Below are 72,089 nucleotides of genomic sequence, written 5' to 3'. Positions count from 1 at the left end.
AGATTCAATAGCTTATGTGATATGCTAAAACACAATACAAGAATCTACTCTACTCTTCAGTGGAAACCAAAATTGATCGATGAAAACAATAAGTAGAAAAGGAAGAATATCAATCGCACATAACAAAATATTTCTCTAGGGAAGGAAACTTCAAAAAACCTCAACTATATATATTGCATTAACCAGAAGATCTGAGAAGAAAATACAATTCTTGATCAACCTGAACAATTCCTGCACTATTACAATCTAACTCTCTACATCCTAGGTAAGACTTGGATGAATCCAATATGCTCTCCTCAACCAGCACAAGTATTTCCTATCCTCTACCTCACTGAATGAATTTTGCCAATACTTAGACATTTTTTTTTCCTCTAAGCCCCTACTTCCTTATGCAATTCCTAACAAAATTAGCATGTATTTAATTGGGAAATCCTCACTCCATAAGTGCACAATCCATCCATAGGCACTCAATTGATTGCATGCACCATCTGTACAACTCGAAAAATTATACAACTGATAGTACATTGTCCTTGACCTCTAATCTCAATTGGGTCTTCCTCTGAACTAACATGCATGATTGATTTAAGAGTGAATCTTCAATTAATTGGTGTGGCACTGAGGATGCACTAGTGCTCATCCCCACTAATAGACATCCTACTAGTTCCTTCAATAGTTAGAACTAGTTTAACTAACTATAACTCAGTTAAACTGAGTTAATTAATTACAACTCAAAAGAACTCGATTTGGGCCCCTAAAATTTATGGATCATTCTACATGACTCTAGATAGACTTCCAGCTCAAATTTCCTAAGTCAACTAAGTCAATTTAACTTAGTTAACTATTACAAATTGTTATGAGAATAGAATTACAATTTACTTCAACGACAAATTAAATTAGAATTTCTAGATGTTATTTTTAACATTTCTTTTTTCTATTTTCAATAGTTGGAAATAGCATGGAATATGAAAGGTCACTTCTTTTTCATCTCCAAGATCTATTATATGCTTGTTGTAGATGATTTATTCCCAAGGTTTGGTAATGGGCTTAGAAAGTGCAAGCAAACGTTCATCATCATTTGAATCTACTCTTGTAGTGGCAACATTGATCTAATCATGTTTTGGGTCCTAATAGGAATCTTGCTCAAACTCAAATAGATAATTGTCCTAAACAAGGACTAGTTCATAATGTTGATGCTTTTGTTGTAGCTCATCTCATTAGAGTTGTGATTTGAGCTGGAGAAACTTGATTTTATCATGTCAATCTTGTAAATAGGTTAGAATATCACTAAGAGTGCCTTTGTCAATTTTCACTATATCATCAACCATATAGAGTACTACACTACAACACAAAGGAGGGTTTTAAGACAATATTTAAGACAATTTTTGGGTAAATTGTCTTAACTTGAGACAAAAGAAAACTTGTGTATTGTCTTAAATATTGTCTTTAAGTGGGTGTCTCAAATTAAATTGTCTTAAAATTAAATTGTCTTAAAATATTGTCTCTATAAAGACAATATATAACACAAGCATTTTTGTCTCTCTAGAGACAATTTCATTTTTGTCTCTCTAGAGACAATTTCATTTTTGTCTCTCTAGAGACAATAGTTGGGATTAAAGACATATTGTCTTTAAAGAGACAATGTCTTTGATCCTAACTATTGTCTCTCTAGAGACAATAAAAAATTACATTCAAAGATAATACAACATCACTTTTGTCTCTTTAGAGACAATATAAAATAATGAATCTACAAAAATATCTCATGATTGAAATAAACCAATATTAAAAGTATTTAATTAAAAATAAACTACAATATCATTGATTAATTCATATTAGGACACAGTGGAATCGAACCACCAACCTCCTTCTTATAAAGAAAGTGCTCTTCCATTAAGCTAGCATCCTTTAAATAATTATGTGAGAGTTATTAAATAGTTAAAATAAAAATACATCCAGATTAAAATCACAACAACTGAAATTATATCAAAATCACTCTCAAAATAAATTTAATAAAATCACTTTACAAAGCAGTCACAAATATCAGTAAATTGAAAATAATACTTTTGAATGGAATGGTTGAAAACACAATAGCTAGATTTACATTAAAGTTGGACCCAAAATAATAAAACAATAAAAACCCTTGCAACACAAATATGTCAATAACTTTGCAAATAATATAGGCATGATGATCCTTTATTTTTGGTGGCTCCTTTTGCACTAATGGTGAAGAAAAACATCATCAACATCTAAAACCTAACTCAAGGTGGAAAAGAATAATACCTACTCTTGATATTAGGTATTTGGCATCACCAAGCTCATGTTATACTACTTAGTCTTGCGAGGAGTTTCCCGAATCAATTCAGTACTGGGATTTAGTCGAGGTTCAGAATAAAAGCACCTTAATGCCAGTCCAACTAGTTCAGGTGCATCTTCATTTGCACATTGTCCATCTAAGGATGAGTCCATTAGCACCAGCACATTCTTCCCTCGTATCAAATCTAAGGCACGCAACAATAGTTCCCACATCATAATCCAGATAGAATTTCAAATAACCATGGAGATTGGCATCGATAAGTATCACCAAATAAACTTGAACCTGTACTGGACATATATGAAAATGAGGGTAAAAGATACCTATTTTTCTATCTGTCCCCAAGTATTGGAGATGGAAACCAACAAAGGGAAGGAAATGAGTTTCCATAAACAAGAACACTTAGGATAGATTTTTTAGGAAACTGCAGGAAACAAAGGTAATGCCAGGAAACAATTTTGAAAAAGGTGAAGAGAAGATCTTTTCATTGAAGTTATTTCCCTTCACCTCCCATAAAATATCTTATTTTTTTTACTTGAGCTTTCATGTTTTAGAGATATTTTTTTTGATTTAGTGAGCTAGGGAAGGATTAGAAAACCCTTTATTTCCTTCTTTCTAATTTTTCAACTACAACTTCTAAAAAATTAATGCAAAAACATCGAAAGCTGCCAAGAAATTGCCAGAAACCATTGAGGCATTTCCATCCTTTTGGAAACGATTTCTCACATCTTGATGTATTTCAGAAACCAAAATACTTTCAGTATTGGCTAGAAACAGTTCCCAGAATGCACTGTCACTTTTAAATCCAGTGAAAAAAAAGATATTAAGATCAAATAGATGTTGAAGAACTCCTGAACAATGAAACATAATAAAGCAAAGAAATCACAGATTGCAAGCTGAAATGATATAGGAATTATAGTCTATAGAAAATGTTTCATATCCATTATGATTATAAATGACTATGCTACCAGACTAGTAGCAATAAGGAGAGTTTAGAAAATTATCAGAGAAATGATTTATAATTGTAATCTCTGATTCTCTTGTAATGGTGATGATAGGAACAATAAATGTATAACATATGCTAGAAAGTACTGGTTGATTTGGAACAATGTGGTTACAAGATGGAAACTACAGCTAAACAAAACTAACACAAATATATGGATTCAAATTTCATATACAATTCTAACCACCATATTAACTTTAAAATTTAATAACAGATTATAAAATGTTACATATTTATTTTCCCTAATTTTCATTTTTCATCTTAGCTTCATAAAAGGATAGAGGTGAGTGGTCGAAGTAGGATGAAATCCAAATTCATTGAATATTTGCAAACCTACAGTATCCTATATGATGAGAATACAACGCACATAAAACAACAATTGATCAAGTTAAACAAGTAACAAGGAAAAATGATCAAATTTAAAAGAGCAATGACTCAAGGCTTCTGTTGTTTAATGAAGCTGGTACCTTTTCCTTCAATGGAAATGTGAAAAAGAGAGTCAGACATGTTTATGCTACTTGATTGTATCTTCTACTTTACTTTTTCCTACAGGAAGGGAAAAGTTGAGAGGATGTTTGTGTGAAAGAGATTTGAAAAATTGTAGCGTTGACCCACAATAAAACATGAAAGTAGATAAATAACAAGTGTGTTTGTGAATGTCACAAAGATAGAGAGAGAGAGAGTGTGTGTGTATACATGACTAAGTGGGATGTGTTTCCACTAAGAAGGTCCAATAAAAATGTCCCGTAGCTATATATTACACTTTCAGGAGTTACTCTGCCTACATCAATAAGAAGGAATATCCATTAAATACATTTAATGCTTGCATGTCACAAAATAATTTGCTAGAAAAATTTCCAGTTCAGAGGATGTTTGTGTGAAAGAGATTTGAAAATTTGTAGCATTGACCCACAATAAAACATGAAAGTATATTAAAAAACATGTGTGGTTGTGGTTGTCACAAGGAGAGTGAGACAGAGAGAGAGAATATACATGACTAGGTGGGATGTGTTTCCTACTAAGAAGGTCCAATAAAATTATCCCATAGCTATGTATTACAATTTCAGGAGTTACTCTGCCTGCATCAATGAGATTGAATATACATTTAATGCTTGCATGTCACAAAATAATTTCCTATAAAAACTGCCAGTGTTATGCACAAGAAAGAGAAACCTAAATGATAAGGAAGATCCATTAAATACATTTAATGCTTACATGTCACAAAATAATTTGCTAGCAAATCTACCAATCTTACACATGAGAAAGAGATCAACTAAATGTTAGATGCTGAACTAATAACTATTCTAAAGAGAAAAAAATGAAAACAATCTATCAGCAAAGTCAACAGTTCTTGTATAATGAGCGTTCAACATAAAAAAACACAAACATGACAGGGATGGACAAAGCTTGAAGACTAAGAAAGATCAATTACACATATATTGCTCATTTTATAAATAGAAACAACAAGACAACTGACATTAAATAATATATAATGAACAAACTTTATACTAATATTGAATTAATAAGATTCATTAATCTCCAAATCTATGATGCTGAGAACTATAAGTAGGAATTTTAAATTCCACAAATTTATCTTTCGAATTATCGAAATGTGAAATTATTTTTAACTAACATAATATGTGGTGGATGAAGGCAAAGAGAAATGGTAATAATGAAAAATATAAATCCAACAATGAAGAGTCGCAAATATAAGAGATGCCATCTAAAACCCAAAATATGGTTGGAGTGACATAAAGTTTTCATGTTAGCTCTCCAGCATGCATTATTGAAAATATCATGTATTAAAAGCCCCTCTATGCAAAAGCATATAAACTATACTAGTGAAATTCCTTTCACTTATTTTTGAAGTAGAAAAATTTATTCTAATCAGATATTTCCACCTGCACAAATGAAAGGCCCCTCTTCCACACTTTGGGGACACATATTTATGATTGAGGTGTGGAGTCTGTGAGTGACAAACATATTTAAGAAATGCTTTCTTATTGAAGCATATTATTATAGATGAAATTGTTCTACGCCATCATCTTAGCCAAGTTCAGTTCCCACCTTCTCTTCACATCAATGATTTTCCACAATGACCATACTGCACAGGATACAGTGCATCGCCAACTCTTACTTGAATCACAACAAACATCGATACCTAGCACTTCAATCATCAATTCCATTAGCTATGGTCAAGGCACTGGAACTAGTTGGTAGGTCAAGGTTACACTTCTCCTCCAACATCTAAACCTGGACATTGAGAACCCTCTCTCCCCACCTCTTTGGTTCTCTATTAATGCCCCCGGTCTCATTAGGACATATGCTAATAGAGGTATTTAGGAGAATATCTACAAATCTTATTTGAAATTCAAATGAATTGCACCATAATGACCCCTATTCCAAAACTTCAGGTTGGCCTTATCCACACCCTAGGGTAGTTCATATACAACTACACTATAGCATAAGAGTCCCGAAGGTGGGCATCCTGCACTAGAAAGTGTTTTCCAACCAATATAGGGGCCCCACCCAAGTTTGAAACTTGGTTTATCTGTCTAGCAAGGCTTGTGGGTAGTTGGCAGTCCCACTGAATCGATCCCAAGTCTTCTTGGTGACAGGCAATAGGTCTACCAATTCTCTTGATTAAAAAAAAAATTCAAGCTTGTTATCACCAATTGTATACTGAGACCGATCATCATCTTCAAAGGGGGCACAATATTTGTGCATATTTTTTATTTGGCAACCTGAATCTTAGGATCATTTTGTTTTTTATGTGCTATAAATTACAAAAACCATGGTTGATGCCATTGTTTGTTTAGTGATTCACATCATGCATGCCCTCTATGGGACTTCTCTACAGTAAGAAAACCAAAATTGTCTTGTTCCTTTGCAAGGTGCTACCCCTTAAGCATAATTCTCACAAACAAGACCTCCTATAACATGAATTCGATGTTAATTTCTGAATACCAGATCTGATTTATGTCCCAAGCAATTTTTTATAACCCAAAAATTTAATTTACCCAACAAATATTTTCTGAAATTGCTAAATAAAAATAATCTTGTATTTTAACAATAAAATTGATAGCAAAAGCACAAATATCAAATCAATCACATGCCAAAAACTATAAACCCTTTGATTTATCCTTCACTTTTATTTCTCAGAATAAATAAGAAGATGGCGCACAGAGAAATACAAAATTTTTACAGTGAATGGAACCTAGAAATTTAGCTCCCTAAAAAAACAAACAACACCTACACTCCCTCACTCCCTCCTAATCAGCATACATTTGGCCCATGTGTAGTACTATCCACACATGCAGACTATGAGCAATACTATCTACACATGCTACCTCCTTACACAAGTTAGCCTGTGCAACTCTCCTAGAGCTACATCTCAACCATATGTGAATTTGGTGCTCAGCAACTCATATTGTCTTAGCCTCCACTGAGTTTCCTTCTCTAGAATTTTCCAGCTGCAAAATTTTTTTTCTCTTCAGCCTTTGAGTCTCTCACTGCTCACTTGATGAAATGTCTCTCAAATATGCAAATTACTTGCAATTGTAATGTGTCTTTCCCCTTCCCTTAGGTTGTCTTTATAATTCTCCATTCCGCTAGATCCATAACCCTAATCTCCAAAGTGATAGATAGCTAGGATTACATAATTTTTACAACAAATGGAACCTGGAAATTCAGCTCCCTGAAAAAACTAAACTACACCCACACAGCCTCCCTCCCTCCTAGACATCATATGTGTTGCCCGTGCGTAAAACTATCCACACATGCGGACTGTGAGCAGTACTATCTACACAAGTCACCTCCCTACACAAGTCAACCCATGCAACTCTCCTAGTGCTAGATCTTGGCCATATGTGAATCTAGTGCTCAGCAGCTCATATGGTCTTAGCCTCCACTAATTTTCTTTCTCTGAATTTTCTACCTACAAACTTTTCTTTCTCTTCATCCTTTGAGTCTCTCACTACTCACTTGATGAAATGTCTCTCAAATCTCTAAATTAATTGCAATTGTAATTTGTATTTATCCTTCCCTTAGGTTGTCTTTATAATTCTTCATTCAGCTAGATCCATAACCCTATTCTCCAAAGTGATAAATAGCTAGGATTAAATCCTAACCCACTTGAGATCAACAGTTGAGATAGCGCCGAGAGGGATCAAATCTCTTTTCACTCTAAAAGAGGTTTGCACCTCAAGATATTTGATCCCTCTCGGTGCTTGGTAGATCTAGAGTTAAGATGGATCTAGGTTGGTTTAATTATTAATAATTGATAATTATAATTTTATTTTATTTTTAATTGTATTTTAATTTTATTTTATTGTTATGTAATTTTACCAAGTCAAAATATTTACATAACATAACCTTACAACATCTCTTCCATACTAGGCTGGAGAGCGCCTCTCAGCACAATAATTTACTTTTCCTTAGAAAACCTTAGCCCAATATCCAACATTAATCAATGTGTATTTCCTAAGTTAAGCCTAGGAAAAAATATCATAATAGACACACTCAACATGAGCAAGCTCCTAGGAAGGTCTTGTTCTAATCCTGCATGCTTGGCACTTAGCCTAAGTAGAAGTACCTCTCCACTGCTACAATCATCAATATTTGAGGCTCGTGAATTCTAAGTTTCAGTAACTACATGACCTATGTTGTAAGAAACCTTAAGATTAGGCTTCCACTGTCAGATCAGTCAGAAGGCATACACATCAAACACCCTAACCAGATACCAACACTAAATTTCATTACCAATTTTTCCCTACGTTGGATATTAGGAGAGTTATTGGGTGACAATGTGCTCAACTCATTTTCATCTGCTATTTCTTAGTGACTGCATCTATTTTAGTGTCCTTCAAATCCTCACCCCATTTTTATTCATTTGGGATTTCTTGTGCTTCACTATATTTCTTGTAAATCTTGCTTTGATTCATATATTATTCTCTTTATTGGAGATTCTTTAGGCACTCCCAAGTCCCAATGCAGATTCTGGTCATTGTATTTTTAGCACTCCCATTGGCCATATTTGGCCTCTAGTGGACATTGACAGTTTAATTAAAAAAAATAGATTATCCAAGGTCACAATATTTTACTTTCTCCTTAATTTGGTTGGAATGACCTAACCATTCACACCAATTTTGCAGCAAGCATCTAAAAATTCATGGGCTGCAATTTAAAATTGTTCAGAATTACAGGGAAGATAATGAGATAAACACAGAATATGTCCAGGATCATCATCAGACATCATACTTTCTGACCATCAATGGATTGATCGGATTAGCCAACCAAAGTTAACATCAGTCACTAGGTTTTGAACAAAGGAAAAAACTTCTGTAACAGTAGGATGATGGTAAAAAGTCATAGCAGAACCAATAGCTACTTACTAAAAATCAGTCTTGGCCAAATGAACTTTCTCAAATTGTTTCTTGTTAAGGACCAAAAATATCAGTTCCAGAATGACAGATGCTTAAGAATAAAAATACCTTTAACACATAATGGATCTTGAAGTACTATCTTTGCATCTCCTTGACCAATTTGTTATAGACATTTTTGTGCCTTACAGCATGAAGCATGAAATGTCAATAATCTGAGGGATCCAAAGTCCCTAAACATGTTGTTCCTACCCCTAGAGGAACAAGGTCAGCAAACCACAGCACTAAATATCAGTTCTCCACCTGAAAACACTCAAAAAAAAGCTAATTCTGGATCATGTCAACTGCTCCACTGAGCATCTGCGCTGAATGTCAACTACTCCACTCTGTACCTGCACTGAATGTCAACTCTAATGAAGGCTACCTGCGCTGGGCAAGATTGGCCAAGTGGCACAGTCATTCCTCAAGGTGTCAAATGCCCAGGAAGCTTCCAAAATGACACTTGGATCAGGGAATTCGCCTTGTGATGAGTAAGAGGATCTAGATCTCCAAGTGGAAGCAAGAAACTCCAAGTGGACTCAAGAACTGAAGAATAACTGAAGTGGGAGAGGACACTAGTCAGCTCCATGCCAAGCTCAAGCTGACTCATCCTTTCTCCAAATCTCCTATATATAGAGCTCTCTCATGGGGTCTAGTGAGGCTGGAATCTTGTGAATGTAAGGAAGTGTTGTTGGTTTGAGTATAGAACTATTGGGTGATTGCTTTGAAGGAGGTGAAGAGGAGATTTCTTTCTGCTGGGAGGTGTTGCTGGATTGGGCCTCTTATGGTTGTAACACTCTCAGAACTTTACTTCTTCCATTAATAAAGCATTTGAGGTTCTTCTATATGCATGTGTCTCAATGGTGTATTGTTATACTTGTGTATTTGATTTATTCTAATCCTTGAATCAATTATGAATGTATGCTTCTTGTAGTTTCCCTCTCTTGCCTTTTTGCAGGATCTTTGTGTAGCTGGGCCAGTGAAAGAGCAAGGAGCTGGGAGCAAGCAGCAAAGAGGGAAGATTGGATCAATCATTAGCGGAAGACAACTATTAGTGGATCTCTTTCTCCTCTCTCTTACATCTCATAAAGAAGTAATCTCGAATAGCTTTGCTTTGATTGTTGCTGAGGTACTATCACCCTTAGAGTGGGATAGGGTCATTCCGTATTGGATACTTTTCCCAACAACAAATTGGCGACTCCACTGGGGATTGTATCTTGTTGGTTGTTTGTGTTTTTTGCTATTCATTTCATAAACACAGGGAGTACCGAATCGAACTGCATTTGGATCTTTCAAATGCAAAGTAGAGGGCAGCTACTCTAGCTCAGTTTCTGGGCAAGTTTATGATTTGAAGAGCTGATCCACAAGGACTCTAATAAGCTCTTAGTGATAGATTTTCATCCTCCTTGTCATCCCTTAGTGTGTACTTGACTGATAGCTTCTGATTTGGCCAAAAACTGTGAATTTTTTAGCAATCTGTGACCCGGAAACCAAGAGAAACGAAAGTTTCATTCTTCAGTGCAGGCTGTGTGAAGGCTGTCTGCATTTCAGCGCAGTTCCCGAAGGGGCTACCTGCGCTGAAGGTCAAACTGCCAGTGTCCTACCTGCGCTGAACCAGGCTTGCCTTGTGCTACTGGGGTTTCTTGCTGTTTCTTGCCTTGTTTTCACTCTTGTTTTTGCAGCTTGTTACCAGTCAATGTACCTATCTGAAACCAACTTTCCTTGCCACTATTCCGCCTCGGTTGTATAAATAAATTGTTTTTGTTCTTTGTGTATTTCTTGTATCATTTACAGTTTCCCATAACGAAAGTGAACTAGTCTTGCTATGGCCTCTTAGATCTAGACCTGTGATAAAGTGTCGTTTTGATGTTAAGAGTTAGTTTGTTTGCTGTTCATAGCTGATTGAGCTTTTGCTTTCGTCAGATGGTTTGAATTTATATATTTCTAGTGTCGAAACAAGTAAATCTTAAGGTGTCTTTTGATTTTGGACAAGCTTGTTTGCTTTCACTTGAAATTGAATTCAAAGTTATACAACAGCTTTCTTTTTGTATTACGCCAACATTAAGAAAGAGAAAAGAAATACCTGCATTGTGCATGTGCATTATGACAGTTTGCATGTTGATTTAGGGAAAAGTGCATTAGTGTGTGCTCTATGATCCGTGTGAAAAGATGTTGTCTTTCTTTTCCCTCAGTAGTTAAGATTTTCAAAGTTGAAAGATTGAAAAGCTTGCTTATCATCTTAGGCTGCATTTAGGAATGTTATCATACATCTCGTGGTGATCCATAAAGGCAAACTGCTAAACAAGATCAACCTTAAAATAAATTGAATTTACATAACAACGCATTGAAACATAACGCAAACACATAGAGGTCTAAGCTAGAGACGTGTTCCGGTGTCGTTAAACGTGATATCTTAGCGTTGAGTGGTTGGGTGATTCCTCCACGGTGAAGCGATAAGTATCAATACGGACTTGTGCTCCCACGTACCGTCGCGTATATATTGGGAGACCCCTATAGGAACAAAGCCTTTATCCATAGGAAGTCGTGTCAGCTGCCCTACTGATCGCAATGCAGTGAACACAGCATTCACGAAGATCGACCACTCGTACCGTAAAACGTATTCTGTGGTTTTGCGAAAAGTTTGGCACACCCTCTGCCTAGAACTCCAGAGCAGTTTCTTTTGGCCTTTTTCAAACTCTATAACTGAAAAAGTCCAACTGAGCATTTGTCACTTCGGGCTCGTTAATACATCGAAGGAGACTAGAGTCATATTTAGCTTTTTCTCGACTCTTAAAAAGTGAAAAAGCAAGTTGTGTCTAAAGCGTCGTTATAAAATTTATTTTAAACAGAACATAATCACCTCCTATTCCCGCGTTGATCTTTAGGTTGAGAACATGGAACGTCCCAACAAAGGAATTCCACATGATGGAAATCCTATTCCATTCTCCTCTTGGGGAGAAGTTGGTGCGCCCCACATGGCCACATTGTCGCTTCCAGGACTGACAATTGGCCTGCCTATTTGGCTATTCTCAACCAATGTAGTTCAGACCACCATGGTTCCTGAACAGTCGAGTCAACAGTTAGATGAGTCTAGAGCTGCCCACCAGCCTTCAACTTCCTATAACTCTTCCTCCAATCCTTCATCTTCGCAAGGTAGAGCCGGCAAAAGCCAAGCTCCCATGGAGAAGAAGGAGAGGAAGAAGAAAGAAAAGAAGAAGAAGGAGCCTAAGGCGACTGGGGGCAAGCAGAAGACATCTGACAAAAATCCACACACAGCACAGACCGGGCCCAAATCGCCATGTGTCATATGTAGAGGAGACCACTTCCATAGAGATTGTCCCTGTATTCCCCGGATACTAAGGGACTGGTCCCCTCGGTTGCACAATTCAGGAGCATCAACCTCTGATAGCCATGTTGAATGCTTATTGTCAACCAGCGAAAGTGAAGGTTCAAGACAAAGAGGGGGAGCAAGATTCCCCTGCAGACTGTGTGAAGGCGATCACGCCATCCACCGTTGTCCCTTCTTAGACGAAGCGAAGAGAGTTTTGGAAGATCGTCCGGTTTCACCGTTGAGACTTCCTCCTGGATACAAAAAACTCGTGCCAAGTCCTTCGTTGGTTGAAAATACAGCTGGCCCGCTCAAGTGGTCAGCTGAAGCGTCGGTCATTGAAAATGAACCTACTGAATCCAGACCAGACGAAAGTCTAAAGGTCGATACGGCAGTTGACCTGGTTCTTCCTTCAGAGGTTTCATCCTCAAATGACACCGTCACTGAAGATTCATCTTCAAATGACACCCTCACTGAAGAGAATAAGGATGACACCATCCAGATTCTTTTCATCAACACCGACTCTGATGAGCATCAGGGCAATGTGCCCATTCCTTTATCGTAGGAAGGAACATCGTCAGGGTCATATCCGGTCGTGTATTCGGTCCCACCACCAAGCAACCTGGTTGTGTCCTTTGATTGGAACCAACTAGGCAGACCCCGGTTACCAACCAGTATACCATTCAGAATCATCGTCCAAATTTACAGAATGGTAATGGCTGGAACTATCATTGATGAAGGGGCATCTATGAGTATCCTTTCCTCTATTGCTTGGAAAGCACTGGGTTCCCCAGAGCTTTTGCCTGAGATAAGAAATCTCTCGGGTTTTGATAAAGGAACCAGTCGACCATTAGGGATCCTCCCCAATGTGCCTGTTACATTGAAAGGGAAGACCATTCAAATGAACGTGATGGTCATTCAAGGACCCTTGGATTATAACCTACTCCTTGGACGAGACTATATATATTGCATGGGAGCTATAGTCTCCTCACTCTTTAGAGTAATGTGTTTTCCACACGAAGGAAGAATGGTCAAGCTCATAGACCAACTTTCATTTCTGGGGTCACGCATCGCAAATAGTCACATACCAACCCTCAAATGGTCTATTCACCCAAGAAATGTCTCCACCCCCAGTCCTCCTTCCCGATGAGTGTGAGTGATTCGGAAAGATGGGACTGGAACCCAGGGGGCATGCATCCTAGTCTGCTTCGGGCAGAGGAAACCTTGGGTATAAGGTAGAATTTCCACGAAGGAATATGACTAGTCCATACCCCGTCCGTGGAAGGAAGAGGGGTTGTTCTAGAACAAGATTCTTTTGATAAGGTTACTTGTTTGACAAAGGTCATTCACCATTGTCTACTTCGGTAGACAGTGCCGAGGAAGTGTTTTCGTTTGATGGTGTTAACAAAACAATCTTTGGGTAACCAGAAAGAGGCAAGCCTCACCCTTTAAAACAAATGTTTTATCGGATAAGTAGGGGCAGCCTTGAAATTGTACTTTATACCTGGGGGCATGCAAACCTTTTGGAGTGCAAGCTAGGAGCGGTTATTTATCTGTTTTTGGGATTAGCCGTTTCCGAACTTGCATAAAGAAAGGATGAGAGGGAGCATAGCTTATGTGAGGTGCGAGCTCTATAAAAAATGGAATCTTGCAGGAGACATTCTTATCTTATGACTGGTATATCGAGCAGTTTTACCGCGGAATTTATGCTCGTTAAAAAATAGAAAAGCGAGATCCGAGCAGTTTTAGCACATAGTTCATGCTCGTTAAAAAATAAACATAAGATCGAGCAGTTTTACCGTGGAATTTATGCTCGTTAAAAAATAGAAAAGCGTGAGCAAGAGTTTCCTCCAAAGTTTAAGCTCATTAAAAAATGAACCTATACTGGTAAATAACCATTGTGATCGTAAATTTATTAGCCATAAAAAGCCTTGGTCGTGTTTGCACCCGCCACCTCCATTCCATTTGGCCAATCGTTCACCTCCATATGATTGTTTACCCATTTTGAGGAACAGCTGCGAAGAGTGATTTCACTTAGCCATCCTTGTGACACTGCCGTGATTGGAAAATTCCAACCTGTACCTGGAATCTGCTGCTATCCCTGTTTATCACTCGTTCCTCAAAAGACAAGTCTTCTTTGAGCTCTTTTCTCCTGACTCGTAAAAAATGAAAAGTTTGCCGAGTTTTGGCCTTCCAGCTCGTTAAAGTGACCGGAAGAGCTATCCCTCCTCTAGATTTTAATCTTTTTGGACCTGAGGGATTATTACACAAAAAGGTCGAGCGCTTGTTTTATTCGGCTCGTTAAAGTTATCGAAAACTCATCCCTTCTGTATTGTTTTATACTTTTTCGGACTTAAGGGATTAGATGACGAAAAAGGAATTTTGGAGTTAACTTTCTGTACCTTTTCAGACTCTCTAAAAATGAAAAGGACCGAGTTTTCCTTGTCGTTAGACTCGTTAAAATGATTAAATAGCGACAAACTTGTCTTTAGACGAGAACAAGTTTCCCTATCGCTAGGCTCGTTAAAACATAGCGATGGGCTTGCCCTAAGGGCAGGTTATAGAACAAGCATATGTTATCCTCCTCAAGCTTGACAAAAATAAAGAGGTACTGGTCAGAAATGACTGGGGAAAAATTGGGAGAACCTCAAAGCTTTAATGGTAGCAAGTCACTCTTGAACATGACACTTTGTCCTCCGTATTGCATCGGGTTGGGTTGTTTCATTCACCGGTTTCACAATGGTCTTCGCCAAACCATCCACATTTGGGGTAATGCTACCGATCCATCACATCAGTGTCGTTATGTGTTCAAGAGATGTTGTTCAGAAAGAGTCAACCGTGTCCCATCCACTGCCATACATTATCCTTCATTCACCCATGATCGCCACCCTGAATCATATTTCACAGATTGTTTTCACCTCCACTAAAATCATTAGCTCCATTCCGTGTCACTGATGTGGGATTCATTAAGGCCCTCCTTTGACGGATCGCTTCTTGTCGACTTCAGCTCATTATCCAAGAAGTTTGGTCTAGGAACAAACCCCCTCAGTACTTTGAAGCTTGCATGCCTCAATGGCAAGTTTCTCACTTCCGGCGACAGGTATACATCAATGACCTTCGACCAGAAGATTTTGCGTGGTGTTCGATGCCAAGTCCTTTATTCACACCACGTGAATTGTACTGCAGTACCTTGAGGGTCATTATCATTATCAGTGATTCCTCTCGCGCTTGTTAACGGTTTACATTATTGACCGGTAATCAAGCGATGTCTTTCCATGTTCGACTTCAGCGCAATTCTCACATGGATCGACCTGTACTTAGAGTGAAGATCGAACGAGTTTGAAGACCCCGGATCTAGTTTCATCCATCCGGGCTGCGATATATATTCAGGAAATATAAAGACATTTGATATGTACATCATTGCAGCAGATGATCATCCTACACAAAGGATGATAATTTCAGCAGAGAATTATCAGTCTACCATCAGACGATCGTCTGTTATATGTACCAAAATGAATTTATAAAGTTGAGCATGGGAATGCCCGCCTCAGCTAGATCATGAAAGCAGAATGAAAAATAATGTATTGTATTGTATTTTATTACAGGTCACCTCTCAGCGATTGAATGAACTTCGGATCCTCCTGATAAAGCATTTCGCCCGATAAACGACCTCATACTTTAGGGGGTAACTGTTATAGACATTTTTGTGCCTTACAACATGAAGCATGAAATGTCAATAATCTGAGGGATCCAAAGTCCCTAAACATGTTGTTCCTACCCCTAGAGGAACAAGGTCAGCAAACCACAGCACTAAATATCAGTTCTCCACCTGAAAACACTCAAAAACAAGCTAATTATGGATCATGTCAACTGCTCCACTGAGCATCTGCGCTGAATGTCAACTGCTCCACTTTGTACCTGCACTGAATGTCAACTCTAATGAAGGCTACCTGCGCTGGGCGAGATTGGCCAAGTGGCACAGTCATTCCTCAAGGTGTCAAATTCCCAGGAAGCTTCCAAAATGACACTTGGATCAGGGAATTCGCCTTTTGATGAGTAAGAGGATCTAGATCTCCAAGTGGAAGCAAGAAACTCCAAGTGGACTCAAGAACTGAAGAATAACTGAAGTGGGAGAGGACACTAGTCAGCTTCATGCCAAGCTCAAGCTGACTCATCCTTTCTCCAAATCTCCTATATATAGAGCTCTCTCATGAGGTCTAGTGAGGCTGGAATCTTGTGAATGTAAGGAAGTGCTGTTGGTTTGAGTATAGAACTATTGGGTGATTGCTTTGAAGGAGGTGAAGAGGAGATTTCTTTCTGCTGGGAGGTGTTGCTGGATTGGGCCTCTTATGGTTGTAACACTCTCAGAACTTTACTTCTTCCATTAATAAAGCATTTGAGGTTCTTCTATATGCATGTGTCTCAATGGTGTATTGTTATACTTGTGTATTTGATTTATTCTAATCCTTGAATCAATTATGAATGTATGCTTCTTGTAGTTTCCCTCTCTTGCCTTTTTGCAGGATCTTTGTGTAGCTGGGCCAGTGAAAGAGCAAGGAGCTGGGAGCAAGCAGCAAAGAGGGAAGATTGGATCAATCATTAGCGGAAGACAACAGTTAGTGGATCTCTTTCTCCTCTCTCTTACATCTCATAAAGAAGTAATCTCGAATAGCTTTGCTTTGATTGTTGCTGAGGTACTATCACCCTTAGAGTGTGATAGGGTCATTCCGTATTGGATACTTTTCCCAACAACACAATTCCACCCACATTAGCCAAAATTTCTCATTTCCCTCCTGTTGGGAAAAAAAAGGTGGAAAAAATATTCTAATCAAATATCATGGCCTCCACCAATAACAAGTGCAGATTAGAGTACCAACAGGATTCTAGTTTTAAAAGAAAATAATTCAACAGGTCTCCTTTCTTCAAGAAAATAGGTGGTTAGATAACATACGCAAGCTCATAGCTCAAAAACATGACTGTTGACATTCAAGTTGAGCTTAGAATACCAATGGGATCCTAGTTTCAATAGAAGCCAATGGGATTCATAGATCCTATTTTTAAATTTTATTTATTTGTAGTATTAGAAGTGGAAGTAGTTTTCTATTAGAATATGCATCCTACTGCATAATCTTTATTTATTCCTCGATTGAATCCTTTCAAGGCAGTCAAATTTCATAAGATTCCTCTAGGTGCAAAGTAAACATAGGTTATCATAATCCATTAAAAACTAATAAGAATACATGTCCTCAGAAACTGTGGTGGTGTGTATGCCAAGTTTGTGATATAGCTCTTTCCATCTCTGTTGTTTTTCATAAGGCCAAAGCTTGAAATTCTTGGATCCCCATCCTAAGAAACAAAATAGAAACAACTGATGAATCTCAAATTGAAATACAAAGTAAGTTAACAGTCAAGAAGTGCTCAAGTGCTTTAGGCTATTCAATATCATCATTGGCAATGGTCATCTTATGCAGAACTATTGGACGAACTATAGCACCAAAGTTAAAGAGACCAAACAAAATTAATGTTTTTTAAGGAATAGCCCCATCAATAAAGCAACAAATGAAACATTATCTAAAAACAATCATTTTTGGTTGGAGTTAGATTGCTAACAACATCCTTTTATGAGTAAATAAAAATTGCAAGCGATATGTTACACATTATCTTTAATATGGTACAATTCCAGAGTCCATGGAAATGAAAGGCCATATTTCTCCTACTTTTATATGCAATATTATATAAGTGCAGAATATCATGAACTAGGTAACTTATTGGTGAATATCATTTGGCATTGTCTAAAAATGCTACATTTTGGAGTTTTTGGCCAAAATCTAGCAAAAAAACAATTTGGTGAAGTCTTATTTTTGTCGTTTAAAATGGGTTTTCGACTGCATGTATGGATTCAACACCCTGAAAAGCCCATGGGGCACTTGGATTGTGGGAATTTTACAATTCAAACTTGTGATTTCGATTGAGCAAAGTTTACAATTCAAACCTGTGATTCTACGAAATCCCTGTTGGATTCTAGAAAAATAAGACCAAAGAATATGCCATAAAACCCTCCTAAACAAAGAATAGATAGACTAGCCTAAAAATTGTCAGGTTGGTGCCATATGATAAGATGCCCCATATTCACATACCACACATTCCTAAGAATTGTGTTGATATAAAGGCAAGATACCATCAAGAAACCCTACTCAAACTTGGTAACAAACTTATCCAACTAAATTTCTATAGATTCTACTATCTCCTTTTGTTGTTGCTTCCACTTACCTTTTTTTTAATCTAGATTCTAGACATTGTGATGCATAATGACCATGCTTATGAGGATTGAAGCACTTATTTTTTCCAAGTCCTTACCTAACTATGAGGTTGACTCCTCACTTTTTCTCTTACCCTTGCTAGTTCCTTTACCTTTGCCCTAATTTATCTAACCAAATATAACAAGATTCTTGTCAATGCCCTTCTTGCTACATTTCGACTCCATCCATGTCTCCTCTTGGATATAATAATCCTGCATATTTTCAATGTGAGGAAGGTTCTCATGAGCACAAACACCTTTGACGAATGGTTCCCATGAAGCTAGAAACTCATTTAGTGCCATGTTCACTTACTTTAAATCTACAAACTTCTCCCAAACTATTACAAGTTGACCATGAACTTGTGTGCCCTGCATAAGGTAACTATTGACTAAGTCTGATTAGGTCATCTCTATGGATCTAAGATTGTTTCACAATATCACCTTCCTATTTATGTTCTCACTCTGCTAGAGGCCCACTAGGGCATAAAACATATCCTTTATTGTTTTCTTCTCATATATAGAGGGATCAAATGATCCTTTACGACATCCATGATCATCCACTTGGACTTAACTTTTGTCCTCGTGTGCACTACCAACCACTGCAGATCTATAGGTGAAGGCACGATATCCTAGATATCAGTCTTTTAATAAGAGAATAACCCTTAGTTTCTATAACAAAAAAAATGAGGCACCATCAAGTCTATCCTCGAATTTGAAGCTAGCTAATAACATCTTTGAGATCCAATACACAATCTCCTAGATCTGAAAATTAGTGCTTCAAATAAATATGGAAAGCATCTAACTATTGGTCCATCCTTCTGACAATTTCTTTACCACTATAAATGTTGCAAAATTTCAATTAGAAAAGAGTTATGATACCATGTAAATTTTTCAAGCCTATGTGATTGTTATCCTAATGTTCTCATGCTCAATAACTGAAAACAAAGTTGATTTAACAGTAGAAAAATAAATTTATGAACATTTCATGAATCACACAATAGCTGAAAAAATGAACATTAGAAGGAATAAAAACACATATACAGAAATTTCTCTTTCAAGTCGACTTTTCGTTCCTTTGATCAAAGCTTACAACATGACCTTTGCACCCAACTTGAACCAACAATTATACACTCAATCAAATCAGCTCAAAAAATAGTGTATAATCAAATCAAAGGGTGTAAGACCAAATCTGAGAGTGTATAACTTGTGCAAGAGGAAAGGACTACCTATACAGCCTCTTGTACTTGATAGTCACTTAACAATATGTTCCTCTTCTTCTATTCAAATGCACTTTACCCTCTTCCAACTCTCTTGTTGTCTTTCATGTGTTTTATTTACTTGTTCTATATCATCCTATTTGTGCTTTGAGAGAAAATAACTAATCTCTTCAATCCTAACAACTAATATCCTCAATCCTAGCCTCTACCTCTATCAATCATGAGATTTATGGCTAAGATTAAATCATAATAAAAATCATGAGTTTCCTAAAACTAGTTCACTTCAAAAAAAAATAGACTCGCGTTTGTCTTACTATTTAAGGTGAAATTAGAAGATACAATTATTTTCCACCTTTCCTAAGTGGTCACTAATAAAATGTCTCAAACCACTTCTTGCAAATTGACAATAATAAAATGTCTCAAACCACTTCCTACACATTTACACTTAATCTATGCAAAAATTCCTGCAAAAGATACATTTCTCTACATTTTGTTCCCAAAATCAAGTGATTCTCCTTTCTAGTTGTTGCTTAAAGAAATGGTTGTTTGAAGATAAGGTTGTAATCAAAGCATCTTAAAAAAATGGTTGCCATTCATTGTTTCCCTGCCTATAAATCACTTTTAGTTTTGTATGTGTTTTGGTAAACTCTTCCACCTTGCCAACCTCTGCTTCTTCATCACCAATAAATCAAATTTTATGAGCCATTTTCAATCATTCACACAAGGCTGGAAGGATTATGCTCTGATACCACTGTAAATTTCTCATCTAAATTTTCTTTTGTTTTTTCTTGCCAAATAAATTTCAATTACCACAAGCGAAGGTAAATTTTTTGAGCCTTAAAGTTAGAAAATACATACTTATAAAATTCTTAACACCTGAAGGTTGTACATTTTCTTCATTTTGAATAAAAAGTATGATTTTTCCTAGAGAAAAAACCATACTTATAAAAAGTAGAAATAATAGAATAAATAAGGACTAAATCTACTAGTACATCAGCAGATCAAATCAAAAGTTATTATAGCAATGAGAGACACGAATTAAGCCACCTTGAAATTGACCCTTGTAATTTAATTCGGGTTTGAAGATGAAGTACAATGGGCACCAAATGAAATACTTTGACTGTTGGATTGTTATAATCCAACAAAACAGATTGTTAAACAAATTATTGGTTTCATGTTCAAGATGAAATAATCGTGAAGCCTCCAGTTGTTTTCAATGATCAGGAAATGTTGAGAGCAGAATATGTAGTTAACATGCTACCCAAATACCTACTAAAAATCTCCCAATAGACCCAAGTGATTGAGAAAATTACTGGAGCCAATAGACCAAAGTGATTGAGAGCAAATTACTCAATGGAATGAACCCAAGTAACTAAGTTGATTACTCAATCCAATAGGAATCTTAGTGGATTGTCATCCTCTGTTTGATGAAAGTGTAAATATTTGCACCCTCAACCCCTCCAGAAATCTGGTTTTTCATCCAAACTCTTCTCTGTTTACCTAGCAAACTTAGTTGCTTAATATATACTCTGTAAAACATGCTTAAGTGCAACTAGCAGGTAAAACCTACTTCATAAAACATAGTTGTTTACACCTTCTTAACTTCAAATCTTTAAACTTTCCTAAGAGGCACCAAATCACACCAAACAACAAATACCATTATGACCATCAATCCAAGCATGATCAGAAAGTGGCAGCTTTTCATCAAGCCAACCTCGAAATTTTGAAATATCCCCTAAAATGTAGTAAATGGCCATTTATTCAAGAAAATGAATTAACAAAGAATTAAAAATAACTACCTACTTCTCCTACCACATTTCCACTCACGCTCATCACATCACCAAATGGGCAACAGGGCACCACTACGCATTCCCACTCATCTTCACCATATGTCACAAAATCAATAAGTGGGCCCCACAATAATCTATTAATAAATAAGGGACATACTATCATCAGAATAACTTATGATATAACTTATGATAACATTGCCTAAACATTTCATTAAATATATCCTAGATTATTTTTTTTGCAAATTCTAGTTTTCTAAAATTATATTGTTTTAGTTTTAGATTTATAAGTGGATCCCATAATGTTTATAGCCCATAAACCTGCAAACTTTTTAACTCTTCAGAGAATACATTGAAATCAAGGTTATCGTTGACAGGAGATTTCCCTAAAATATTTGCAACACATTCCTATCTTGGGAAACACCCCAGAAACATTTATGGGGTATACCATATATCACACGAATTTCCTATCAGAAACATTTTCAGTATGGAAAGGGGTTTGGGGAAAGTTTCTAGTAACATAATTTCCAACATAAATAATTTTTCTACATTGAATTGCTATATATTAACTATTTCCCGGTATAGTATCCTTTTTAAGAAAATAGTTGTAGATTTGATTGCAACCCCATCCATATAATGAAGTGTCTTTAATAGTTTAGCTAACTACACATAGTAATATAGTAAAAACATGCTAGCTTAAAAAGTGCAGTGAAATTTTGCATCACAAAAGATAGGGGACAAGGGAAAACAAACAAATTTCCCCTTTCCTCAGGAGGGTTGTCTTCTAAGTTTCAATCCATTTGTATCTTTTCCTGAGGCCTTTGATGCAAACTGAGGCACGAAGAAATGCTTAGGAATTCATATCTCATATGAGTTTCTAAAAAAATAGTAGCAAAAGGTCATGCACGGGCATATCATTATCAATGAGGTAAAAGTGATGCAAGAATCTATTCTCTAAGGCCAAATTTTCCCAACGACATAGCTCTCATATGAAGGAACTCCTAGCAACAAGTGACATAAGTAACAAATCCAATCTGCACTTGATTGAAAGCAACAAATGGGCCATGCAGTAGAATATTGTTAATATAACACAAAAATCCTGCATGCCCCTTGATCATTTAGAACCAAAGAGAAATACATTAGAATCAAGCATGTTGGCCATAAAACAAAGCCACTTTTAGAAATGTTAAATGCATTGGGGAATTGCCTCTCATATGAAGTGGGCTACTTAAAAGAGAAACTATATAAAGAACAAGAAAGTAAGCAAAATTGGGCAAGCAATAAAAGTAGAAATGTTAACAAGTCCGAAATAGAGCATATCCAATCCTAACAAAATTTAGTTAAAATAAAAAAGGCAATAGAAAAAATGAGAGTGACTAATTGAAATGATGATTGCAGAAATACAAACATGTAAAAGGCACTTGGTTTGGGCAAGGAATAAAAAATTTTCATCTTCAACAACTATGACATGCTTGAATTATAATAATGGGAAAGAATTTTATTCCTTCAACTATCACAAAAAATCCAATGAGAGAACTAAATACACTTAAATCATATCATTATGCGTTGTATACCTGGATCCTCAAAATATATACCCCCACCCACCAAAAACAGAGGGAAGAGAGAGAAGAGAGAATTTGTAGTTTAATAGATTTCTTCATATTAGAACTAAGCTTGAAGGTACTATATAAGGGGTGTGAGAAATGAAGATAACATAAGTTTAAAAAAAAAACATAGACAAACATGCTCCTATTAATCCCTTTTATTAGAGGAGAAATTAAATGAATGCATTGTCTTTTTAACAACATTAGACATTCCATAGCCAAAAAAATTATTTTTTGATCTAATTTAGCTTAGTTTTCAGTTATATCTGAAAAAAGAAGCTTTAATAGCCCATGACAGTGACATCAATTAGTTTCAACTTTCAAGTCTGTTGTGACTGGGATGTTCACTGTTATATGGGAACCATGATAACAAAAGGCAAAGATATTAAAAATAAAGTGATCTTTATTTATCTCCCTTCTATTTAAATATTTTTTCTATGTTACACTCAACTCTTTGATGTAAACTCCAAGTAATATCAAGCATATTTAAAATTTTAGAAGTAAACTAAAGTTTAAAGTTATCTAAATTAAATTATGTCTGAATTGACCCCTTTCAATGGTTTCTCTATGCATTTTGATGGTTTATGGGTATATATACTAAATTTATAATTGTGTTTTTCCATACTATATTTCTCTTTGCATTTTCATGGCTTATGAGAGTATATACTATAAGTTTAATTGTGGTTCTCCATACCATATTTCATTTGTTTTCGTCGATATTTCCCACTTTCATTTGCTCTACCATGAACTGAATTTTACCCTTTTTGGAGTTAATAGTGCCATTCCCATGTTTTAAATGTGTTTACTTATAACTATGACTAAGAAAAAAACACATTTTCTCTGCTTTTCACCAATCTTGAATGGCAAAATGAGGAATAAAAATACATGAAAGGCCCACACATGACATTTGTCTATGCATGCATCCTTTGATTTGATATGCCTAGTCATTGCCAACCTAAAACTGTCAATCATCAGCTATCATTTTAACTCCACAAACTCATTTCACTTATACAAAAACCATTATATGGATGCACTTAAGAATGGGACATCTCTCATCATAGGGCCATGAAACTTACTGTGGATCCCTGAGACTGATAGGGCCATGCCCAAACCAAACATTATCCCACTACTTGTATGACCATTTTGAAACATAGAAACTTCTTTTAAAACATTTTCATCAAAAATGCTTGGAGTTTCACAAATTAAAGTTGAAATTTATCTTGATCGCAACTCGGTACCCTGACTAAGTTAGAAATTTATCTCAGTTGCATCTCAGATACCCTAATTAAGTTGAAATTTATCTCAGTTGCATCTCAAATGCCCTAACTAATTTGAAATTTATCAGACATCCTAAGTTGGAATTTATCCTAGTCGCATTACATATTCCATGCCTTAATATCTGACAGTAAAATCCACCATTTAATTTCAAACTTAACATAAGTTAGTAGTTTATTTTCACCAAGCCACACACAAGTCTTAAATTTTATGAATACACTTCTGTTAGTTTTAGGTATGTTATATGCTTATAGAAACTTATTTCAATTTTCACAGTTATCTCAATACATTTTCTAGATTAGCAATCACATCAGCATTAAAGTAAACTGCAGGTAAAACATAAACATAAATCGCAGAAGACAAGCCAAGACAAGAGGACACAATATGTGACGCTAGCTAGGGACAAACCCCAATGTCAGGAAACCCTTCATCAATTCTTCTTATATGTTCTTCAATAGTTCAGCACAAAGAGAGAGAGATAGTACATTTACAACAGAATTCAACAATTTGACTTATCTAAATGAGAGCATAGATCATCTCTAAGAAGATGATACATGAGATCAGTTGAAGACATGTTACTCCAACTGATTCTCCAAGGTGTCTCCTTCACCTATCATTGTGCTCTATCTCATCATCATGTTGCACCTGACCGTGTTGCACCATGTTACACCCATCATCATAATGTTGGACCTCATGACTGCTGCACCTTATGTTGCACTATTGTCCCATGTGCCATTGTTGAACCATGTTGTCATACAACATGTCTCATGTGCTTGCAACACCATGCTTGCCACTGCTATCCATGTTGTCCATGCTTGCCATGCTTACCATGCTTGTCATGCTAGTCATGCTTGTTGATGTCCATGCTTGCTGCTGTCATGTAATAGTTGTTGTCCCACTTGTGCCACTGTTGCACAATTATCATTGTTTTCCTATGTCATTGGGTTGTCCCATCATAGTTTTTGTCCCAACATGCTGTTTTCCCATCATAGTTGTTGTTCCTATGAGTGCTTGTTGTTCTGTTGTTTGATGCACCAAGCACCATGGCTAGTTGTCCCATTTATCTTAGCATATCTTGTTGTCCCATTTATTATGCAGTTGTCCCTTGCCACTACTGCCTAGATATATGGTTGTAGTTGTTGTCCCTAACAATCATACTATACCTTGTTGTTGTCCCATCATAGTTGTTGTCCCAACATGTTGTTGTCCCATCATAGTTGTTATTCCTATGAGTGCTTGATGTCCCTCTATTTGCTACACCAAGTAGCCCAGTTGTCCCATTTACCTTAGCATATCTTGTTGTCCCATTTATTATACTATTGTCCTGGGCATGTTTGGGCCCTCAAATTCTCCTCAAACAACCCTCCCTTTCAGTTGCATTAGGCCTACGTCTAGGGCACCTTATGCCTACGGCTTGTTAGCCTCCTGTTGCAACAGGTGTTCATCTTTCATGATTGACAATTGAAAGTGCCAAATGTGTCATACTTTGCATGCTGCAATGCTCCATATTTCCAAAAGAGGCCAAAGAAGAGGCCATGAAAGTGTGCCAGTCTAAATGCCACTACTGTATTCCAATTTTGATGAGTTAACCATTTTTGAATAATTTTCTGTTAAGGGAAGTCCAAACATCTTAATCTTGGCTTCCCTAGGTTTCAATTTCTTATTTTAGAATATAGAGAATCATTATCTGTCCAAACAGATTAATCTTGGTAGATTTGTAGATAGGTAGAGAAACAAAGGAGCCCAACTGCTTAATCTGGGCCCTTGGAAGAAATAAGTGTAGATTTAGATAGGAAGATAGCAAAAAAGAAAAAGGAATAATTAGGGTCTGCAATTCCAAGTGCACCCATGCAAAAAGAAGAAAAAATGCTAAGTAAGTAGGCTAGGTAAGTAGTTTTGTGGTTGCAGAATCAAGATATGTGATCCATTTCATGTTTTCAAATGTTATATCTATTCATATCACAAGTGCAAGGCAATTCCCCTTTGGAGGAGCTCAAGCGAGGCATGCCTAACTCCCCCTTCTTCTCATTCCCCAAATCACTCACTAACATCCCCTTGAGGACCTTGGGATCTGCCCAACTAGTCCTATTATCACTTCATTTTTGTAAAGCACCAAGTCAAGCTTTGACTTTCTTCACTGAAAAGAAGCCACATTTCTTGTGTAAAAATCATATCTCCACAGTTCATTCACTCCCTATGTCTAAATTTCAGCTCAAAAACTTAGCCTCCCCCCTACACTTCACCTCACAACTTCATATTAACTCCTAACTCTATTATCCAGCTCCCTAGATCATTTCCCCATCCCCTATTATACAAAAAAGCTATAAAAACTCCCCAAAAATATTAAATAGCCCCTACCTTTGGCACTATAGCCATATTTCCTAAGTCCGATAAATGTTGAGTTCATTTGGGGCTTGGCATTAGCCCTTCCGCGCCCTAACCCAAGGTTAATTTGGCATTCGGTTAAATTAACAACCATAGTTTCCCCCCCTCCCCACACATAAACTTTACACTATCCTCCGCGCATACATTCCATTTGGGATTAATTTGATATTCGATCAAATTAATAACCACCCGCGCCCACTAAAAAACCCATAAAACCCGCGTTAACCAAATTTTTAGCTCCCTTTTTGGCATAAATATTGTTTTATATACGCGCGGGCCCCGTCCCTAACCCTCTGTCGCCTTGTCTTTCCCGTCATCCGTCAGATCTGGCGCACCCAAGATCTACGTTGGGTGGATCTTTTTGTGCCCTGATATGCCGAGGGTTAGCGTCCGGGAGATGGGTGGTTTTCCCGTCGTACTCTGACCACACATCACCCTCCTGGCTGTGGCGGAGCCCCCTCCTACGAAACCGCTTCTGCACAAAAGCGGTGCGACATGAAACCAGATACCGCCCTCCCCTGTGTGACGTCGGCTCCACATCTCCCCCATGACGTCATCATCCTGTGTCAGCCTCCTGCCACCATGTCCTTGCCACATCACTACCACGTCATCACCTCCATCGTACCGCCACATCACCCGGTCGTACTGCTGACGTCACCCTGCCACATCACCGTCGTACTGGGACCCACCGCTGACGTCATGCTGATGTCATCGTCAAAAAGATCAAAGCGCGAAATCTGCATAATGGATGCCCGGAATGAAAAACCGAGGCAGTTTTTGATGCACGATTAGCGCTTAGCGCTAATCACGCATCACTAAGGGAAATAGGCCAAAATGGAAAGCCCTTTCATGGCTCGGCCACCAGCAAGCCCGAAAGTCGCAAAGTGACAAGAATTTTCGTGCAGGATTCAGAAAGGGGCAAAGACAGTTTTCAAAGCAACAAAGGGCCGAGCAGCAGCCATAAGAGGTCGATGGGACAGTTTAAAGAGTATCAGCGGTGAGAAAAGGCGCACATTCAGTGCCAAGGCATATCAAGGAAGCGGCAAAGAGTATCAGTTAAATGTTTTAATGGAATTCTTTATTCCCAAAGCAAGTGAACATTGAATGGCCTCCAACAAAGTCAAAGAAAATGGTGGAGCTATATCAGGGCTCTCCCATCATAGTTAATGCACCTCAGAACCACTCAAGAGCATGGATCAAAACCCAAAGCACAGTTACTGCTAAGTGATCAGCACAGAGCCATAAAGACAACGTATTAATTATTTTTGATACAGTTGCCCCAGCGCAGCTCGAAGATATTTTCTTGCATTTATTTCAGACATATGTTAGGTTAAAGACACTTTTTATAGCAGATCTATCTGAGATCCAATTTTGTAGATATTTTACTTATAAAACCACCCTAATTTACTATTTAGAGGGTTGGTTGGTTGTATAGCTCCAAGAGAGACTCGCTCTGTATACTTAATGTTTTACTTAATCAAAGACTGCTCAAAAGCTTGGAGGAATGATTGTTTGCTATGTGTTTAATGGTTGAAGGATGAATACGGAATTCTTGTGCTGCAACATGACTCAATAAGTGTTTCCTACCTTTGTTTTCCATTGATATACCATCTAAAATAGCAGAAAGAATGAATAGTTTAGACTTGGTTTAATTGCCCTCTATGCTCAGTTTCTGCTGTTTCTTTATGTTTTCATCTGGATTAGTAATGAATATGAATTCCCTGTGGCTCATATTTCCCCTAATTCACTCATGTTTGACAGTTATCTAGAGATTCTTCACTGCTCCTAGATAGAGCTCATTCACCTTCCCTCTGTTAAGTTGAACGAGATATTCTTAACTGCCTCTCATTCCTTAGCCCTCATTCCATCCTTTTAAGCTTGAACCATTGTTTCATGTGCAGCTAGCTTGCTCCATATCCCTTTCTTGTAACCAAGAAAATGCACCAGTAGTCCTACTCCTTGACTCAACGCCCAATGGTTCTAAAACTTTCATGCTATCCCTGCCTCTCTTCTTGAAAGCATCATCCTTCCCACCAAAACTTAAACAAAACCCCTTGAACTCAATAACTAGCCTAAAACCATCCTCAACAAAGTTAAATTATAAAGAGAGAGCCCTCTCTAATTGCAGGTAGGCTAGGACCTGCAGTCCAAAGATTGGTTTGTGGTTACCTCGGCCGTATTCCCTTGGGAGTCAAAGGGAACAACCTGAGTGATAACATAATGGCGACTCCGCTGGGGACAAACAATGAATTTTCCAATTGCTGCATATTCCTTAAAACTACAGATGAAGCCTGAATGTCAGCCAGGAAGCCTTTGAAACTATTCTTGCTTTGCATTTACAGGAGTAAACAAATGTTGCTTCAGTCAATCTTCATGCTAGTTTTAAGTTATAGATAGCTATTCCAAAATTTGATCAGTTCCTTGCTAATTCTAAAAACATTCACAGAAAATACCAAAACAAGTTCAGAATCTAGCTCCCAAAAGGAATTCACATTATACAAGGTCAAATCCAGACCCAAATCCCCCAGCTGCTTTTGAAAATCCAAATTTAATCCCAAGAAACCTCAGGAAGCTAGAGCAAAGAGAGGATTTTGTTGATTCTAGCCCTGAAACAGTTCAGCCAAGCTGTGTTCCAACCCCTGTCAAAGTTTTATTTCGTTCAAACCCCACTTCCCCTTGTTCATCATCCACCTCTTAAAGCACTCCCTCCACACCTCCATTCATTACACATACTCCCATTACCACCACTGTTGTTACAGTTGTTCCGGTTGTTCCTATTGTTCCACTTATCCCTGTAAACATGGCCAATAGATATGCACCCCTACAATTACCTGCAAATCCTGGGGCTATGCCTCAGGATTATCAAACTAAAATCACATATTTTGATGGAACTAGTTCTTGCACAGCCCTTCATCATACAAATAAGATGCAAGACTATTTTGAGAACTGCGAGATAGATGACGATAGCGTGAGAATGAAGATTTTTGTCCAAAATTTGACAGGTGATGTCAGGACTTGGTTTAGAGCACTCACAACCAATTCCATAGCAAACCCAGAAGCCTTATATCAGTCATTTATCAACAGATGGGAGAAAAAGAAAGATCCCTTGCACATATTATCTGAATATGACACCATCAAAAGAGGCCCTTAAGAGTCTGTCTTGGATTATTGTGCAAGATTCAATAACGTTTATAATGCAATACCACAGAACTTATGACTTCCACCTGATCTTGCCCTATATAAATTCCCTGATGGTTTTGACACTGACATGGCTTATCAGTTAAGGGAAAGAGCCCCTCAAACCCTTGTAGATGTGCAAAATGTTGTTGTTAGTGTAGAGGCAAATCTAATTTCCAAAAGAAACAGAGCTAGAACCGAGAGAAGAACCACCTTTAAAGAGGAACCCTCAGCCTTAGATCAAAAGTTGGATGCTATTATCAGTGGCATGCACAGGCTGGGAGACAGAGTAGAGAGTGTTGAGAGGAAATCATCATGGGAAGGACAACAACCTAATACCATAAGGAATCCAAATTTCAGGAAAACTCAGAACACAAATGCTGGTAGGTCTATCCCAGACCATGATGTAAGGCCCCCTTTTCATGAAAATTATGCTGAAGCATCTACATCTAGTGAGCCCACAGAGGATACTCACATGAAATTAGTGGAGTTGAAGGCTGAGTAACAAATTTTCCTAACCCAAGTAGACCAAGATGAGCATGACTTTAATCAATTTCAAACTAAAACTGGTGAGTCTTTTGACTTTAAACAGGGTTATGATTCAGCTGTTTAGGAGGTCCACAAACAGTATAAGCTGAGGACAAGAACCATAGATGTGCCAGAAAAGGTTAAACCAAATGATACCAAGCAACCAAAGAAGATCAAAGAAAAGGTTGCCCTCATAGAAACTGCTAATAAAACAGTCCCTAATCCAAAGGATGTCACCATAGAGGATGTCACAGACATGCAGTCCTCTAATGATCAGCCTCTGCCACCTTCTTCCTTGAAAGAGAACTCGAACAACGTTCCAAAAAGCCCTCCTAAAACTGAAAAACCGCAAGCAATCAATTCCCATAATGCTGATAAACAAGAGAAAATTGTTGATACTCCAATGGAAAAAGGGAAGCCTGCCTCTCACAATACTAAAACACAATCTGAAAAACCATTTAACTTAGAGGCAGAAATAGGTAAATTGAAGATATCCATCCCTTTATCTGAACTTGCCAAACATGATGTGTATAGGCAACAAATTCAAAGATCACTTCAAATGCCAAAGGTCAAGGATGATGTAAATGTTCTTGGTGATCAGCCTGAACTGTTGTTCGGTCTAGAAGTTAATGGAAAATCAACATATGGATCTGTTCTACCATTCTATGTCAGTTTGCACATACATGACAAAGTCTTGCAAAATGCTATGTTTGACTTAAGTGCCTCACACAACCTTATTCCCAAAGCTGTAATGGAAAAACTAAACCTTGATGTTACAAGACCCTACAAAGATTTATTCTCATTTGACTCAAGTAAAGTCAAGTGTTTAGGCCTCATCAAATACTTGTGTGTCTCCTTAGTCCAATATCCCAACAAGACAATCCTCATGGATGTGGTGGTTGCTGACATTCCACCAAAGTATGGAATGTTATTGGCAAGATCTTGGGGAGCAAAACTCCAAGGATCCCTCCAATTAGACCTCTCTTATGCCACTATATCTGTCTTTGGGCAACCAAAGAGACTGTATGGAGAAACACTAATGAAATATGTGGTAACTAGTAAGGATAAGCCCCAAAATTTTCCTATTCACTCAATCCATTCTGATATGGATTCTTTTATTTTATTTAATGATGAAACAAATCCTCCCACTGATGATAAGCCGTTGGCTTTAGAACTGGACACACACATCAATGAAGAATCGGTTGCCCATACTGATGAAACTGTCAAAACAATCAAGGCAACCAGCATACAAGAAGAACCTCCCCAAACAGAAATTTCAAATCTGCCCAATCCTAAAGTGACTGAAACTCTTGATACTAACCACAAGCAAGAAATCACATGGTATTTAGAGTTTGATGGCTCTGTTAACAAGTTAGGAGCAGGGGCAGGTGTATGGATTCACAATACACATAACAATCATGCAGAAGGCCATGCCTACAGACTAAATTTCAAATGCACCAATAACATGGCAGAGTATGAGGCTCTCCTTTTAGGCCTTAAACTGCTCAAAGCTCTAGGAGCTGCAAAAGTGTCCATTCTAGGTGACTCTGATTTAATCATACAACAAATGAAAGGCAAATTTGTCACTAATGACAATAGAATGAGAGCCTATAGGACTGCTGCCACTAATATACTCAATACATTCACTGAATCTAAGCTTGCCAAGATCTCAAGAGAGCATAACATTCATGCACACAGCCTAGCCACTTTTGCTAGTACATGCAAACTTCCTTTTGAGCCAAATCACCATTTCACTACTGAGATAAAACATAGGCCTGCTATCCCAAATAACGTTAAGGATTGGCAAGTGTTTGAAAATGATGCCCAAATTAACAATTTCCTCACTCTTGAGCATGAGTTTTCAAATTAACATTGACATGGATGCTATGACAAATGAAAAACATCAAACAAATGAAAATCAGCAGGCTATAACATCTGTAACAACCAAACAAATGCTAAACCCAACTGTTTTTTACAATACAAACATAGAAGAGTTGAAACAGATGCATTTGGAGGAAGTAGCAGAAACAGAGGTTGAGATCGTTGATCTAAAAGATAACTTTCTCCCTGCCAGCCTCACTCTGTTAGAAGATATGTTTGATGAAAATGATGTGCCCAAAAAACCAAAAATGCAACCCTTAAACGCTACTATAGAAGAACACAACATTGGGACAGCAAAGAAGCCCAAAATGATCAAACTATCTCAATCTTTGCCACCCGATCAAAAACCCAAATATGTTGATTTGTTCAAAGAATTCCAAGATGTATTTGCTTGGAGTTATGAGGAATTGAAGTCCTATGACACCTCAGTGATCCAACACACCATTCCCTTAAAACCAAACCAAAAGCCCTTCAAACAAAAACTTAGAAGAATCAATCTCGTGCTCCTTCCTTTGATTGAAAAGGAAGTGAAAAGAATGTTTGAAGCAGGTATCATAGCACCCATCAGATTCTCTGAATGGGTATCCAAGCTTGTTCCCACAAGAAAAAAGACAGGTGAGATTAGGCTATGTGTAGACCTAAGAAATTTGAATCAAGTCTCCCTAAAAGACCACTACCCCTTGCCAAAAATGGACCAAATTCTACAAAGAGTAGTAGGGTCATCTAGAATCTCTTTGCTAGATGGCTTTTCAGGTTTCAATCAAATACTGGTTCACCTGGATGACCAAGACAAGATAGCTTTTACCACACCCTTGGGAACATTTAAATATGTGAAAATGCCTTTCGGACTTAAAAATGCTGGTGCTACCTTTTAAAGGGCAATGGACATTGCATTTGCCAAGGAAATACATGATTTCTTAGTTGTCTACCTTGATGACTTAACCCCTTTCTCCAAATCTGATCAAGAGCACCTAAAACATTTGAGGCAAATATTCATGACATGTAGGAAATGTGGCATTTCCTTAAACCCCAAGAAGTCTCTCTTTGGCCTTGAAGAAGGCAAACTTCTTGGCCATATCATATCAATGGATGGGATTAGAATAGATCCTGAAAGGATCCAAGCCATTTTTCAAATCCCATATCCAAGAAATCTAAAAGAATTGCAAGCATTCCTTGGAAAGATCAATTTCCTAAGGAGATTTATCCCAAATCTAGCTAAACTAATAAGACTGTTAAGCAACATGTTAAAAAAGGATGCCAAGGTAAAATGGTCTCTTGAAATCAAACAAGCCTTTGAGAGTATCAAATCTACCTTAACCCAAGCTCTAGTCCTCACAAGTCCTAAATTTGATAGGGACTTTATCATATTTTCATTTGCATCTGATCACACCATAGTTGTTGTCCTTTTGCAAAAGGATGATCAAGGAGCTGAAAAGCCAATTGCCTTTTTCAGCTGAGCCTTAAGAGATGCCCTTTAAAGTACCAAATCATGGACAAGCAGGCCTATGCACTTGTCAAAGCAATCAAATATTTCCGAGTTTACATTTTATATTCACATGTGATTTCCTATGTCCCAAATGCTGTTGTAAAAGAAATATTAACCCAAGAGGGGTTAGAGGGAAAAAGAGGCAAGTGGATTGCTAACATCCTTGAGTATGACATAGAAATAAAACCAACCAAGCTCATAAAGGGACAAGGTTTAGCCAAACTGATGTCCAAAACAAACTTTCAAGCCTTAAACATTAACCAACTGGACAATGAACAAGAGATGGCGACTCCACAGATCAGTGAAACCTTTTTGCAATCTCCATGGTATGCTGATATATGCTTTGTATTGTTAAACCTATTTGCTTCACCGGGATTGTCCAGAACCAAGAAAAGATTTTTAAAAATGAAGGCTTCAAGTTTTGTCTCATAGATGGTTCTTTATTTTGGAAAAATCATGAAGGCATATTGCTTAATTGTTTAACCATGAATGAAACTAACAATGTCATGAAAGAATTCCATGCAGGGGACTGTGGAGGACATCTATACTGGAAGTCCACTGCTGATAAAATTTTAAGGGCTGGTTTCTATTAGCCCTCCTTGTTTTCAGATGTAAAGAAGTTTTCTATCTCATGTCATAAATGCCAAATCTTTGAGGGCAAAAGAAAGTTGTTACCTCTACCTCTTAAGCCCATCTCAACCGAAAAGCCTTTTCAACAATGGTGTCTTGACTTCAATGGGGAAATCCATCCCTCTTCCTCAGGCCAGCACAAGTGGATTTTAACAGCCACCGACTATTTCACTAAATGGATTGAAGCCATCCCATGTAAGCAAGCCAATGACACCATCATTATCCAATTCCTTGAGTGCAATATCATTTCTAGATTTGGCTGCCCTAAGAAGATCATTACTGATAATGCTGTTGCTTTCAAATCCAAAAAGATGATCAATTTTTGCCATAAATTTCACATTACCTTGGGCCATTCCACAGCCTATTACCCTCAAGGTAATGTCTTGGCCGAGTCATCTAAAAAGAGCCTGATTAATATTATCAAGAAGATCTTAGAAGAAAACAAAAAGAACTGGCACAGAAAGCTCACAAATGCCCTATGGGCAAATAGACTTTCAATAAAGAAATCCATTGGGATGAGCCCTTATGAGCTGGTGTATGGCATGGAGGCAGGTTTCCATCTTCTTTGGGCATTTCCATTATGAAGCTGTTACAAGAGGTTCAGGCAGAACCAAATGACATTCAACGAAGAATCAATCAGACCATTCATCTTCAGCAAACCAAAGAGCAAGTTTATGACAGGGCTCAAATTTTGCAAGAGAAGCTCAGAAAGATGTTTGATAAGAGAGCTAAGGCTGATGATTTCTACAATGGCGACAAAGTTCTAAGGTGGGACTCATGAAGAGAAGACAAGGAAAAACATGCAAAATTTGATTTTTTATGGAAAGGGCCATTTGTTATTTCTGTTATTCAAGGAAATAACACATACTTCCTCAAATCTGTAAAGGGCAGCACTGCTGAAGAAGGCCCTGTTAATGGCCGAATGTTAAAACATTACCATGATCCCTTTTAAAGGGATACAATGCAGCTCTATATATATCTCTTTGTACATTGATATTTTTATATATCAGCACTTTGTTTTTTTTTGTATAAGTAGTGTGATTGTTAGAGGAGCAGTAGCAAAGTTTGTGAAGAAACAGCTAATGCAAGTACTCCATTTTTAAAGCTTTGTCTCTGCATTAACCTCAGCAAAACAGTAAGAGTAGCATTGTCATATCACAGCAATTCGTGGTAAAAAGAAACTGTTTGCAGCTTGCAGTCTTCAGTCAAACAGTATCAATAAGAAAGGAGCATTTTTTAGTTTCACATCAGCAACTGTTTCTAGACCAGAGGCTAAGGGAAAAACATCAGTTTTGATCCATTTTTTGGATCTATTTCAAAGGCAATGCTCAAGAAACATTGCATATAATATCAAGCACACAGAAGAAAGTAGGCAGTGCTATGTATTTCACAATATTTCAGTTGAGGAGAGGGCTGCTCATATTTCAAAGTTTCACACTTTTAGTAGCTAGCACAAAGAAATTTTTCAGTCCACAGCAACAATAGAAGATCAAGGCAGTCTGACCTGATGTTCTTGGCTTTTCATAAGGAAAAGCCATCCCCAAGTGGAGCCACTATTAGCCTCCTGGTGCAACAGGTGTTCATCTTTCATGATTGACAATTGAAAGTGCCAAATATGTCATACTTTTCATGCTGCAATGCTCCATATTTCCAAAAGAGGCCAAAGAAGAGGCCATGAAAGTGTGCCAGTCTAAATGCCACTATTGTATTCCAATTTTGATGAGTTAACCATTTTTGAAGAATTTTCTGTTAAGGGAAGTCCAAACAGCTTAATCTTAGCTTCCCTAGGTTTCAATTTCTTGTTTTAGAATATAGAGAACCATTATTTGTCCAAACAGCTTAATCTTGGCAGATTTGTAGATAGGTAGAGAAACAAAGGAGCCCAACTGCTTAATCTGGGCCCTTGGAAGAAATAAGTGTAGATTTAGATAGGAAGATAGCAAAAAAGAAAAAAGGAATAATCAGGGTCTGCAAGTCCAAGTGCACCCATGCAAAAAGAAGAAAAAAATGCTAGGTAAGTAGGCTGGGTAAGTATTTTTGTGGTTGCAGAATCAAGATATGTGATCCATTTCATGTTTTCAAATGTTATATCTATTCAGATCATAAGTGCAAGGCAATTCCCCTTTGGAGGAGCTCAAGCAAGTCATGCCTAACTCCCCCTTCTTCTCATTCCCCAATCACTCACTAACATCCCCTTAAGGACCTTGGGATCTGCCCAACCAATCCTATTATCACTTCATTTTTGTAAAGCACCAAGTCAAGCTTTGACTTTCTTCACTAAAAAGAAGCCACATTTCTTGTGTAAAAATCATGTCTCCACAGTTCATTCACTCCCTATGTCTAAATTTCAGCTCACAAACTTAGCCTCCCCCCTACACTTCACCTCACAAATTCATATTAACTCCTAACTCTATTATCTAGCTCCCTAGATCATTTCCCCATCCCCTATTATACAAAAAAGCTATGAAAACTCCCCAAAAATATTAAATAGCCCCTCCCTTTGGCACTATAGCCATATTTGCTAAGTCTGAGAAATGCTGAGTTCATTTGGGGCTTGGAATTAGCCCTTTCACGCCCTAACCCGGGGTTAATTTGACATTCGGTTAAATTAACAACCACAGTTTCCCCCACCCCACATAAACTTTACACTATCCTCCGCGCATATATTCCATTTGGGATTAATTTGATATTCGATCAAATTAATAACCACCCACGCCCACTAAAAAACCCATAAAACCCGCGTTAACCAAAGTTTTATCCTCCTTTGTGGCATAAATATTGTTTTATATACGTGCGGGCCCCATCCCTAACCCTCCGATGCCTTGTCTGTCCCGTCATCTGTCAGATCTGGCACGCCCGAGATCTATGGTGGGCGGGTCTTTTTGTGCCCCGATATGCCGAGGGTTAGCGTCCGGGAGATGGGCGGTTTTCCCGTCATACTCCCGCCACGCGTCGCCCTCCCGGTTGTGGCAGAGCCCCCTCCTCCGAAACCGCTTCTACACAAAAGCAGTGCGACATGAAACTGGATACTGCCCTCCCCTGTGTGACATCGGCGCCACATCTCCCCCATGACATCATCATCTTGTGTCGGCCTCCTGCCAGCGTCTCCTTGCCACGTCACTACCACGTCATCACCTCCACTGTACCGCCACGTCACCCGGCCGTACTTTTGACGTCACCCTGCCACGTCACCGCCATATTGGGACCCACCACTGACGTCATGCTGACGACATCGTCAAAAAGAGCAAAGCGTGAAATCTGCACAATGGATGCCCGGAATGAAAAACCGACGTAGTTTTTGATGCACAATTAGCGCTTAGCGCAAATCATGCATCGCTAAGGGAAATAGGCCAAAATGGAAAGCCCTTTCATGGCTCGGCCACCAGCAAGCCCGAAAGTCGCAAAGTGACAAGAATTTCTTCGCGCAGGATTCAGAAAGGGGCAAAGACAGTTTTTAAAGCAACAGAGGGCCGAGCAGCAGCCATAAGAGGTCAATGGGACAGTTTAAAGAGTATCAGCGGTGAGAAAAGGCGCACATTCAGTGCCAAAGCATATCAAGGAAGCGGCAAAGAGTATCAGTTAAATGTTTTAATGGAAATCTTTATTCCCAAAGCAGGTGAACATTGAATGGCCTCCAACAAAGTCAAAGAAAACAGTGGAGCTATATCAAGGCTCTCCCATCACAGTTAATGCACCTCAGAACCACTCAAGAGCATGGATCAAAACCCAAAGCACAGTTATGGCTAAGTGATCAGCACAGAGCCATAAAGACAACGTATTAATTCTTTTTGATACAGCTGCCCCAGCGCAGCTCGAAGATATTTTCTTGCATTTATTTCAGACATATGTTAGGTTAAAGACACTTATTACAGCAGATCTGTCTGAGATCTAATTTTGTAGATATTTTACTTATAAAACCACCCTAATTTATTGTTTAGAGGGTTGGTTGGTTGTATAGCTCCAAGAGAGACTCGCTCTGTATACTTAATGTTTTACTTAATCAAAGACTGCTCAAAAGCTTGGAGGAATGACTGTTTTCTGTGTGTTTAATGGTTGAAGGATGAATACAGAATTCTTGTGCTGCAACATGACTCAATAAGTGTTTCCTACCTTTTTTTTCCATTGATATACCATCTAAAATAGCAGAAAGAATGAATAGTTTAGACTTGGTTTAATTGCCCTCTATGCTCAGTTTCTGTTGTTTCTTTATGTTTTCATCTGGATTAGTAATGAATATGAATTCCCTGTGGCTCATATTTCCCCTAATTCACTCATGTTTGACAGTTATCTAGGGATTCTTCACTGCTCCTAGATAGAGCTCATTCACCTTCCCTCTGTTAAGCTGAACGAGAGATTTTTAACTGCCTCTCATTCCTTAGCCCTCATTCCATCCTTTTAAGCTTGAATCACTGTTTCATGTGTAGCTAGCTTGCTCCATATCCCTTTCTTGTGACCAAGAAAACGCACCAGCAGTCCTACTCCTTGACTCCACGCCCAATGGTTCTAAAAATTTCATGCTATCCTTGCCTCTCTTCTTGAAAGCATCATCCTTCCCACCAAAACTTACACAAAACCCCTTGAACTCAATAACTAGACTAAAACCATCCTCAACAAAGTTAAATTATAAAGAGAGAGCCCTCTCTGATTGCAGGTAGGCTAGGACCTACAGTCCAAAGATTGGTTTGTGGTTACCTCGGCCGTATTCCCTTGGGAGTCAAAGGGAACAACATGAGTGATAACACAGCTAGGTCATCATTGGTGTATTTAGGATAGCATCTATCCTCATCTTAACAACGGCTAGGATACCCTTGAGATAGTGTAGGTTAGGGCTGCCTTAGGATAGTGTTAGGGCTACCTTCTTAGATGTGTTAGGGCTGCCATTAGGACAGCGTTTAGGGCAGCCTTTAGGACTGCGTTAGGGTAGCCTTTAGGTCTTCGTTACGGCAGCCTTTAGGTCTGCGTTAGGGCAGCCTTTAGGTCTGCGTTAGGGCAGCCTTTAGGTCTACGTTAGGGACTTCCCTTTGACAGCATCTAGGTCTTCCATTGAAAGCTATAGAAACTTATGTAGAGCCCTCCTTTTGACTGTGTCTAGGGCTAGGGCATCTCCTCTAGGGCGGCTCCCTTAGTCTTCTTTCCTCCAACGTCTAGGGCTTCCACTCCTAGATTTATCTTACACTAAAACCCAAGAAAAGTGAAGAGAAATAAATATAGAAGTGTGTCCTATAAATGACTCTCAAATCATCTCCTTTTATACTAAAACGTTGAGCACATGTGTGGTTTAATTGGTTGTTGGCCGACCTTGAGGAATTCTCTTATAACACAAATATATTCATAACTCCATGAATACTTATCGAAATTAGATGATCTTTAGATCAATCCTGTAGCTCTCAATGAGAGGGATCCAAGAAAAATATCAGCTACCATAAATAAGATGACCCACATGGAGATTGACCCTAGTTGCCAATTTTAACACTCCCTCTCAACTAGGGAGAACTCCATACACTGATCCATATGTCCGACTATACTATCTCTGGCATCACTGCCCTGCACTACTCTGCTCTGTTCTGCTGAGCTCTGCTCTACTCTGCTAAGCCATGAAGAATAATAATTGATCGAGAATGTATCATACCACTCTCTACTGACCCGAAGACAGTTTTATTGATCTCAGATCAATATCACAAGAGAGTGTCTCAAACCACTCATATTGATCTCAGATCAATTTCATTGATCCCATATCAATGGAGGTCATCCTAGCATAGGGAGTACAATAGATACAATGATGCATCCATCGATAGTACTACTATGGTCCCTAACCCCATTTCCCTGCTCATTGACCAAATGAGAGGTACTTCCCATGAGTCCCAGACTGCATGGGTAGGATGCCTCGACAAGAGAACCATTCATCATGTCCCTAAGTCACCTCTGGGTATCACAGGGGAAGGATGAGCCATTCACCCTATACACAGCGCACCATTAGGGGAGGGTGAGTCACCTTATGGTCATGTGTTGCTCTAGTAAGTACCCCAAGCCCCCCGGAGCTCCCACAACTCAATGCATGCAACATGCAGGACCCTTATAAGAAGGTCTCTCAAAGACTCCAAGTCGTTCGGGAAAGTCACATATTTGACCTTTCCTTGGGGCTTTGAAAAAATGTCTACGACCTGTACATCAGTCTCAATGCGATGTTTCCTCCTTGCTCATCAACCTACCATATCCCAGATAAGGTAGTATCTGATGTCTATCTGCTAGAGAAATCATCAAATACGGGATTCCTCAACAATCGAATCCCCCTTTGGTTGACACAGAAGATTACGTGGTATCCATCATGTGTGTAAACAACTCATTGAAGAGCTTCCACAACTAGGTAGCTTCACAAGAGGTCATACTCATAGCTATGTATTCAATCTTTATGGTGTTTATAGCAACAGACTTCTACTTCCTACTCATCTAGGATATCGAAGCAGAACCCAAAGAGAACTAGCACTCAGAAGTTCTCTTGCGATCCTTCACACTGCCTGCCTAGTCAGAATTCAAATAATCATGCAGCTTCACATTTCTGGTAGTGTATCTAAATCCATGATTGATTGTGCCTCGAAGATATCTCAAAAGATTCTTGTCACCAATCTAGTGAGGCTCAACCAAATATGAGCCCAACATGCTGACTGCAAAACATATATCCAGACGGAAGTTCACCAAGAACATCAACGTGAATGAGTTTATGAAACTTAGAGGCATTTCCCAAATCAGGTCCAGCATCACTACCATATAACTTCTGAAATTTAAGATCCTCGAGGTAGTCACAGGCTTGCAGTTTATCATTCCACATCCGGAATCCAACTCCCTCTTACTTATGCACATGAGAGGGTCTGCACCTGTTAGAAATAGGTCATCCTCAGAAGGTGTCGGTGTGAGAGGTCTATCATCCACAACCTTCGAGTAATGGTTTTGATCGGCTTCACTCCTAGTGAATCTCAATTTCATCAAACAAATATCAATCCTCTCATACTAAGCTCGGGGTGTTTTTCTTCAAGCCATAGAGGGCTTTCTTCCACCTGCACACATGAGATTCCCGATCATGAATCTCAAACCCCTCAGGTTGTTCCAAACCTGTTAACCTGTTACATGAGGGGAATAGTCCCCTTGTAATATTTTCCTTCGGTACATCTTGGACATGTACCTTCATGCTCTTCTTTAATTCAGGCATCCCTGTCACCATTTGACTCACATCGGGTAGGGCCCCATAATAAGTAGACCTCTAGTGCTATAGATGAGATGTGACAACTGACATGGTCCCTAATGGACCATCCTGCAACTTGATACAAATTTCCAACCCTGATCCCATGAGTAAAAGCATCTTAGAAAATTCTATTTTCAAACACGTACCTTTCCATCGATGAATGCCACCCTAAAACCTCTGACTTCCATTTCTGAAATGGAAACCAGGTTCTTCTTGCGATCAGGTACATAAAAGAGATTTTTTAAATGAATCGATTTACCCTCATTCAATTCAGGGGTAATATTCCCTACACCATTTCCAGGATAGGTGGCATCAGCTCCAAGTATAATCCCATGATTGTTTCCATCTCTACTAAATTAGAGAGATCACCCTTCTATCTGATGAAGTGCCTTCAAGCACTATAATAAATAATCTAGATTCCTAAAGAATCTGAAGGAGAGGTCAAATACAAGATAACGCTTCATTATCTTATCATAAACAACATTTGATTCTTCATACCTCGGGTTCCTTTCTTTCCCTGAAGATTCGGTTGTTTCCTTGATGACCTGCATTACCTGTCATTCCTCTGATCATTGAAGATGTCCCTGGAATGATTGTCACCAACCCCGCATCCCCTGGTCCCAGGTAGAGTTGGTCCCTGAATGGCATCTATTCTGTGTCATGCATCAACAAATGTGTCCACATCTTCCAAATCCTTCAAGAAGATTAACAATTCTCTTTAATCCTGAAGATTGACCCTTTTTACCCATGTTTCAAGATCGTCGCAAGCCACCAGTATTCTGTCAGCGACGATGGACGAAAGTGAACCAGAGTCGCGAGAGTACATCTGTTCTCTGCAACGGTCAATTTTAGGGCTCGTTGCAAGTCCTCAGTATCCTTCTTGTGACAATAGCTCTGAATACATTGTTTCCTCGTGACATTATCTCTGAGTCCTAGTATTTGACTCGCGACGACCCAGATATGACGAATTAGTTCAAACAGAATGCTTCTAGGTGCTTCTAGAACTAGTTGTTGGGTCAAGGAGGTTCGCCTTTCCTCCTTTGAGATGGTGGTTCCACCTTTTAAGAAACCTCTATTGAAGATAAGCTCCCTCTCCCTCATTTATGGAGGCTCCTCCTCTTATAAAAGCATTCCCCATTGCTATGATCAGCTAGTTTTTGGTATTGAGAAAATTAGCTAGTTTTGGTGTGAGATTGATAGTTTGCAGTGTGAATTGCTGATAGTATATCAATTGGTTGTGGATTGCCTTAGCCTTATACTAGTGCTTTTGGGTGATAGAGAGAGTTTTCAACCTTTTGGGAGACCTTTTGAGAGTGAATGCTTGAGGAGACACACTGACTGGATCCTTCAAGGAATCTTGCGACCTCAAGGCTTGGTTATAAGCTTTTCTTTTGGTCATGTTAATACAATCAATGGTTTTTTTCCTATATCTTGTATGAAATATATTTGATAGCTTATGGTTCCTTGACTCTGTAGATAAATAGTTGATTGTTGTGCTCTATGATGTGTTATGTTGTTCCCTTGTGTTGTTTCAGGTGAATTGCTTATCGAGGAGAAGGAAACAATAGCTGAAGTAGTGTAATGAGGACTGCATCGAACACCGGCATAAGGTAGGCTCTTTCAACGATGACTATTTAAGGAAATTTACTGTTGCATTTGTCTTGCTGTGACCAGACCCACTCTAGGGCTAGAGGTGTTGCCTCTGTCTACAGAGGGAACATTACCTACATCACAAGTTGGCGACTCCACTGGGGAGTCCTTTGTGTGTTGTCTCTTGTTTTTCTGTTGATTTTTTTTTGCTTGAATTACATAGTGTCTCTTGGTTTTGGGACTGAGCCATCAATTTTCTGGATTACTTGAGTAAATCTGGTAGTCCCTCTCACTGTTTGAGAGATTAGTCTGGTGTCTTTCAGGTGTTTTTGCTTTGTTTTTCCTCTTAACTGAGATTGTCGTTGTTTAGCTCTTAACAGCTGCGACAAGTCGCGCCTATCCTCTTTGATCAAGCTGTACGTCGCAGATATCCCGCAATACAACTGCAACGATTCCTGAAATCAAACTATCGCCGAAGACATGTGTACTCTTGCGATGACGTCGCTCAGTTGCTAGCTTTGTGCCTGCGACGATTTGGCTTTCATCTCAGGTTGCTAGTTTGACCCCTGCAACGATTCCTGTAAGGTTGTTTTTCATAGCCTTACCTCCTGAATCAACCAGTGTTGCTTGTCCCCTGCTGTCTCTTGTCTCTTATCAAGCTTGTTTTGAATGTATTTTGTTAAGGTACCTCCTCCTTGGTTTCATTTGTCTAAGCCTTGTGTTTTTAGGCTGTGTGACCTAAATCTTTTTAAGGTTTCATCAAGAAGTCATTTGTTTGGGTTGCTTTTCCTTCCAAGATTCATCCACAACCATTTGATTGGTTTGTTTGAAGTTATTCCATTGTTTGTCTTCTGTCTGATTGGTCTGTAGTGTTTGGTTATCGAACCAGTTTCTCATAATTGATTTGATTTTCGCACTATCAAACATAGATTACATTTGTTTGGATCAATTAGACTTGCATTTTCTTGTTTGTCATTAAATTCCAAAAATAAAAATATTTCATTCATACAGCATACGAAAGTGAAAGCGCATTTGCATTAGTGAATTTTTTCATGATTGAGAAATTAGAAAGCAAAGTTCAAATATTTCATTAGTAGTTGCGAGATAAGTGCATTGATGCATTTTGTTTCTTAGTGATTCAATTTCTTGCATGCGTTATTTCTCTTGCATTTTCTTGTTATGGTTTGCGTTCGCTTGGAAATGAACTCCTTACCCTCATTTAGGTAGTTGTTCACCGAAAGGAATGGTCTTTTACTCATTGTAGTTGCATCCTAGGAATTGTTGAAACACATTTGGTAGGGCCTTAAAACCGAAACTTAATTCAAGATTAACTCTTAAAATTTATTGAATGAACTTAAAAATGAATTGGAACCTAACGCACACTTATTTAGAGGTCTAGGCTAGAGATGTGCTCCGGCATCGTTAAACCTAGTTACTATTGTGTTCACTAAGGTTGGGTGATTCCTCCTTTTGTGATTCAATAGGTACTAGTATGGATTTGTGCTCCCCATACCATCAAGTATATATTGGGAGACCCCACTAGGTTATCATCCTATTATCCATAGGAAGTTGAGTCTACCGCCTTACGAATCGCAATGCACCGAACACAACATTCGGGAAGATTGACTACCGTACAGAAATTCCTTGGTCATTTCTCTTTCATTTGATCACCAAGGTGTATATGCAGTTTTGCGATTTGTTTAGTAAACCTCTTGTCTACTACTCCAGAGCAGTCACTTTTGTTCCTTTTCGACTCTTTAAAATTAAAAGGATCATCTGAGCACTTTTCCTTTCAGGCTCATTAAACTTCAAAAGTGATAGAGTCACCTTTTCGTCCTTTTCTCGACTCTTAAAATATGAAAAGACACGGTTTTGTTTCAATGTCATAAAATTAACTGCCCACAAAATATTCCTAGTTACAGTTAGAGTTCCTTTCAAGGTCGATCCCAATGGCAACATTCCCAAAGTCCACGAGTCAAGGTCTCCCCTTGGATGGGAATCCTGGTCCTTTTCCTTCTTTTGGAAATGCTGGTGCTCTGTATATGGCAACGTTGTCCTTGCCTGGGTTAACCATCGGTTTTCCCATTTGGTTGTTTTCAACCTCGGTGGTCCCGAGCATCATGACTCTTGTTCCGTCATCTCCTTCGTTTGAATCATGACACGATGATTCTAGGGTTGAGCCTTCGCCTTCTTCCCCTGTTTCTTCATCCTCCTCTCCTACTTTGCCTGGTGAAAGTTCCAAATCCAGTAACCAGGAGGCTAAGAAGAAGAAGAGGAAGATAAAGAAGAAGAAGTTAGATAAGCAAGAGGCCACCCGTGCAACTATTGCTCTGAGTACATCTCAGGTTGGAAAACCTTCTGATCCTTTGTGGAAGGTTAAATTTCCTTGTAAATTATGCAAGGGTGACCATCTTCTCCGTGATTGTCCTGGTATTCCTAAGATCTTAGAAGTATGGTCTCACGATCTGGCTCGTCCCTCATCACCCTTTGATTCTCGTTTCAATCCTTCACCCTCAACTGGCAGTGGTAAGAAAAAAGGGAAGTTAGATTCCCATGTAGGTTATGTGAAGGCAACCATCTCCTTCACCTTTGTCCGCTCATGGATAAAGCTTCTGTCGTTTTAGAAAGTCTTACAGCTTCTTCACCCCGACTTCTAGTTGGTTATCAGAGGCTCTCTTCAGACCCTCTCTAGGTTGACAAAGAGATTGACTTGGATTCATCTCTTATCCATACTGCTCTTCACGAGCCTGGTTTTGTTGTGTCTGTTTCTGACCAACCATTGGTTGAAAAGATTGTCGACTCGATTTCACCACCAGGTGTTCACTTTGTTCCAGAAGAGCATTATGATCGTACCACTCATGTTCTTCTCATCTCTTCAGATTCTCATGAATGAAAGGATGACCCTCCTATCTAGGCCGATCAAGAGAGTCCTTCTTCTGTTCCTGTAGAGCATGGGGGCAATCATATGATACCCCCACCAAGTAGTTCGATCGTTTCCTTCAACTGAAGTCACTTGACTACTTTCTACCTTCCATCTTATGTGCCTTTCCAGATCACCATACATGCCCATAATAAGGTAGTACCTGGCACTCTTTTGGATGAAGGTGCGTCAGTTAGCCTCATGCCTTCCACTACTTGGTAGGCTTTGGGCTCCCCACAGCTTGTGCCTGTCACTCAAAATCTGTTGGCTTTCGACGGAGGAACTAGTCAACCTTTGGGGATCCTTCCAAAGTTCCCAGTTACTTTGGGAGGCAAAACCGTCTGTATAGACGTGATGGTTGTCCAAGGTGCATTGGATTTCAGTCTTTTCCTTGGTGGCGACTATATTTATGCCATGGGGACTCTTGTTTCTTCACTTTTCCATGTGGTTTGTTTTCCACATGATGGAAGGATTGTGACTATAGATCAATTGGCATTCTTTGGTCACCAAGTACCTCTTGTACAACCATCATCCCCTATCAATTCTTGTTTGCCAGCAGTACCTTCCCTGCCACAGGTAAATTATGTGGCTACTCGTTCCGTCTTCGCAACTATTAATGATCATGCAGATGGTCTCGTACATCACGGGCATTGGAACCCAATCTGTCATTGGTGCCCAATGACATGTATTCCTCCTAGAGCATGGTTCTTCCCTCCAGTGAAGATCTCTTGGGAGTCATGTTCTCATATGGCCCATGAACAAGGGTCCAAGGATAGTTCTGATCTTGTGTCAACCTCGTTTAAAAAATGAAACAAGGAGTCCAAGGACAGTTCGTTTCTTGTGTCAACCTCGTTAAAAAATGAAACGAGGCATCGCCCGAGGACAGTTCATTTCCTGTGTCAACCTCGTTAAAAAATGAAACGAGGCATCACCCGACAACAGTTAATTTCTTATGTCAACCTCGTTAAAAAATGAAACGAGGCATCACCCGAGGATAGTTTGTTCCTGTGTCAACCTCATTAAATAATGAAACCAGGGGTGTGGAGCATAATTCCCAATCTTGTGTCAAGCTCGTTAAAAAATGAATCAAGGCGTCTCGAGGATAGTTCTTTCACTGTGTCAACCTCGTTCAAAAATGAAACAATTCCATTTTTTCAATCAAGTCTTTGATTGAGATCTCGTCAAATCCCAATCGAGTCTTTCTTGGATCTCATCATTGAACCTTCATTACATCCACCTCATTGAATGCAATGAAGCTTGGGGGGCATGTACCTCGATTGGATTATTATGTTGGGGGCATGCAAACCTTAGTCAATCATGGTTTCTCATTTCAATCTTGTGTAAACAATGAAATCAAATCCAAGCATAGTTCTCCATGGTTCAAGCTTGTGTAAAAATGAACCTGTGCACCGATGTACCCTTTTTGGTTTGGTGCGTTAAGTGATTTCTTGCTTATTGTGTCTTTTGTCTTTTATGCAGATGTTATGAATATTAGTTGATGCATTAGTAAATTATGTATTAAGTGGACATTTTCACAAATTATAAATCATAGATAAACATTCAGACATAACAAGCAGAGACCATAAAACATAAATAGATGTATATCGTGTGTTGCGCACCAAGGCGCTAAAAAATATATATGTATATGTCCAAAAAACATATATGTTTTGGTTACATCACAAGACATATATCTCTAAAAACATCAAAAAATGAAACCTAGAAGTCTACTATGGGTGCTGCTATCTATAGCAGACCACTGCACAGACCACTCGTCTGAGCAGCCAGTGTACCCTGTTCGACACACCCGTGGTGTGTCGTTGGTACTATCTCCTGATCCCCTCAGTGAAGCCCTCTAGGTTTCGAGCTATTTCCTCCTCAGCATCTCCACCTGGAGGTGGTAAGGTGATATCTCTGTTGTCCCTCCGCGCCATTGGAGCGAGACCTTCGGGCCAAAATCTGCATAAAATTGAGCATAATTATCAAGGCATATATATTTAAAATCCAAAAAAACAACAAAAAACTAAAATACAAAAAGTTTGGCGGTCAAACCAAGTATTTTACCTCTCTCATTCCACTGCTCTCCAGGAGGAAGCAACATGTCAGGGTCTCCCCTGAAGTCCATCCCTGTGTATGGCCAATCCTCGACCACCACCTGCTGATGATATAGCCACTCCATAAACTTGGGACCTCATGACACTTGCTGGCCGCCGCCTCCCCGTGGCATCACATGAGCCCACCGAGTTATTCAGGTCTCTCGTGGTCCGGGCCACCCCACTCACATGTCCTGTAGCTAAAGGATAGGTACCTGCTCTAACCTGAGAAGTATCAAGATCGAAATGTACCCAAACTTCTTAGTCTCACCTCTCTAGCATTTGGTCAACTGCCTCTTCATGTTCAGAGACAGCCTAAAGCTAACTGCAGTTGAGTTTTGGTGGCCTCATGTTGGGCTTGGGAACCAGCCGCCCTCGTGATGGTGAATAACAACACTAGCAGTGACAGATCATTCACCATGGGTATCTGTAACTTACCACTAGTGGATGATTTTCGTGCCCATGGTCTCACTCACACAATGAGCATATCTAAGGTATCACTAGTGATTCGCACACCGCCCATGCAGGGTCTCTCCCCTCGTCATGATAAACCAGTCAGAAAATAAATATATGTGGTGTCAAAGTCAACGTCTTGTCCACAGATGATGAATTTACCCTCCGTTGGGTTCCACGACCGAATTAAGTATTCCAGGAGATCTAGTTGCGCTCTCAATAGCGGTGTTAAGAAGAATTTTAGTAGTTCGTAGTTCTGGAGGACATTCAAACACTGAGGATCGGCTACTCCTCTCTCATCATCATCATCGTGGGTTCGTTCTTGCCAGGAGAACACCATTTTGCACCTGCACGCACAAGCATTCTCTTATTAAAAATCGTTTACTCATTTTCATATGCCACAATGGTTTAAAAATGAAAATTTTGTGTTTTTCCGTGCTCGTCGCAACTGTTTCTAGATAGCTGTGACAATCTGGTTTGAACAATTCATAATTTCTCGGATCGTCGCAGGGGTACATCACTTTCCTGCGACGATCCCGTTTTTGGCCTGTTGAAATCTTGAAGGGGAAATCTGTGACGACCGAGTGGAATTTTTGAAACAAAAATTCCTCCCAAATCTAGCGAAAAACATGAAATTACATTTAGCACAAGAGAACAGGCGAAGTGTTTACCTAGAAAGAGTTTGGGAAGCAATGAACCAACAAAACTACGGGAATCGACCACGAAACTTTGCAAGGTACGTGTAGTTTGAAGTTTTCACCATGGTTAAAACAAAAACAATGTAAATTATTTTTCACCTTATGCCTTTTTATAACCGTTTTTTGAAATTTAGGGTTTTGACTATGGTTTTTAGGTTTTTGACTATGGTTTTTAGGGTTTTGACTACGGTTTTTAAGGTTTTGACTTAGGTTTGAACATTAATCATGTATTCTTGTCGAATGGGTCTTATGCTTGGATTTCTTTGTGCAGTAACAGGTGTTCCAGATATGGGAGATGATCAATACATGCTTGGTGAATATCGCAAAACGTTTGACGAGTCATCTTTACCGACCATTTAAAAACGAAAAGATGGTTGAGCCCTTGTCGTTTCGAGCTCATTCCTGGTTGCAAAATGTCGTGTGTCCAGTAAATTTTCTACTTGTTTGGACTGGAAACAATATTTACAAAAAGTAATCCTTGATCGAAATGGTCAACCAATTCTCTCAAGTATCGTTTTCTACCTTTTTGGGCTTGAGAGACACAAACTTACGAAAAGGACCCCTCTGGAGTTTTCTTTTCCGTGTCTTTTTCAAACTCTCTAAACATGAAAAAGACTTCGAGTTTTACCTATGTCAAACTCATTAAACCCTGACGACATTGGACTCGTCACCATGATGAGACCCGAGCTTCTCCTCCCTAGGGCTCGTTAAAATTTCACTAGGATGGATTTGTCTAAAGGATGAACTTATATTGCAAGCATATGCTATCCCCTTCAAGCTTGTTTTCTAAAAATAATTGGGGTACTCGCCAGCAATGGTGGGGGAAAAATTTGGAAATATTCCATTGGTTACCTATGGTAGCTAGTCACTCTTGAACATCGACACTTTTGCTTCTCGCCAGGTTTGGGATATCCTCACATCGTCATTGGCCTTCCGGGGTTTGGGTTTGTCATTTTTCCTCATTCCATTTGATCCTTGTTCCCTTGGTACCAAAATGCTACCACATTCCGGAGTCGTGTCGCCGATATGTTCAAGGGCTTAATCCTTCTGCAGTTTGCACCCTTACATCCTCCTCTGCTTCTCTGTTTCATCCATCTTCATCTTGGTCCTTGTCTCATGTCGTTGATGTGGGAAACATTATAGCCCTCCTGCGATGGATCGCTTCTTGTCAACATCAACTCATTATCTAGGAAGTTGATCTAGAGATTCCTTTCGGGTACCTTAGAGCTTACATGCCTCAATGGAAAGTTCTTCGTACTCGACGACAGGCTTGCATTATTGGTCTTCGATCAGGTGATTCCACAAGTGTTCAACTCTAGATCATTCTTCACACTTTGTGGATTGTACTGGCAGTACCTTGGGAACCATTGACATTACTGGTGGTCTCTCTCGTGCTTGTTAATAGTTCATTGGCCGGTAATCAAGTGATTTTCTAGTATGCTCGACTTCAGCACATCTATTCGCATATTAGAAATTGTACCATGATTGGTTTGGATTCAAGGCCCGGAACTTAGATTACAAGCTTGGGTTGTGTGGATTGGTTCATGATTGCATACATGAATCTTTGATTGGATGGCTGCAACCATACCTGAGTCCTTCTAGATGGTTGTGACCATACCTATATTTTCATATGGTCTTATCGACTGGATGGTTGTGTCCATACCACATACCAATTCTATCTGTCTTTTGGATGGCTACACCCATGCCTAGATTACATGTATTTCTTTCACTGTCAGAGATATCAGTTGTACTTGCATCTGTAGGTTCTCCGCGATGGTGTTCTGGTTCAGTTATGGTTTCGTAAAGCATTTCACCCCTCCCACTCTCTCGGCCTTCATGCTTTAGGGGGCATCTGTTACACAATATTTTGTCACCGACCCCGCATCCCATGGTCCTAGGTAGAGTCGGTCCCTGAATGGCATCTGTTATGTGTCATGCATCAACAAATGTGTCCACATCTTCCAAATCCTTCAAGAAGATTAACAATGCTCTTTAATCCTAAAGATTGACCATTTTTACCCATGTTTCAGGATCGTCGCAAGCCACTAGTATTCTGTCTACGACAATGGACCAAAGTGAACCAGACCCTCATGACACCATTGCGAGAGTACATCTATTCTCTACGACGGTCAGATTTTAGGGCTCGTCACAAGTCCTCGGTATCCTACTTGCGATGATAGCTCTGAATACACTATTTCCTCGTGACGTCGTCTTTGAGTCCTAGTGTTTGACTCATGATGACCCAGATATGGCGAACTAGTTCAAACAGAATGCTTCTGGGTGCTTCTGGCACTGGTTGTTGGGTCAAGGAGGTTCACCTTTCCTCCTTTGAGATGGTGGTTCCACCATTTGAGAAACCTCTCTCGAAGATAAGCTCCCTCTCCCTCATTTATGGAGGCTCCTCCTCTTATAAAAGCATTCCCCATTGCTATGATCAGCTAGTTTTTTGTATTGAGCAAATTAGCTAGTTTTGGTGTGAGATTGATAGTTTGCAGTGTGAATTGTTGATAGTATAGCAATTGGTTGTGGATTTCTTTAGCCTTATAATAGTGCTTTTGGGTGAGAGAGAGAGTTTTTAGCCTTTTGGGAGACCTTTTGAGAGTGAATTCTTGAGGAGACAGACTGGCTGGACCCTTCAAGGAAGCTTGCGACGTCAAGGCTTGGTTGTAAGCTTTGCTTTTGCTCATGTTAATATAATCAATGGTTTTTTTCCTATATCTTGTATGAAATATATTTGATAGCTTATGTTTCCTTGACTCTGTAGGTAAATAGTTCATTTTTGTGCTCTATGATGTGTTATGTTGTTCTCTTGTGTTGTTTCAGGTGAATCGCTCATCGAGGAGAAGGAACGATAGCTGGAGCAACGTAACGAGGACTGCATCGAACACTGACATAAGGTAGTCTCTTTTAACGATGACTATTTAAGGAAATTTACCATTGCATTTGTCTTTCTATGACTAGAACCACTCTAGGGCTAGAGTAGTTTCCTCTGTCCACAGAGGGAACATTACCCTCATCATAGTCCCTACCTCAAACACTCCTTCGCATAATGGTCGAACTTATTACAACTAAGGCATCTGCCTTTCCTTCTGCCCTTAGATCTGGACTTCCCATTGAAGTGAACTTTAGGTAGGCCATCAGATGCTTCTGCTGCACCACTCGGATAATATTCTCTACTTCGAATTCACCCTTGGTGAATTTGAAGAGGGATGAGGAATCCATTGATTATTTTTTCCTTTCCCAACTATCTTTGGTGATTTATCTTTCACTCTTGCTTGGGAATTGTCTTCACCTCAACTCCGATACCATGTTAATTTTAGGTATGTTCTATGCTTACAGTAATTTATTTCAATTTTCACAATTATCTCAATATCTTTTCTAGATTAGCAATCACATCAACATTAAAGTAAATTGTAGATAGAACATAAACATAAATCACAGAAGAAAAGCCAGGACAAGAGGACACAAGATGTCACGCTAGCCAGGGACAAACCCCAATGTGGGGAACCCTTAATCAATTCTTCTTATATGTTCTTCAAAAGTTCAGCAGAGAGAGAGAGAGAGTACATTTACAATATAAGTCAACACTTTGACTTATCTAGATGATAGCATAGATCATCTCTAAGAAGATGATACATGAGATCAATTGAAGACATGCTACTTCAAATGATTCTCTAAGGTGACTCCTTCACCTATCATTGTGTTGCATCTCATCATCCTTTTGAACCTCGTGTTGGAATTATGAGACAAGTGTTGTCCTTGATGGCAAATCATCTCAGATGATAAATTATAGTGCAACAAAGTTCACGCACTTTCATGAAGATAAAATTTTCTTTCATGTAGATAAAAGTTCATGCACTTTCATGAAGATAAAAGTTTCTTTCATGTAGAGAAAAGTTCACGCACTTTCATGAAGATAAAAGTTTCTTTCATGTAGAGAAAATTTCATGCACTTTCATGAAGATAAAAGTTTCTTTCATGTAGAGAAAAGTTCACGCACTTTCATGCAGAGAAAAGTTTCTTTCATGTAGAGAAACGTTCATGCACTTTCATGCAGAGAAAAGTTTCTTTCATGTAGAGTAAAGTTCACGCACTTTCATGAAGATAAAAGGTTCTTTCATGTAAAGAAAAGTTCACGCACTTTCATGCAGAGAAAAGTTTCTTTCATGTAGAGAAAAGTTCACGCACTTTCATGCAGATAAAAGTTTCTTTCATATAGAGAAAAGTTCACGCACTTTCATGCAGAGAAAAGTTCCCTTAATGAAGAGAAAAGTTCACGCACTTTCATGGTTGGCTCATGGTATTTGTCCGACAGTTTTCAATCCTATGGTTTTGGTCCGTGTTATTGCATCCAAAAGTGTTGACCCTAAGTATTGGGTTCATGGTATTGTGTTATTATGGTTTTGGACCGTGGTATTGTGAAAGGCCTAAGACTATAAAAGAGGAAGGAGTTCATTTGGCAAAGCATCATCTGAATTATTGAATATCTGATAAAGTTCTAGATCTGGAATACTGTGGTTGGGTTATGGTGCAGATCTGGATCTGAGCTAAAGAGGGATCTCACCGATTGATGGAGAACAAGATCTAAGGATAGATCGATATCAAATGGTTTGAAATGAACTATCTCTATATAGTTGATTATGCTTATTCTAAGATCTGTATATTGACGCTTGTAATGATCTGAACTGGGTATAACTTAAGTTTGAAATCGCTGCAAGTCATGATTGAATATTTATAGATCTGTACACGAGTTGGCTTTGGTGAAAGCGTGTACGTATGCAGGTTTGGTTCATTGTAGTAGCGTATACCATTTGAGCTATGATGTTTAAAGTTACATGTGGTTCAGGTTGTTGATGCGTTTTGATGACTGTTTAATGGTGTCAGTATTCTACATATTCAGATTGATTGATTGTGTTGATGGATGAGATCTAATAATGGATCAGGATCATAATGACTCATATTTATGTGATCTAATGGACTAGATCAGGTTTCTAACTCACATATTATCCTTTTATATGTATTGATCTGGTCATTGGGTGATTCAGAAGATTGATTGATTATGTGCTTCAATAATATTAATGGGTCCAGTATGAAAATTGGATGAAACGTAGTCTTTCAGATTATGTGTTGTTCTTCAGGAGTATCCAGTATGAAAATGTATGAAACGTGGTACCTGGAGGAGAAAATATTGTAGGTCGGTGCCTACGTACTAGTATCTTAGCTAGTACAAGATCTAAGGGGGTGATAGCTCCCTTCCAGTAGTAGTTGAAAACTTTGGAGCATTGTAGCAGGTAGTAGCCTGCGTACTAGTAAATGGATCGACTAGTACAAGAACTATGGGGGTTGTAGCTCCCTTCCAGGAGAGACTGGAGAATGAGAGAGGGTTGTAGCTCTCTACAGGTAGTAGCCTGCGTACTGGTTAAGGACTGCACTAGTACAGAACTTTTGTAAAAGGATTTTCTTATTAAGAAGAAGATTGAGATGACTTGCAGTAGGTGGTTTTCTCCCACATTGGGTTTCCACCTTATATCATGGTGTTCATGTGTGTGGCTTATGTGTGATTATCTGTTCTATTTTACTGCACCTATTTACTATTAATATGGTTAATAATGTTCTAATGCACTCATTGAATATCAATTAACTGAATCATAAGTTTACTGAATATATGCGGGTATTCTTAACTGAAGCAGCATATATGAATCAGAGTATGGAAATGAAAAAGTTTTATTGACTTAATAATACTAATTCACCCCCCCTCTCAGTATTATTTCCAACAATTAGTATCAGAGCAGGTCCTTTGGTAGAAGCTTGATCGCTTGAAGGAGATCCGTGGAACAATGGGAAAGAAGCTTAAGAAGAAAGTGCCTAAGCAGAAGAAGACATCTCAGAAGAACTATGACAATGGGAGAATCGATTGGGGATTATGTGGAAGAAGCACTTCAGATTCAAAATCATTTCAGAATGGAGACGAACTATCAGGTATTAATTTGTTATCCTCTGATGTTCCAGCTATCTATCCATTTGGAAAAGATGAAAGTGATAACGAAACAACTGAATTTGTTTTTATGGGTGAGCAAGATAGATATCAAATAGAGGCAGAATTTAAAAGGCTTACAGACAAAATTAGAGATCAACAAGATCTATTGAACAAAAGGGAATGTGTCTTCAAAGAAGAAGCTGCCAAACTAAAAGCTCAACTAGAGGAAGGAAACAAGGTAAGGAAGTTATTCAAGGACAAATATCAAAAGTTTCAGGATGAAGTAACATCACTAAGAGATGAAGTCAATGAAAGAAGCACAACCATCAAGAAACTCAGAGATAGATCCAGTTACTATGAAAGTCTTGAAGCCACGATCTGCTCGCTAAAAGAAGATCTTGAAGAATCAAAGAAGCATAATAAAGAACTACTCCAAGCTCATGAAAATGAAGTTCTTGAACTAAGACGTCAGTTGGAAGAAGAAAGAAATGCTGAAGAAAATGTGAAGAAGCAGTATCTTGAAAAGGAAGAGAAACATCAAGTTGAGGTAAATATTCTAAAAGATAAATTAGAAGAAAAGGATAAACTGCTATGATTTCAAGATAGTACTAAAGTCTTGGATGATATTCTTAATAGTCAAAGGTCTCCTGCTATCAAAACTGGTCTTGGTTTTCATGAATCTATTGAAGGTGAATCTAGATCAAGAAATAAGACAAGGGACTCTACTACAAAATCTGAAATGCTCAATAAGGAGATGAAAGGTCAATCTCATCATCAACCAAGGAAAGAAATTCTTCAAAGAAAATCTTTTACTCCTCCTATGAATAATGTTTAATGTTATGTATGTCATAATCTTGGACATGTTGCAGCCAGATGTAGAAGAAGAAGGGTTCAAGATCATCACATTCAAGGTACTTTAATGGATATTGCTTTGCTTGCAATATGTTTGGTCACAGAGCTGTTGATTGCTATAGAAGAAATATGAGACATGTAAGATGTTACACATGTAACAAGCTTGGACATATAGCTAAGGAATGCAGGAACAAAGTATGGGCACCATACCAAAAGGAGAAAACATCATCATCACACTTGAATATGTGGAAGAAGAAAGAAGTACAATCAGAAAGAGGTGGCACAGCACAACATTTAGACATAACAGAATCAGAGGGAGCTGGAAGTGTAAAACTTCAGTGTCCTAAATCTCATACGCAAGTTTCTTAAAGAGAAGTCACGTATATACGCAAGTTGGTCGCGTATGTGATTGTTTGAGGAAAAGGAACAGTTATGATTTGGTTTATTATTTGCGTTGTTTGATAATGGTTACAATTTGCTGATGATGTGTGGAAATGACTTGATGGTTAGAAGTGTTTTGTTTCTAACTTGATAATGATGGTGTCTTGATACTTCTTGTTGATATGCATGATCAGATCTGACAGTAACCAAGATGGCACAGGTTTAGGGGGAGCATATCCTTTTAATGCATTATTGGCATTATGGTTAATAGTCCTTGGTGATGATGCTTATATGGATAAATGATTCATCTTGCTATGATATGGTTATGAGTTGTTCAAATGATTCTTGGGGTTACATAGTTGATATTTAGATCAGATTTGTGGTTGATTCTCTAATGGTGCTTACATGGTGATCTTCATAAGGATAAGGAGAAGTACATAGCTTGAATTCACATATTCTTTACTTGATGATGAGTCACTCATATGCTATTGTCATCATATGCATTACAGTTATGATGCAGGATTCCTGTTATTCTTGGCACATATATGGATGAGGATTGTTGGCTGGATACACGGATGATTATTCAAAGTTGCATTGTTGGAGACATGATGATGATGAGTTCTTACCTATATGATGATAGGTTGTTTCGTACATATGTTGATTGATGTAGATATTCCCAATTGATGATACTTGGTTCATACAGATCTGGATGGCTATGGTGTTTCTCACATATGATAGAATGTGAATGATTCTGTATATATAGAATTATGTTCAAAAGGATGAGTTGATATGGACATACCTTGATGATTCATGCACTAATACATGTTGCTGGCCTAGTTGCTATTGACAGATGCTATGGAGCAGATCATACAGTGTTGTTGCTGATGTTTATATTGATCTTATTTAGGTGTTTGGTCTCTGTTATAAATGTCATGTATATCATTCGATGTAAAAGTCATATCAAGACTCATGATGTAATAGTGTGTCTCTATCTATTGTAGCCATTTGATGAGATATCTTCAGGTCATGTAACGGTCTATGTTGGTTTCCCCACTATGCCTGGGATGAATGATGTTATTCTCTTATGTTATCATATGTAAACTTTTGGTATATCACCGTTGTGATGGGAGATAGATGTGTGTATGAGTCTTTGGTGATAGGAAGGTCATTCTCTTACGTTATCATATGTAAACTCTTGGTATATCACCATTGTGATGAGAGATAGATGTATGTATGAGTCTTTGGTGATAGGAAGGTCATTTATGATGCATAGAGTCATGTTCTTCTTGTTGAACATCTTTTTGCAGACCTTGCTTACAGTTAGGGGGAGCATGAACAAGCATATTTCAGCAGAGCAGAGATTTCAGAATGTTCTCAGAAAGAGCATGGACAGATTGGCGCACCATGGCATATACAAAGGGGGAGCTCATTCAAAGATTTCAACAGGTACTCAGGGGGAGTATGGACAGCAAAGGAAGAGAATTTGTTGGTCCGCCCTTTGCCCTTGATGTCAAAGGGGGAGAGTGATTTGGTATTGTTGTCATCAAGTCCAAAGGGGGAGATTGTTGAAATTATGATGCATGTGTTGTACTTGATGGAAACCAACTCGTAGAAGATCAACTCACTTATATATATCTAGATGAATCTATAGAAGAGATATCAGATGTGACAGAGTGCACGGGATGCCAGACAACTCAAAGGAATCAGATGACAGTTCTCAGGTTAGCTTTGCCATCAATTCCAAAGGTGGAGATTGTTGGCATTATGAGACAAGTGTTGTCCTTGATGTAAAATCATCTCAGATGATAAATTATAGTGCAACAAAGTTCACGCACTTTCATGAAGATAAAAGTTTCTTTCATGTAGATAAAAGTTCACGCACTTTCATGAAGATAAAAGTTTCTTTCATGTAGAGAAAAGTTCACGCACTTTCATGAAGATAAAATTTTCTTTCATGTAGAGAAAAGTTCATGCACTTTCATGCAGAGAAAAGTTTCTTTCATGTAGAGAAAAGTTCACGCACTTTCATGCAGAGAAAATTTTCTTTCATGTAGAGAAAAGTTCACGCACTTTCATGAAGATAAAAGGTTCTTTCATGTAAAGAAAAGTTCACGCACTTTCATGCAGAGAAAATTTTCTTTCATGTAGAGAAAAGTTCACACACTTTCATGCAAAGAAAAGTTTCTTTCATATAGATAAACGTTCACGCACTTTCATGTAGAGAAAAGTTCCTTTCATGAAGAGAAAAGTTCACGCACTTTCATGGTTGGCTCATGGTATTTGTCCAACAGTTTTTGATCCTATGGTTTTGGTCCGTGGTATTGCATCCAAAAGTGTTGACCCCAAGTATTGGGTTCATGGTATTGTGTTATTATGGTTTTGGACTTTGGTATTGTGAAAGGCCTAAAACTATAAAAGAGGAAGGAGATCATTTGGCAAAGCATCATCTGAATTATTGAATATCTGATAAAGTGCTAGATCTGGAATACTGTGATTGGGTTATGGTGCAGATCTGGATCTGAGCTAAAGAGGGATCTCACTGGTTGATGGAGAACAAGATCTAAGGATAGATCGGGATCAAATGGTTTGAAATGAACTATCTCTATATAGTTGATTATGCTTATTCTAAGATCTGTATACTGACGCTTGTAATGATCTGAACTGGGTATAACTTAAGTTTGAAATCGCTGCAAGTCATGATTGAATATTTATAGATCTGTACACGGGTTGGCTTTGGTGAAAGTGCATATGTACGCAGGTTTGGTTCATTGTAGTATCGTATACCATTTGAGCTATGATGTTTAAAGTTAAAGGTGGTTCAGGTTGTTGATGTGTTCTGATTACTTTTTAATGATGTCAGTATTCTACATATTCAGTTTGATTGATTGTGTTGATGGATGAGATCTAATAATGGATCAGGATCATAATGACTCTTATTTATGTGATATAATGGACTAGATCGGGTTGCTAACTCACATATTATCCTTGTATATGTATTGATCTGGTGATTGGGTGATTCAGAAGATTGATTGATTATGCGCTTCAATGATATTAATGGGTCTAGTATGAAAATTGGATGAAACGTGGTCTTTCAGATTATGTGTTATGCTTCAGGAGTATCCAGTATGAAAATGTATGAAACGTGGTACCTGGAGGAGAGAAGATTGTAGGTTGGTGCCTACGTACTAGTATCTTAGCTAGTACAAGAGCTAAGGGGGTGATAGCTCCCTTCCAGTAGCAGTTGAAAACTTTGGAGGATTGTAGCAGGTAGCAGCTTGCGTACTAGTAAATGGATCGGCTAGTACAAGAACTATGGGGATTGTAGCTCCCTTCCAGGAGAGACTGGAGAACGAGAGAGGGTTGTAGCTCTCTGCAGATAGTAGCCTGCATACTGGTAAAGGATTGCACTAGTACAGAACTTTTGTAAAAGGATTTTCTTATTAAGAAGAAGATTGAGATGACTTGTAGTAGGTGGTTTTCTCCCACATTGGGTTTCCACCTTATATCATGGTGTTCATGTGTGTAGCTTATGTGTGATGATCTGTTCTATTTTACTGCACCTGTTTACTATTAATATGGTTAATAATGTTCTAATGCACTCATTGAAGATCAATTAACTGAATCATAAGTTTACTTAATATACGCGGGTATTCTTAATTGAAGCAGCATATATGAATCAGAGTATGGAAATGAAAAAGTTTTATTGACTTAATAATACTGATTCACCCCCCCCTCTCAGTATTATTTCCAACACCTCGCTGTGCTGCACCATGTTGCACCCATCATCATAATGCTCAACCTCATGATTGTTGCGCCTTATGCTACATTGTTGTCCCATGTGCCATTGTTGAACCATGTTGTCATACAACATGTCTCATGTGCTTGCAGCGCCATGCTTTCCACTTCTATCCATGTTGTCCATGCTTGCCATGCTTACCATGCTTTTCATGTTGGTCATGCTTGTTGTTGCCCATGCTTGCTACTATCATGTAATAGTTGTTGTCCCACTTGTTCCACTACTGCACAATTGTCATTGTTGTCCTATGTCATTGGGTTTTCCCATCATAGTTTTTGTCCCATCATAATTTTTGTTCCTATGAGTGCTTGTTGTTCGACTGTTTGCTACACCAAGCACCATGCCTAGCTGTCCCATTTATTATCCAGTTGTCCCTTGCTACTACTTCCTAGATATATGGTTGTATTTGTTGTCCCTAATAGTCATACTATACCTTGTTTTTGTCCCATCATAGTTGTTGTTCCTATGAGTGCTTGTTGTCCCTCTGTTTGCTGCACCAAGTAGCCCAGTTGTCCCACTTACCTTAGCATATATTACAGTCCCATTTATTATACTTTTGTCCTGGGATGTTTTAGCCCTCAAATTCTCCTCAAACAGCCCTCCCTTTCAGCCGCATTAGGCCTGCATCTAGGACACCTTATGCCTGCAGCTAGGGCATCATTGGTGTGTTTAGGATAGCATATATATTAATCTTAACAATGGATAGGATACCCTTGAGGTAGTGTAGGTTAGGACCGCCTTAGGATAGCATTAGGGTTGCCTTCTTGGATGCGTTAGGGCTTCCTTTAGGATAGTGTTTAGGGCAGCCTTTAGGACAATGTTAGGGTAGCCTTTAGGTCTGCATTATGGAAGCCTTTAGGTCTACGTTAGGGCATCCTTTAGGTATACATTAGGGAATTCCCTTTGACAATGTCTAGGGCTTCCATTGACATATAGAAACCCGCAAAGAGCCTTTCTTTTGACTACATCTAGGGCTAGGGAATCTCCTCAAGGGTGGCTCCCTTAGTCTTCTTTCCTCCAATGTCTAGGGCTTCCACTCCTAGATTTATCTTCCACTAAAACCCAAGACAAGTGGAGAGAAATAAATATAGAAGTGTGTCTTAGAAATGACTCTCAAATCATCTCCTTTTATACTAAAACGTTGAGCACATGTGGGGTTTATTTGGTTGTTGGCCGACCTTGACGAATTGTCTTATAACACAAATAAATTCATAACTCCATGAATACTTATCGAAATTAGATGATATTTAGATCAATCCTATACCTCTCGATGAGAGGGATCCAAGAAAAATATCATCTACCATAAATAAGATGACCCACATGGAGTTTGGCCCTAGTTTCCAATTTTAACAGCTTCGGCATGATATAATAGATTAATTTCACCAACATAGAGGAATGAGTTTTGATACTCTCTCAAAGGAACAATACACAATGGTTGGAATGGCATATGGTTTCCTTTACTTTGTTTACTGGGTTGTTGTTGGAGTGGGTTAATTCCCCCAGCAGTAAGTTGGAGCAGGACATAAAGGAGTCCCCTAGAGGTTTCACACCCCTTTGATGAGACCAAGTTTAGAGCCATGGTGTCCCTGCATTCAAGCATTAAATCAGAAAGGGTTTTTGGATTGCATCAAATACACTCGATCTCAAATTCCCTAGCTTCTACACCATATCCTGTTATTTCTCTACAGAGTATGCCACAGTAAACACACTATTATTTTTCAAATTTAATGAAAGATATTACTATGTCTTCGCCAGCAATGAAACAAATATCTTCCACAAAATATTTTCACGACCAACCTAATTTAAACTAAATCTCTTCCCCTGATGTGCCTAGTCACAGATGGAAACAAAACTGAGAGGCCCTTTCATGATCTACAGAGTGGCGAAAACCTCAAGGTCCATTCTAAACTTGCCTTTATCATTGCAGTATACCAACCGTAGGGGCCTATCCGAGCCAGCTAGAGCCACGATTATGGGAGTCGAAGGACTTGATGGAGAGAGATCAACTTCTTTCTACTTACCTAACCCCATCAAGGTTCGAAACCTTAACACTACATCACCTTAATTGGATATAACATAGAGGAAGAGGCACACTTTCTCGTTAGGATTCAAACATGAGACCAGTTGAGAATGGTATGAATATAAAATGTTTAGTGGGAGTGGCATGTTTCAGTTGCTGAGATTAGATGAAATTGATTGCATGACTTGGAGTTTTCCAAGAGTTGAGGGGCACACAAATTAATTGCAGAAGTGAAGGGTTTCCACGGAGGGGATTGGAGGGAAAAGATGTTGACTGTCATGACTTTGGCACTCATAGGAAACATTTGAAAGTTTTAAAAAGTGGGTATATAAATTTAAAAGCTAATAAAATATAAAATGAAAATTTATAATATAAAACAAATAAATATTTTAAAACTCTGACTATATAAAAATATATATTTTTTTAATTTATTAAAACATTTATAATACATATAGTTATATAGATATAATAAAAATGATATTTTATAAATTTCTTTAATTTAATTTTTTAATGTGATATACATAGCAAAAATTATATATACAAACCCTATGGTGGATATATGTCCAGGGCCCATTGTGTTGACTTGGAGGAACTGCAGGGTTAGTATCGAACACATTGCAAAAAGGTTGGGTCGATTTTTAGTTCATCCAAATCTCCTGGACAGGATGGGGTACATGCGATCCTGGGTCTCTTTGACAGCTCTCTTTGACCATGCTCTGATCATTTTACAGTGGAAGAGAAATAGGACGTGGAAAGGATTACTCTTCAAGTTCAAGAAAACCTGGCTTGCCAATGAGGATTTTTGCAAGGCAGTTCGTGAATCATGGTCCCAGTTATTTGTGGATGATGGATTATTTTGGATGGAGGCAGTTTCCTTGAAGCTTCACATCCTCAAGAGGGTGGTAAAGAGAAAAAAAAGTTTTCACATCGAAAAGAGTTGGAGGAGATTGAGGCAAAGATGGTTCACATAAATTACTTTAATCAATGTCGGATTTATTTCACGAACACAAATTGATGATTTACGGGAGTTGGAGGCCCATAAATAATACATTCGTGGACTCCAGGAGGAGACATGGTGACTAAAAATCCATGTTATATGGTTAAAGGCGGGAAATTGTCAAAGGGTATGAATCCATATGATCCATATGTGGGGCATAGACTATTTTGGGACCATGTTACGCAATCTGAAATCCTTCGATTAGGTTCCATGATCATCATAGGGGATCTTAATTTTTCGATGGGGAGGGAAGATATTTGGGGACAAAAGTCTAGAATTGATAGTATGGTTTCTTATTTCAAAGGTTTGATGGAGGATTTTTCCCTATTGGATGTGATGCCAAATCCTCTTGGCCCCACTTGGAGGAATGGGGGAACTAGTGAGGAGGGTATCTCAAAAAGAATGGACAGGTTTCTGGTTAATCAGACTATGGTTAATCATCCGACAGATATAAGATCTTATATTATTCCAACATTTATTTCTGATCACTTGCCCATTATGCTGACATGGGACGAAGGGGAACATAAGAGATCATAACCCTTCAAATTCAACCTGAAATGGCTTAAAATGGATGAATTTGGGGATCTGGTATGAAATGTTTGGTCTCAGTCATTGCTTCCTCCTCCACAGAATCACATGACATCCATATGCCAAAATATTAGAGAGATGAAAAGGGTTGCTCAGGAATGGATTAGGGGGATGATGTTGGGTGTGGAGCCTGATTATCTTCTATAGTACCGGCATTTTGGACCCCAGTTCAAAATGGGGCGGCAACGCCGCCCGTAAAATGATCGTTGCCGCCCCCCCGAAGTTAAAAACAACTGTAAAATTGCCTTGTAAAAGTATAGTAATTTCTAGTCAATCTGGGTCGTTCATTAGGCGGATGATCTGACGGTAGAACTTATGTTTAGTTTAGGGTTTTTTGCCCTAGAAGGAAACCCCTCTCTTTATATGAGGGCATTGTATTTGAGGATGTGATATATATGTGTATTCGGTGAGCGAGAAACATAGAGGTGAGACTGTGAGAGAAAACAGAGGATATTACAGCGGTTTTGCTGTAGGTTGTATCTCTTCATTTTGCTGGATAATAGAAAGGAAGGACTTGTTAGGACTCTGGACACCACATATCTCCACAATGGTATGATATTGTCCACTTTGGGCCTAAGCCCTCATGGATTTGTTTTTGGGCTTTACCCCAAAAGGCCTCATACCAATGGAGATATTTGTCCATCCTTATATACCCATGATCCTCCCCACTTCTAGTCAATGTGGGACTTTGGTCGTATACCCAACAATCCTCCCCTCGAACAAAGGACCATCGAGCCTCCCCTCAAACGATTATCCATCCGTCCACTCTCTACCAACCAGGATTCTCCGCTCCAATGCATTGGAAGCACACGCCTTACATGGAAGCACCACCTGCCTCAAGAGCTTGCTCTATCCTAGGTCAACTCCTCTTCACCGTGTTGGGACCAAGACATGTCCATGAAGAATCCAGAGCACACCGCCTGTCTAACCGAGCTCATCCACGGATCCCATCGTGATATTACCAGGTCCCACCACCTTTGTTCAGCATTCCGAGGATTCATCCACTTGGCTAACTTCGGGGCATGGCTCTGATACCACTTGTTAGGACTCTGGACACCACATATATCCACAATGGTATGATATTGTCCACTTTGGGCCTAAGCCCTCATGGATTTGTTTTTGGGCTTTACCCCAAAAGGCCTCATACCAATGGAGATATTTGTCCATCCTTATATACCCATGATCCTCCCCACTTCTAGTCAATGTGGGACTTTGGTCGTATACCCAACAGATGAAGGAGGGTAAAACTAAAGCTCTTAGGGAGATTGACATTTCCCTATGTTATTTCAATGATCCTCAAGACCCATTATTCTTTTCAAAGAAATACTGACATAGGATCATTGAATCAAAGTGTAAGAGAAGGGCCATTCTCTATACATGGGAAGAAGACATCCACATGAAGAGCAAGGGCACATGGATAAAATCTAGAGAAAAAAATACCATATATTTCCACACACATTTCAATGGCAGGAAATAGATCAATTCCATAAGGAGGATAAGAGATGATGCCGGAAACAGATTCAGTTCATAGAGATCTATTGAATAGGAAATGGTCACACATTTCAAAGGTCAATTCTCAGCACAACAGACATCTTTTTGGTCGCAAATGAATTTCATCAAAGAAGTTCCAAACATGTTCACATCAAAGGATAATGATAGATTGGTACAACCAATCACAAGGGAGGATTTGATGAAGATATTGGAGGAATGTGCAAAGGATAAAAGTCTAGGCCCAAATGGGTGGAGCGTTAAATCTTTTATTCACTTCATTGATTTGATGATCCCGGATTTGTTGGCAGTAGCTAAAGAATCTAGGATTCATGGGTTCATATCGGGGGCCATAAATGTGACTTTCATAGCATTAATCCCCAAAAGGGTGGAACCAATAACCTTTGCATATTATCATCCCATATCTCTCTGCAACTCGGTGTACAAAATGATATCAAAATTGATTGTAAGTAGGTTTAATTTGGTATTGTCAAAGCGTATTACAAAGGAACAGTTTGGTTTCTTAGAAGGTAGACAAATACAAGATGTAATTGGTATTTCCCAGGATATGATGCACTCTATTAAATCACGGAAACAAAGAGCTTTCCTTCTAAAGGTAGACTTGAGCAAGGCATATGATTGCATTGATTGGGAATTCCTCTTCTTGGTCTTGTTAAAATCTGGTATGTCTCGATTTAACATTACATGGATTTTGGCATATTGAAAAACTACAAATTTATTTGTCATTATTAATGGCTTGCCTTCATAGTTTTCCAATGAATATAGAGTAATTAGACAGCGATGTGCCATGTCTCTATTTCTATTTCTCTTAGTCATTGATTGTTTTAGTAGGAAAATAAGGGTGTCAAAGGATAATGGAACTATTAAAGGGATCAGAGTAACCAGAAATATTCCCATCTCTGTAGGTTTTAACCTTGTACAGAAATTACCTGCATACGAATTCTAAGAACAGAAAATAAACAATGCGAGAGCATAACACATAAAACACATATACATAGATATTTCCCCTGGATCCAAAAACCGGGACTACCAACTTCATTTTTCATTATGTTCCTTTCAATGTTACATTACATATTTATACATGCCAAAGCATCCAATACCATGCACCGAAAAACCATCGCATCCAAAACCATGCACAAAACCATAGGTAGGTCCACCCAACCCAATATAGGGTCCAAAACAAATTTCCCCAGGGCGCTGCCCCGGACCCCGTAGAGGGGGGCTACCCACCCCCCTCAAACCCCCTATGACCGCCCCACTACGGAACGAAGTGGGGGCTCTGCCCCCCTCTAACTCCCCGGTTAACTAGGGGAGCTAGTCATGGTAAGAATATAACACAACCCAACATTCTCCCACTTGTTGTTTTCTTTCCACAGGGGGCCACAAGAGAGCTTAGTCATTTATCCAACCCTGCAATGCCCATTATTTCTCTACACCAAGAGAACTTCTCAGAGCTCACAGATTTTGTCAATGCATCTGTAGTATTGTTCAATGTGTCCACCTTTACCAGCAACACCTTTTTGTCTTCTATCATATCCCTCACAAAGTGATATTGAACATCAATGTGCTTTGTCTTTGAATGGTAAGTAGGGTTCTTTGCCAAGAAAGTTGCACTTTGGTTGTCATGGTCTATCCTTATAGCTCCCTGTACTAACCCCATACTTGAACACAATCGCTGCAACCAAACTTCTTCCTTGCTTGCATGAGTGGCTGCCATGTATTCTGCCTCTCTAGTTGATAGTGCCACTACAGACTGTTTCTTACTCATCCAACTAACTGCACCTCCAAATAGGTTAAACACATACCCACTTGTAGATCTTCTATGATCCATATCTCCAGCCCAGTCTACATCAACAAAGCCACGAATATCCAAAACTATGTCCATTCCTAGTCTTCCTTGGTAGCACAAACCATAATCACTAATGCCACGCAAATACCTGAAAACCTGCTTCACTGTTGTCCAATGCTCCTTCCCTGGTTTTGACATAAACCTATTCAATACTCGCATTGCATGTGCAATGTCCGGTCTAGTACAGACCATTGAATATGTCAGGCTATTGACTGCACTTGTGTATGGAACACGGGACATGTCCTCTTCCTCTTCTTGTGTCTTGGGACATTGTTCAGCAGATAACTTTACACCTATAGGAATAGGAACCTTCACTGGTTTACTATCCCGCATATTAAACCTCTGCAATATTGTCTCGACATACTTCCTCTGGTTTAACCAGAGCTTCCTCTTTGCCCGATCTCTTTTAATTTCCATGCCCAAAATATAGTTTGCAGCACCAAGATCATTCATGTCGAATTTAGAGGACAATTGGGTCTTCAAATCCTGGATAATTTCTTTGTCATTTTCAACCAAAAACATGTCATCCACATACAAGACCAGATAAATAACACGGTCACCAATTAATTTAAAATACACACAGTGATCTGCTTTACTTCTGATGAAGTCAAGTCCTTGTATAAATGTATCAAATTTCTGATTTCACATCCTTGGTGACTATTTTAGCCCATACAAAAAAATAATCTAACTTGCATACCAGTTATTTCTTACCCTTCACCACAAAGCCTTCAAGTTTCTTCATGTAGATCTCCTCTTCTAGATCCTCATGGAGAAATATTGTCTTAGCATCCATCTATTCTACCTCGAAATCAAAAGCAGCAGCAATAGATAAAAGTAATCTAATAGAAGCTACCTTTGCAATAGGAGAAAAAATATCACCAAAATAAATTCCTGGAACATGGGAATAACCTTTTGCTACTAACCGAGCTTTGTGTTTCTCCACCTTTCCTTCTGCATTTGTCTTCTTCTTGAACACCCATTTGCTTCCAATGGGTTTCCTTCCAGCCAACAACTCCACCAGATCCCAAGCCTCATTTTTGTACAAAGATGTCATTTCATCAACCATGGCCTATTTCCAGAGTTTTCCATCCTCTGAATCTACTACTTCCTTCACAGTTCTGGGATCATCATCAATAATAGATAAATCAAAATTTGAACAGAAAGAAGATGGACTGTACCTTTCTGGCTTCCTTATTTCTCGCACTGGTCTTCTCACAACTGGAGTTTGTGGCTCTTCCTCCTCTGATTCCTCTTCTGTTGTAAAGTCTGATTCTTCCTCCTCAAGCTTAAACTCTATCTTTTCAGGTTCCTTTGATTGGATTTCATGTTTAATAACATCTTTCACCTCTCTGAACACCACATCTCGGTTGTACACAACCTTCCTTGTTACTGGGTTCCAAAGCTTATAACCCTTTAAACCATCCTTATACCCAATAAAGATGCACTTTTCAGATTTACTATCCAACTTTGTTCTTTTCTCCTTTGGAACATGTACATATGCATCACATCCAAATACCCTCAAATGTGAAAGAGAGGGTTTCTTACAAGTCCATACCTCTTGTGGAGTCTTATCCTCCAATGCTGATGAAGGTGATCTATTGACCAAGTAACATGTTGTCTCCACCGCCTCTGCCCAAAATTCCTATCCTAACCCAGCACCACTGAGCATGCTTCTTGCCCTTTCCATCAACGTCTTGTTCATTCTTTCTGCAACTCCATTTTGCATAGGTGTGTATGGAGTAGTCTTATGTCATGCTTTACTACACTTCTTACAGAATCCTTCAAATTCCTTGCTGCAAAACTCTCCACCGTTATCTGTCCTCAGCACCTTTATCTTCCACTCTGCCTAGTTACCAGAGCTTTAAATTCTTTAAACCCATCAAAGACTTCAGATTTCTTCTTGAGGAAATATATCCATTTATTCCTTGAGAAGTCATCTATAAATGATACATAGTACACAGACTTACCCAGTGATGGAACCTTCACGGGTCCAAACACATCACTGTGCACAAACTCTAATATATGTTTTGCCCTCTTACCACTAGAGGGGAAACTCACCTGATTCTACTTCCCATATACACAATTTTCACAAAAATCAAAATCCAGAGAGCTATTAGTCATACCCTCTACCATACCTTTACCATGAAGTATTTGAAGGCCCTTCTCTTCAATATGTCCAAGCCTTTGATGCCATAGCATGGTCTTTTCTCCAAAGACCACTGGATTTTCTGCTCCACTTTCAGGAACCACAGAATTGTTGCACCCATCAATAACAGTGCTACCTTGCAGCTTGTATAGAGTTCCAATCCGAACTCCCCGCATCAATACCAGTGCTCCCCGAACCATCTTGCAGGTATCTTTCTCGAACACCATTTTTACAAATGTATCATCCAACTTGCTTACAGAAATCAGATTTCTGGCTAATGCAGGAATATGCGGAACACCCAAAAGTGTTCTTATACTTCCACCCTGCAACTTCAACTTGAATTTTCTACAACCAATGATTCTAGCCTTCTTGTCATCCCCCAAGAAGACATCACCACCATCATATTTCTCATACTCGCAGAACCACTCTCTATGGGGAGTGAAGTGAAAGGATGCACCTAAGTCCATCAACCATGCCTCATGATCTACATGTGTACTTGAAGAAGCCAAGTACACATCCCCACCTTCATATAAGCTATTTTTTGCCTCTGCAGAAGGAGCATCATCAGATCCCTTTCCTTTGTCAGGAGATTTAGATTTACAGTCCCTTTTGTAGTGCCCTTCCTTTTTGCATTTCCAGCACACCACCTTTACAAGTTTTCCTAAAGATTTATATCTCCCCTTATATTTATATCTCCCACTCGATGACCTATTTTTGTTTATATTCTGGGACCATCCTCATACAGACAAGGCATCACCATTCTGGCTCTCCATATTTTTCCGTCTCATCTCCTCCATCAGCAAGGATGAGAATATTTCATCAAACTGCAAGGTAGATGCATTGCTACCTATTGCAATAACTAGAATATCCCACGAATCTGGTACAGAACACAAAAAAATAATGCACTTATCCTCATCTGAAAATTTGATATCAACAGATAATAACTGACTTACCATAGTATTAAATGCATTCAAATGCTCTGTCACCGAGTCTCCATCTTTCATCCTCAGGTTATACAGCTTTTTCCATAGGAAAAGTTTATTCACTAGAGACTTAGATTGGTACAAAGTCCCTAGCTTGACCCACAAAGCCTTTGTCGTAGCTTCCCCTGATACATTCAGTAATATTGAATCTAAGACACACAATCGTATTGTGCTCTTTTCCTTACGATCCAACTTCTTCCATTCTTCATCGGACACTCCTGTTGGTTTAGTAGCTGGATCTACCATGATCCACTGATCTTTATCCACCAACAGATCCTCCATCTTGAGTTTCCACAACTCAAAAATCTGACCATTAAATTTCTCGATCTCTATCTTTCCACTGCTCGCCATATTCTTTCACCACTAGAATCGATCCCACAGATCTCCCACTGAACATGGTCTACCACGGGCCCGAGTGAAACCCCTCAGCAACAAAGGCGTCCCCTTGAAGCCAAAACAGCTCTAATACCAAATGTAGGTTTTAACTCGTACAGAGATTACCTGCATACAAATTCTAAGAACATAAAATAAATAATACGAGAGCATAACACATATACACAGAGATTTTCCCTAGATCCCAAAACCAGGGCTACCATCTTGATTTTTCATTATGTTCCTTTCAATGTTACAATACATATTTATACATGCCGAAGCATCCAATACCATGGACCGAAAAACCATTGTGTCCAAAACCATGTGTGAAAACCATGCACAAAACCATAGGTAGGTCCACCCAACCTAATATAGGGGAGCTAGTCGTGGAAATAATATAACACAACCCAACAATCTCTCATTTAATGTTCATAGATGATATTTTACTCGATGGGGAATCTACATTGGGGGATTGGAGAACCATTAGAGACGTCATTAAATCATTTGGAATTGCATCTGGTTTGTGTATGAATGAAGGAAAATTGATCTTGTTACACGATGATAGTGAGGAGAATGTAACAAAGGACATGTGTGATATGTTTTGGGTAGCATCGTAATTCATGGATGATGGTTTCACCTACCTTGGGTTTATGAAACCGAAAGGATATTATAACTAGGATTGGGCATGGTTAATCAAAAGATTTCAAAAAAATTGGACAGTTGAAAATACATATGATTGATGATGGGAGGAAGGATGATAATGATGAAATCGGTGCTACAAACATTTTAGTTGTTAATCTAGGTTGTCATTGATGTCAATATAGTAGTGTTTGTGATGGAAAATTCTTTGATACATGATTTCCCATTGATGCCCATTGATCATAATGCTCAAAGTTTGATATATTATGATATGATGAGATGGATGACCCAAGTGGATTGAATAGCAGGAGGTCAATTGAACAACAATTGAATAGCAAATGACGCAGGAGGTCAATTGAATAGCAATTGAACAACAAATGACGCGGGAGGTCAATTTAACAGAAAATGACGCAGTAGATCCAGTGGAGCAACAGTGATAACAGAGGAGCATAAGCATAGTTATCGGACGTCATAGGAAGATAAGCCATAGGAGCAACAGCTATCAGAAGAGCGGAAGAGTGAAGAGAAGTCACAAGAGCAACAGCTATCGGAAGAGCGGGGGTAGGAAAGTATGGACTTCCTTAATCGTGGCTGAAGTCCCGCACTCAATCCTAGCCATCGATCTCATAGTCAACCCTTAGATCATGGTCAACTGTAGGGGTTAA

Source organism: Pinus tabuliformis, chromosome 5_2 (assembly GCF_031772625.1).
Source record: "Pinus tabuliformis cultivar Carrire ecotype Pingquan chromosome 5_2, CPIR1, whole genome shotgun sequence".
In the NCBI taxonomy this organism is placed as follows: domain Eukaryota; kingdom Viridiplantae; phylum Streptophyta; class Pinopsida; order Pinales; family Pinaceae; genus Pinus; species Pinus tabuliformis.
Note: the sequence above shows the minus strand (reverse complement) of the source record.